We start from the raw sequence: 72,089 nt of genomic DNA, 5'->3' as shown, positions 1-72,089 counted from the left end.
GTGGTTGCCTTTGTGACGGATTGCTTGTGTGGCGGTTTATATTCGGATCATGTAGTTTAAGAGGATGCACATTTTTGTATATAACACTTTATGGTTGTTGTTGTTGATCGTGAGTTAGTTACTTTACGTGTATGTTGTTATGGTTACAATGTGATATTAATAACTGTAAGACCCCAATTTTTGCCCTAAGATCCCTCATGGCCCATAACATCTCATATCATGGCCTCAAGGATCATTGCATACCCTAGCTTCCCTCCTAGTGGGTGGGATACCTTGTGAGTGTGATTCTTGATCACCAAGCATGTATTGCATTTGTATGTCATTGCTTTTCATATGTTTACTGACCAAAAGTACAAAAATATTGTCATCTAACCTTGTTGCTTGCAGATGAAGCTAGCTAGGTCAAAACAGTCAAAATCAGCCATTGAGCATTGGATGGTGACCATTCTTGAAGAATTTGGACACCATGATCATCCATGAGAGTTCATATAACTTGTGATATCATTTGGAATCAAGATCTCAATTGAAAGAGGCTTGAAATTCATCAGAACATGGCCCAGTCATCCAAAACCCTAGAAAAGTCAACAAAAGTCAACAGTGGTCAACTGTGCATTTAATCAGGAATTTGAAGGTGTGAGATGGTTGGAAAAGTCTCATTCATGTCCATATGAGCCTCATTTGGCATTTCAAAGATCAAAGTTGAAGGATTTGAAGTCAGACAAAAAGTTTCCCAAAATGGAAATGACCTGTAATTCTCACCTGCCCAAAATGGAAAGTTTTTGCTCCCCAAAATTACTTCATCATACAAGCTTCAAATGAAATTTTGTCCAACATGAAAGTTGAAGGTCTTGTTCTCACCATTCCAAAAAGTCCAAGAACACTCAATTCCCATGTGTGGTTGACAAGTTATGTCCCAATCATTTTCAGAAAATGCCTAAATTCAAAGTGGCATAACTTTCACATGGAATGGCCAAATTGGATGGTTCTTCTTTGAGCAAACCACATTTGATATGTACTTTCATAATCCATCATTACATTTTGCCAAAAGCCTTCACATAAAAAGGTCATTTTTCAAGTGTACTAATTAAAGTGCAAGGGCAAAATGGTCCAACTTTCAAAGTACAAGGAATTTTGACATGGGACCAATTCCAATAGCTTCCAAATGAAATTTGTGACTTGTTCAAATTGAAAAATCACTGTTACATTGCTTCTAACTCTCCAAGGGCAAAAATGCCAAATTGCTTACATGTGCTCATTTTGCTAATTATCATTTTTGTGCTAATCATGATTAGAGAGTGGATTAACTTGACATATAAAAGCTTAATGCTAACTGAATTCAAGGTCCATAATCACTTTTTCAGATTCATCCAAAAAACTCTCAAATTCTCTCACTTTTTCTCCAATTTCCACATACACTTTTTCATCAATTCTTCAATAATTCACTATTGTTTCTGCGAATTCTTGGTTGAATCTTCATTTGCAGGTAATCTTAGAGTTCTGTTTGCAGCAAATTGAAGCGAAAACCGTCCAAAACTCCAACTGTGCAAAGCTTCTTCTTCAATGGCAGTTGGCAAGATCCATTGTTTCGTGCGTTCTTGAGCTGAAAGATCATCACCATACACCTTCCTAAGCAACATACTTCATCTGTTTTCATCATTTGGAGTCAAACTCACGCGGATTTCACAGTTGGTTCATCAAGAGGTAAGATTTCAATGTCTTCGATTCTTGCAATTCCTATATGGATCTTGTAGATCATGGCATGTAGGTCACGTTAAACTTCGAATCGTGCGAATCCATTAGATATTGAGCTAGATATGTTGATCTGAATATTTGTATGTGAATCTTCTTTCGATCGGTTCTTTGCGTATGTTAACCTATAGACATTCTCGTTGCCATAATCATGACCTACGTCGAGAGACGAAGAGATTGGTATAAGGCTCGTGTATTTTCGTTGCAAAATGGCCATAACCGCTTCTGGAGGGATGAACCCCATGAACACGCGCGAAGAACCACGAATTCTGGGCAAGTTCCGCTGTTTGATCCGTTTCATTCGCCTGGCATTTCAAATTCGTGTTTGGCGCCAAGAATAGCCAATAGGAAGCCGCCAGCAAATTAATGAGCTACAGTGTCGTTTTGGCCAGGCTGCAGTATTTACGGAAATGCCATCCGCTGAATTAATTCATATAAAACAATTAAATAATTATTCAATAAATATTACAAAACTTAAAAAATTCACATAAAATCCAATTTAAGTCCAAATTAAGTGGGACTTTTTTTGATAGATTCCAAATTTAATCTACTTTTTTTTAGGCATAGTAGTGTAAGTTGTGCCTGGTAGAATGTTTAATTGGCTTATTGATTTTTGACATGTGTGCAATATTCATGTGTTTCACCATTTTGATCACCAAATAATCATGCCTTATCCAAATCTAATGAAATTTCATATGATGATTCTTGACACATGCCTGGAGATTTTGACATATAATTTGTAATTTTTGGATCTCTGGTTTATTAGATATGATTTAATCTTTTTGAGTGTGACAATATGTGTCACACTATGCTATGCTGAGTTCATGAATTTTTTTTCCATGCTTACACTAGGCCTATGGCTCTGATTTTTTGCATGAGATGACCTTTATATGTTAGGTTTCACCATGATTTTTTGTGGATTTAATTGATCCATTTTCTAATTGATTTGGATTTTTGATTGCTGTTTAGCATTTTTGGATTGTTTCTTAAGTAGCAAATTTACATGTCTTGATAAATGCTCATCCCTTATCCCATGAATATGAAATTTGGTGGAGTGCTTCCTAACATGTATAGCTTTGATTTGGATTTGGTCCCACTCATTTCTAATTTGATCTCACTGTTTTACCATTGATTGAAGTTGGTGTACATTTTGGTGACCTAATTAGGTTGATTTTTGCATGCCTTGACATGTTGATTTAATTGACATAGTTCCTTTTGTCCAAATAGCATGAAAATTGACATGCAGCTCATTGAATGTCTTCTGTTTAGGATATAATTTTTGTGGAATTTATTGAGCTGTTTTGATATTTGTTTGTTTGTGATCTTGCTGTTTACTCATTTGTGATTCATATTTGCTTACTTTGAGTTAAATTGTGCATAAAATGAAATTAGTGCATAGTTTAGATGTGAGACCAATTGGGATCTCTTCTTATTTGAATTATCTTGACTTTGATCATGTTTTACTTGCTGTTTTAAGTTTTTTTCCTCCTTTGGACCCTAGGCTTGTCCTAGTGGTCTTGTTACTTATGTTTGAGCTTGACTTTGACTTTTCAGGTTAAAAAGCTAATGCCTTAAGGAGGTTGATGCATATTTGAGTTGAATTCATTTGACTAATTGTTTGTTTTGTAGGATGCTTAGCTCATTTGAGCTTTGAGCCTTGTGCTTTGCACATGTTTGATTGTGATTGACTATTGGTTTATTACCTTGTCTGTTTTGTTTATGTTGGGATGCTGATTATATTTGATTGATTTCAGGTACCCTTTAGTTGCTCAGTTCTCTTAAGAACTTGCATTGCTTTGCTTGTATAGCATTTGCATTGAGGTAGACTCTCTTGTCTCCATGTAGTCTGGAAGACCTGGCTTGTTATTTAGCCAGGCAACTGTCTGAAGTCCTCCTTAAGAGGCGATGTTTGTGATTGTTTATGTTTGTCCCAAGCAGGAAAAGTCCTCATTTGAGGCAATTGGTGGATATAAGAGATATGTAGCCTATCTCCCACTATTCTGTGAGTCTTCTCCTTGCTCCCATTACATGGTTGTAGCATTGAGATCCTAACCCAAGATCTATCGAGTCAATAAAATATGGAGAGAGTTCCTACTTTCTGAACTCCCACACTTTCTGATTATTCAATGCTCTCCCTGACCAGGGATAAGAGTGATGAGGCACACCCCTCATATCCTTTCATCTGCTTCACCTTAGCCCCTCAATGGCAAGGTTAAGAGCGCCATTCACCTATTCCAGTGGACTCTTTTAAGTCAAACCCTTTGATTGAGCCTCCTTGTTTGGTTATAGTGGTTGCTAAATGACTTTGTTTGCTTGATTGATTGTTGCATTTGTGCATGCTTACTTGCCATTGTGCATTCATCATTATTGATTGTTAATTCTTGTATGATCATTATTGTATACCTTTGTGGTTTGTTTGTTTGCCCATTGAGGACCATTGTAAGACCATGTTGATTGGCTTTTGCTCCCATGATATGGAAGGATAGAGTGTAAGACCTCATTGGTCACTCATATCTTCTTTGTTCTTGTTTGTTGTATGAGAGGATGCAATTGTAAGTCCCTGTGATGTGGCATTTGTATTCCTATGACCATACTTTGGAGGTTGGTTTAAGTCCAGATAGATTGGCATCCGACTTCCAAGTTTTGTTTTACTTTAGGAGGTTGGTGTAAACCCAGTTATTGGTATCCGACATCCGCTTTTGCTTTTGTGAGATTGGTGTAAGACCATTGATGGCATCCGGTATCATTTGTTTTGTTTTAGGAGGTTGGTGTAAACCCATTTATTGGTATCCGACATCCGCTTTTGTTGTGAGATTGGTATAAGACCATTGATGGCATCCGGTATCACCTTGCTTTTATTTGCTTATTTGCTTTGTTGCCTCACTCCTAAGGACACACTTGAATCATCTTCTATATGATTTCAAGAGGTGAACTTCTAGGAAGTTTTACACTTCATCCACACCCTTTTTATTTCAAAACCCCTTCTCACTTGTTGATTTTTTTCAAACTTGTAAATACGTGTTGTGCAAACATTCTCACCTCTTTTCAAATTAGAAACTTGGACCCTAAGTCCATGACTTTTCAAACTCTTTTCATAACACTTCTTTGAATCAATCTAATCATGCTTTGACCATCCTTTTGTGAATAATCATAATCCATTAATCCAACTCACTCAATTGTTTTGTGGCTTTGTCCATGCTTGTTAAGTTTTCATACATTAGCCATAGGTTTGATTTATCCTAGTTGGTTGATGTTAACCTCACCTATTTGTCCTTAGTTGATTGAATTGTAAGTCTTCCTTGCTTATTATAGGGTTAACCCCTCTCTAGCAAGTGGAAGCTTTTCTCACACGGTGGACTTGTTGTTTCATAAGGTCGAGTTTTCTCCCGTGGATAACGTAAAACCTTAGTGCTATTGTTTAAAATGAATTCACAAATGTTTGGAAATTTTTTAGCCGAACTACGGCGTTTTGATCCTTACCTTTGATGGAAGGTACGTAGGCAACGGGTTCATCCGTTCGAACACAAAAATAACTAACTTGTACATTCTTTTCTCATCTTCCCATTCATGTTTGCACAATATGTCAAAACAAATAAACATTTTCTTATACAACAAGTGTCAAAAGGGCTCCCTAGGAGTACCTAGGACGTGATGGGTGCCTAACACCTTCCCATTGCGTAATTTACCCCTTATCCAGATTTCTGATCTTTTTCATTAGTTTTCTACGTGTAAAACTTCTTAGATTTTTGTTCGCTTTTTAACCAGTCCTTAGGATAAATAAAAGTGCGGTGGCGACTCGAATTCATTGTATACTTTGCTTATGGTTTAATCAATAAATCATATAGCGACGAATACACCGCTACAATAACTTTTGTGAATTTTCTTTTAATTAATTTTATTAGACATGATATATATATTTATATTTGTCTTATTTTTAACTTTTGTTTAATTTAGTTTGACATGGACTGTGGTTAATGGAAACTGACCCCTTACAACAACATTTTAGATATAAATGTGGAGTTTCAAAGTGATTGATGTCTGCATGATGTGTGATCGTGGGGAAGAATGAGTTTTCAAAATAATAGGATTTCAGTAGTTTATAAGTTGATAGCATTATGTTTTAAGTTATTTATTTGTTTTCCTTCGAATGAATTGGAAATGCAACGATTTTGTGCTTATGATTTTGAATTGTCATCAAGTTTATTAATGTTCAAAACATTTATTCTTGTTTATACAAGTATTAATAATAAGTTCTGAGTCATGTCTTGGATGAAAATCCAGGGTGTTACAACATGGTATCACCCCAAGAGTAAGTTTTTTGTTCCAACATGGTATCTAATGATTAAATTAACTTTTTTACTTAATTAATTATTAGATTAGATTCAATTTAAAGACTATGATTTGGAGTAAGCTAAAAGAACTTGCTCTTTGAGTAAGTTGATCCTCACTTTTATATATATATATATATATATATATATATATATATATATATATATATATATATATATATATATATATATATATATATATATATATATATATATATATATATCCCATATATCCCATATACGCTTAAGTGCTTTAAATATTGTCAATTAATAATTGGTCAATTGATATTAGAAGATAAAAATATCACTTAAGGTTGACCTATAGCACTTTTCCTCCTATAGCCTCTGACCTTCGTGTCACCTTATATAGGTCGCACATTGCCTTGATAGGTTGACCTATAAACTTATTTCTTTGAAAAAAAATGGAATTTTACCACCACCGGGGGGTCAAACCTGGGACCTCCTTGCCATGGAGCAAGTGCCTTACCACTAGTCTAAGGCTATTATTATTGAATACTTGTGCAAATGTATTCTACTTGTATTCTAACTTTTACCATGATTAGATACATTGAATTAATATTAATTAAGTAGATTAAATGATTAGAATGAGATATAACCTAAGAACAAATTAGGTTAAGTTGATCATGGAGGATGCTTCATGAGTATGATATTAGTTGATTCTCCATTTCCACCATAAAACGGGAATCGTACCTAAGATTATTATGAGGTTGGAATCTTTGGAACAAAAATGCAATGCCTCATCAAGTGATGAGAAGGAAATCATGAGTTGCCTAGAGTTATTAAGGCATGTTGTGTTATGTGTGTGTTCATGGATGATATTGTGATATGATAATGTATATGTTATAAATTGGTTGAATGTTTGATAATGTATACCATGAAACATACTATGAAATAAATGTTATAAATTTTTTATTGTGTTGATAACATGATGATTCAGTAAAAATTATGATGATGAGTGAGGTAACCTAGGTAATGACTTAGAAAGAATAACTTAGGTCATGAAATGGTTTAGATAGGGATGCTTGGACATGATTGTACTGTGGTGTGTACAACGGACAAGTAGTCACGTGAATGAATGAACATGCTTTGTATGGAACATGTGTGATTATATGTAATGAATTGATCATGTTATGATGCCATGAGATTTGATATGATATCATGAGAATTGGTGACAAGGATCACATAGTGATTGATGAGAGCAATCACGGGTATATGAGAATTAATCGCATATTCGGATGTTTTCCTTGAATTATGCCCATACCATTTGAGAGGATTATGTAAAGCAGTAAGTGGGGATGTGGCATCAATGATTCGTGCCTCAATTGGGTTTGAGTCCCCACCATGGCGGACATGGGGGAAAGGTGGACACCTAAGTGGGTTAGAAGCCTATACGGTGAAAGATACTCAAAGTGGGTTCGAGTACCATACGAGTGATGGTTCTTAAAGTGGGTTCGAGTCCCATAAGGGAACCTGATATCCACCACGAAAGTCGAATCATACGGGCATGCGTGAACCAAGCCTTGGCCTAGACGTAGGTCCGATTGAGGATCGATGTTTCGTGAATCCGAATAGTGATTTATTGAATGGGTGCACTCAAATGACATGTTTCCATACATTAAAATCATCCCTTAGTTGCTCAAGTCCTAATTACAAGGTGTGAGTGATGCACAAGTAATGGAAGGTGAATACTTGAATTAGAAATCAGGTAGAAACCCTGTAGAGCCGAGTGGACCCATAGGATATGGGGACTCACTGAGATTATTATCTCACCCCATCATTGTTGTCGCTTTTCACGTTTTGTTGCAGGTTACATTATACAAAAGAGTTGTGCGTTGATGTTTCAAGGGATGCAGTTTATTGAGATCTTCCACTGTGTATCGTGTACAATGACAAATATTGTACTTAGATCTTAGATTTTTATTTTATTTTGGAATTTTCCATATCTTGTACCATATGTTGTATTTTTTTGTATATTGGTCAAGTATGTAAATGATGCCAATTGGCACTTATGATTGTGTCAGTACCAAATAATAACACTTGTATGATATTATTCTAGATATATATTATACAGGTTGTTATAGTTGGTATCAGAGCTGGTCGGTTCTTAATATCACTGTATGTAATGTTATGCCTGATCAACCTAATTCTATGTGCGTGGTAGGTAGGATCAAGATTGAGCGACCATGAGGACTCCAAAGTGTTGGTGGAACTTGTGCTTTGAGGGTAGGCTAAAGCCAAGAGTTAGAAAGTAAGGAGAACTAGTTAGCTCAGTTGAAGTTTCAGTAGGAGTTGTGATTTAGGTAATGTGGAATGGAAGAGTAGTGTATGGTTCAAGAAATCCTGTAGTGTTAATGGAGCAGGGAAGTTGAGGATTCATATCGGATGAATTAATAGAGTTTTAAGAAATATGTGAATCTGCTAGTAGAACAAGATCGATCCACTCGTGCGGGATAAGTATTATAAGTAACTCCATACAGTGAAGGAGAAAGGACGATTTGGTTGCATGTGTGACATAAGGCTTGGAGGTGAGGAAATGCATCAATGTTTCAGTTTCTAAGGTCACAAAAGCATCTTGGTAGAACGAAGTATTTTAGGGAATATGATACATTTGGTACCTTCCAAGTGGTTGAAGGCTCGAGAGATGTTGTCGTTCAGTTTTGTTAAGGGTTTAAGGTAGTGGTGAAGTATAAGGGGAGGCTCAGGGATATGACTGCGTATTTCAACTGGAACATGTAGGTACCATACGAAGGGTAAGAGATAAATCAAGTATATCCACTCTTAGAAGGGAGATCGGGTTCAGGATAGTTCGTTAGAGATTCAGTGTTAGTAAGGAGACGTGATGGAAATGTTGAGTGGCCCAAGGATCAGCTGAAAGAGATATATATCGGAGAGAGGATAGGCATTATGTAACATCATAAGCTCTAGTTAGATTGGTTGAAGGAGATTGTATTGAGGAAAAAGGGGCAAGTTAATTGGATTCGAGGAATTCTAGTAGAAGGGTCCTATAATGAAGTTAAGAGAATTACCGTAGAAGAGACGTGAATGCAGAGTTTGGAAGTAGTGTGAAGGTTACAATACAACTATCATAATGGAATGTATTTCAGATAAAGAGACCATGGAGTCATTAAGATTTTGTTGAGACTAAGATAGGGGCATGTCATTAATGATTGTTCACATATGAACACTTTAGGAATGTGAAGTGGAATGGAGGAAGTTAAACCTTTGTATTAAGAGAAGTATGTGATATTAACATTATGGTCACCAGTGTGCGCACGTGATTCCCTGTCTTGAGATGGATGAAGTAACACACTCTTTGTTGAGTAGTGAGCCTGGTATTCTGAGGAGTTAATTATGTGGTAAACAACAGAAGACAATCCAAGATTGAGTACGAGGACTAGGTATAAAACATTAGACAGACTGTGTCGTATGAACTTATGAGGAGACGATGATGATTTGTCTGTAGCAAGTCATCTAGATAAGTAACCCCGGTATGATGAAGTGTGTAACGGGTATTGCTTTGGAGGAGAATTCCAGTCATAAGTGCATGGTAAAGTTAAGGTCCCTCTTAAGTACATCTTGTTTGAGTTACAAGAGTAGGAGTGACTTATTGGAAGTCCGATTGTTATTTATCTTCCTAAGTAGTGTTTGGGTTGGCTGATCACGAAATATAATATTCACACCTTGTTTGAGCTAAGTGAATACTGAATTTTAGTTTTCTGTGGCATGGTATATGTACGAGGTAAGGGATGAGTTACAAGTTATTGCAAGATAGATTGATAGTTTTGAAATTGGAATGTTGAAGGTGTATTTCCTAGTTGATTATCTATAGAGATGTCAAAGAACTTAGACGATTTGATAAATAACCTAGTGAACCATACTCAGTGTGAGTAAGTCTTGGGTGTATCACTATTATGGCTAATGAGAACCATAAGGAGTGAAGTTGGAAGAGACTTACTAAGTGGTGATCTTGCAGAAATCAGTTTAGTATTTTTGCATGTGTGTTAGTAAGGTGGAAGTGGCTAATCATTGTATGGTATGGGTTATTTCTCTTGGATTCATGGCCTTAGATGTAGACCTCATGAGAGTGGTAACAAACGTGTGCAATGATACTTTACCCTATTGATAAGATTCATGAGTTATACTTTCGGGAAGGAACGTGAATCAGGTATTACTAAAGTTAAACATGTAATCCAGACCGAGTATTATTGAGAGCATGAGCTAAGATTATGGAAGATGGAACATGCCGATTGAGATGAATGAATGATTTTTGGATGGGAAATGCAATGTTATCTCCAGATGTGTGTGAAGTTGTTGTGTGTGACTTTGTGGGTTGTATTGGACACTCACAGTTAAGCTCTAGGTTACTTAAGGTTCCTTGGAAGCAATGTCTCGTTAATGACTTGAAGTTCCTTAATGGTGTTATTTTGTTATTGGTCGAGATCTCGCGTCAGTAGAAACCTTGAATGAATCAGAGTCCTGTAAGAGAAATTGATATGGAGTAAAGTAACAAGAATCAGATATTGTTAAACTAATTTAGGTAAGTTGATTTGAACACAGGTAAAATCTAAATGATGTACACTTATACGGTTGTAGTTATGTGACGCATGCATATCTATCTACTGAAGGGTGTTAGTCCTATTTTAAACTTTTATGTGTGGCAACAAAAACTTATTCTAGTAATGGATGTCAATAAGGTTCTAATGTTGTTTTGAATAGTGGACTCTCATTTTATGTATATAAAAAGTTAAAAATGATCCTAATCAATTAATCCCGTCTACTTTTAACTTTTAAACTCTTTAATCTTCCCTTAGAGTTGGTGCTTATCAAATAGGGTCTTGTCCACTATATAACTTGCCAATTTAAACACAAACATTAAACTTTAAAAAGAATAAAATTGCTTCAAATTTTAACATGCAACAATCAATTTCATGATGTCCAAATCACTACGTGGCCACCTCTTGATTAAAGGGCCACCCATTGTTGCCCTGCTTTCCACTCAAATAGCATTTTCTTTCCTTATTTGGAGGCTCCCCAACTACTTTGTCCCTTCACCTGTTTCATCATCACATATTACAATCTTGCCCCTTAGCTCCTTACCAATTTACGCCCACCACCTAGTGTTTTGTCAAACTTTTGCTTCTTGTTGCCTCCTATGAGGTAAACATATCTCCCCGGATTTCACTCCTAGGTTAGAGGTGTTTGTTATGACTATAGTTATCTAGTACTATGACAGTCTATTGTTGAATTTACATTCGACATAGGTTGTGAATTTTTTGACTTTTATTACTTTGGTGTCTAGAGTTAGATGCTATGTCTCTTCAAGGCATTTTTAAAGTTCCTATTGGTGGGGATTTTTTTCATTTTCATATAAAAAATAATAACATTGAGAAGCATATTAGAATCTAATAAAAGAAGAAATAAAATGATAGGATGACTAAATTTATAATTGATATTGCATAAAATAAATTAATACACTCATATTCTTACGAGATATGAGTTAACTTCTTATTCAATTAAACAAATCACTTCCTTTTCAAGTAAACATCTCTTCATTTAGTAATACAATAAACTAAATGTCACCTTATATATTAAATTTAAAATATAACTAATATATAATTAATTTAAAACTCTAAAATAATTAATTAAATATGCACTCGATGATTTAAAGATGATATATTAATTTAAATTCTATAAACCACCGCAATAAGACGGAAAAAAAATTAAAATCATACAAAAATGAGAATAAAACAGCAAAATGAAAAAAAAACTTTATATATACATATCACTTATTTAAATAAATAAAAAACAATGAAGATTCAAGAGAACTGACTTAATGTCATAATTGATCTTAAATTGTCCATTTTAATAAATGACGAAAAATAAACTACACTATTTTTTAAAAAGAAATTTTGTTTCTATTGTAAAAAATTTTGAGGATAGTAAAATAAAAAAATAAAAAAAAATATGAAAATGAAATGATTTTGGTCTTTCAAAACAAATATATAAAAATGAAATGAAGATGATATCATCTCTTCATGAAGATGTACCGGTACTCAAACAAAAAGAAATAAAATAATAGAAACATTCATTTTTGGGATTAATATGAGCCAGTTTGTTTTAACTTTAAAAAAATGGATTTTTTCTTTCTATTTTTGAAAATGGATCCTACAAAAATGTTTTTCAAAATATTATAAGTTTTTTTAAATTTGTTTTTTATAAATTAAAAGATTGAATTGTCTCTTCTATAACATAAATATACATTATTGAAGATCAAAATATAGTTAAAATTACAATTTTTTCAAAAATTTGTATCTTAAAAATGATTTTTATGAAAAACTATTTGAAATAGTTTCAAAATTAAGTGATTTTTTAAAAATTTGATATCCAAAAAAAGTTTCGATAAAATGATGAAATACCTAAAATAACATTTTAAGAATAACTATTCAAACCAAATTTTCATTTGAAACTTTTATGAAAAGTTTCTTTGTAAATTTTTTTTACACTAAAATATGTAACACTATAAAAATCATTTTTAAAAAAAGCCAAAATAAACTGACCCATATTTAACAATAAAGTGATTTTCAACCGTGTATATATATATATATATATATATATATATATATATATATATATATATATATATATATATATATATATATATATATATATATATATATATATATATATATATATATATATATATATATATATATATATATATATATATATATATATATATATATATATATATATATTATATATATATATATATATATATATATATATATATATATATATATATATATATATATATATATATATATATATATATATATATATATATATATATCCTTCCATTTGCTTGGCTGGAAAGTTATAACTAATGGAAAAGAGAACATGTTCGAATTCCAATTAGTATAAAGTAAAGACAATTACCTAAATTCTCTCTTTTTTCCAATGTGTTGGATCAATTAAACTTAATATGCGGATTAAACTAATCAAACTGTTAATCAAACAGTTATTAGGTATCAAAGTTGTGTCTGAATACAGTGTAAAGTTCAACAGTGTCACAGTGACCATCTCATAAAGAAAAGAAAATAACACCTTGAGTCGAGAATTTCTCATAATGCATTGCATACTCTTTTGGTAAAGTGATGATGCTTATTCTTGAAAATTTGGTTCCATGCAAGGGCACTTTGGGCAATAAAAAAAACAGCAAAACAAACAAACAAACACACGTACGCACACAACTATGCTAAGTAAGAAGTATGCGTGAAGAACTTGTCTACTGAATTCGACATATAGATAGGGATGTGAAATTGTGAACACAAAGTAAACAAAAGTTGTGAGTTTCTCCTCAGTGGAACCATAACTTTCTTTTCTACACATTATTAACTGTACCATGCTACAAATATATATAATAATATAATCAAATATTTCATGTCAATCATTGTTTTGTTATAAAATAATATATACTATGGTTTTTCAATTGGACAAACACTGATATTTATCTCTTTCTTTGACAAATTCTTTCATCTTAGTTTCATGAACTCATTCTGTTTATATTTTTACAGTGTGTCGTTTAGATTCTATTAGAAGAAGAGTCAAACATTGAACAGTCACGTGCTTCTTCTGTTGTTCTTGTTTGGTAGAGTATATAGAATAGAATATGACCCTGCAGTGAAAGCTAGAGTTTCTGTGTGGAATGATGATAAAATTCGAATCTTTTGTAGGTTTACTATTGGCCTCTCCTTTTGGTACCTGCTACTGACAAGTATCAATTTCTTGTTTAGAATTAGAAACTCGGAATCTTATCAATTTGTATTTTCTTTTTCAATTTTCACTTTAACTTGCTTAGTAGTAGAAATTGAAAGATTTTGTGTAGTTGTTTTTTCACAACATTTTTAGTAATTAACAGTGGAGTGAGGGATATTAAGATGTGGCTGAAATGGTGGGAGAAGATTTCAGGGAATGGTTACAAAATCAATCAACAGTATTATCAGTATATTGGGTCAAAGAGAGTGAAGAGAGAGTTATGGAGGAAGCTTTTATTGACATGGGTATTGGGTTGGACTGTAGTGTCTTTGTGGATCTTTTGCTTTATGAGTTTACAAGCTAGTGTCAAGAGGAAAGAAACTCTTGCAAGTATGTGTGATGAAAGGGCTAGGATTGTTCAGGATCAGTTTAATGTTAGTATGAACCACATTCAAGCTATGTCTATTTTGATCTCAACTTTTCATCATGCCAAGACTCCCTCAGCCATTGATCAGGTACCTATTTTCAATATATCTAGTATGTAATCTTCTGATAAAAGACGTGTTCAGTGTCTGATACATGGTCACTGTCAATTCATTTTCTTAGGCTATTAGTACTAGTAGTGTTGACGTGTCAGTGTCGTGTCTGGTGTATGTGTTGTGCCGGTGCTTCATACTCTTGCAATTATAACCTTAATTGCTTGTATATGAATCTAACTCGTAAATTACGCAGAGGACTTTTGCTAGCTATACAGAAAGAACAGCATTTGAGAGGCCTCTAACAAGTGGTGTCGCATATGCGGTAAGAGTGCTTCATTATGAGAGGGAACAATTTGAGAAGCAACAAGGTTGGATTATCAAGAGAATGGACACTCTGGAGCAGAATCCAGTTCATAAGGATGATTATGATACAGAAGCATTGGAGCCATCTCCTATTCAAGAAGAATACGCTCCTGTCATATTTGCACAAGATACAATCTCACATGTTATTTCTGTTGACATGCTTTCTGGAAAGGTAGGTTTCGATGATGAAGATAAAACTTTCTTTAAAGAATTACACATTTGTTATATTCACTTGTTAATAATCAACAGGAAGACCGTGATAACGTGTTGCGCGCAAGAGAATCAGGCAAAGGGGTTTTAACCGCACCCTTCAGGCTTCTCAAATCGAATCGTCTAGGTGTTATTCTAACATTTGCTGTCTACAAGAGATATCTTCCATCAAATGCAACTCCAAATGAAAGGATTCAAGCAACTAATGGGTATGCACGTATTTTGAATAACCAATGCATCTGGTCTATATATTTTCCAGATACATTACTTATTTAATGTATCTGAAAAGTAAACTTTCTTATAAATAAGACCAGAGTCATTAGTCGAGAAATTACTTTATTCCTAAACAGGTATCTTGGAGGGGTATTCGATGTCGAATCATTAGTCGAGAAATTACTTGAGCAACTTGCTAGCAAGCAAAGTGTGATTGTTAATGTGTATGACACTACAAATCATACACATCCAATTGCCATGTATGGCTCAAATGTATCAAGGGATGTGTTCAATCATGTCAGCACTCTTAACTTTGGAGACCCTTTCAGGAAACATGAGATGCATTGCAGGTAATTGTGATAATGCTGAATAGTTTGTAAGAAATGAATGAAAACAGTAGAAGATGTGCTATTAAATTCAAGGTGATATCATGTAATGTTGTTATATGATATAGGTTCAAACAGAAACCACCATGGCCTTGGGTTGCAATAACTACTTCAATTGGAATTCTTGTTATTGCTCTCCTTGTTGGACATATTTTCCATGCCACCGTGAATCGAATTGCAACGGTAGAAGAGGATTGCCGAGAGATGATGGAGCTTACAAAACGCGCAGAAGCAGCCGATGTAGCAAAATCCCAGGTTTCTATATATAAAATTGGCTTAACCTGCACTAATCATCACATGGAGTTGATCAATTATAATTTTATAACTGCAGTTTCTTGCCACTGTCTCGCATGAAATCAGAACACCGATGAATGGTGTTTTAGGTGAGTTGTCTAATGCCTATCGTTTCGTATACAGTTTATGATACTCAAGAGCGCAATAAGCCATAACTTTGTTCTATACTATTGTATTTTCAGGGATGATGCATATGCTTATGGACACAGACTTAGATGTAACTCAACAGGAATATGTCAGAACAGCACAGGAAAGTGGAAAAGCTCTGGTGTCACTTATAAATGAGGTTTTGGATCAGGCAAAGATTGAATTTGGTAAGCTTGAACTTGAGGCAGTGCTTTTTGACATACGCTCGATTTTGGACGATGTATTGTCGCTATTTTCTGATAAGTCCCAAGGAAAAGGAGTTGAGGTAATGTATCTCTTGTTTAGTGACACACTTCGATTCGATCATTATGAAAATTTGAAAACATATATTATCTAATTATAGCTCATTTCTATTTTTGATTTAATTGTTTGAAAATCGCAGTTGGCAGCTTATGTTTCAGATCATGTTCCTAAACTACTAATAGGCGACCCGGGAAGGTTTCGCCAAATCATTACTAATCTAATGGGAAACTCAATTAAGGTGAGTTTAAGTGAGAAAGAAATTTATTAGTCATGCATGTTACTTAGACTCTATTTGGATAAACAACTTATTCAAACACTTATTGCATATAACTGATTCTATAACTGTATTGCAGTTCACTGACAAAGGACATATTTTTGTGACCATTCATCTTGTCGAAGAGATTGTTCATTCAATCGAGGTTGACAATGAATCGAATCCAGAAAACACTTTGAGTGGTTTCCCCGTTGCGAATAGTTGCTTGAGTTGGAAAGGATTCAAGGCCTTCAGTCAAGAGGGGCCACTTGGTTCTTTCTCTTCCACCTCTACTGATCTCATCAATTTGATTGTATCTGTTGAAGATACAGGTGATGGTATTCCTAGAGAATCTCAACCCCTCATCTTCACTCCATTCATGCAAGCAGGCTCGTCCATCTCCCGAAAACACGGAGGAACTGGTATTGGACTGAGCATTAGCAAGTGTTTGGTTGGCCTCATGAATGGTGAAATTGGATTTGCAAGTGAACCAAAAACCGGTTCCACTTTCACTTTTACCGCTGTATTCACCAATGGACTCCTTAGTTCCAACGAGAGTAAAACACCGCAGATCAATAACCAATCTCAACCTGCATCTTCAGAATTCGAAGGTATGAATGCGTTGGTCATTGATCCAAGGCCTATCAGAGCAAAAGTGTCACGATATCACATCCAACGCCTCGGCATTCACGTTGAAACGGTTTCGGATTTGAACCAAGGTTTGTCAACCATAAACAAAGGGAATTCAGTTATCAACATGGTCTTGATTGCTCAAGAAGTTTGGTGTAGAGATTCAAGCATGTCATCTCATTTTCTCAGTAGCACAAGGAAAATCGATCTCGGTTTTCTTCCAAAGCTATTCATTCTTGTTAATTCTAGTAATAGCACCTCTTCTAAAACTAGCAGTGTAACCTCAGATGTTGATAATCCTACTATCATTACAAAGCCTCTTAGAGCAAGCATGCTCGCTGCGTCACTACAGCGAGCGATGAATGTCAGGGACAAGAGAACTCTAAATAGAGACCTTCACAATTTGTCTCTTAGCCATCTTCTTCTTGGGAGGAAAATTCTAATTGTCGATGACAACGGCGTGAACCGCGCAGTAGCAGCCGGTGCTTTGAAAAAGTATGGAGCAGAAGTGGTCTGTGTTAGCAGTGGAAAAGACGCTATCTCTTCGCTGAAGCCACCTCATCAGTTCGACGCTTGTTTCATGGACATTCAAATGCCAGAAATGGACGGGTATGAATAATTTTCCTCCCAACTCTAACTTGTTGCCACAAAAATATCACAATTTATGTACTAACTACTAACATATACTAATATTTTTCGACAGTTTTGAAGCTACAAAGAGAATCAGAGAGATGGAACATAATGAGAACATGGAAGTATCTATAAAGTGGCATGTGCCGATATTAGCAATGACTGCAGATGTGATTCAAGCAACACATGAGGAATGCTTAAGGTGTGGAATGGATGGATATGTTTCAAAACCATTTGAAGCTGAACAGCTTTATAGAGAAGTTTGTCGGTTTTTTCCGGCATCATAAAAAGAAGATACAGAAATGTTATGTTGTTTCTATCTATGAAGAATGTTATCTATCATTCATCATGACAGAAAAGGGAAGGGAATGTAGAAATGAAGAACAGAACAAGAACTTTAGATATTGTTTTAGTGACAAGGAGTGTACAAAGTAGGATTTGGAAAACCCATTGATGATTCTTCCATGGAAAGTTAGTCAGTGTCTCATCTTGTGTATGTATGTTACATGTAAAGTTGTCTAGTCTATGTATGTACATATATGATTAAAAAACTAAAGCTAATTTAACACTTTCGCCTTCATTCTGTTCTTAAAAAGTGCCTAATTTAACACTCTCACACACAAACACACAACCATCATTGCATAAGGAAGAAAAGAAGAAAGATTTCAGACGTTGTTTTTAATCCATCAATGCGTTGATACGGATGATTTTCAGAAAGTTGGTGATTATGAATCATCGAAGCAAGCATGAGAAATTTTGGAGAAAGAATACGCAGGGGATGACAAGGCGAAGATTGTGAGGTTATAAATTCACAAACATCAACTTGAATTGATTCAAATGGAGGAGAAGGAGATCATCAACAATTTCACAACGAGAATTACTTGGTTGCTGAACCAAGTAAAAGCACGTGGAGCAGTATGTGGCGCAAAAATCTGGCATTCTTTGACGGCAAGATTCAAGAAATGGAATGATCTTGCGACGATGAGGAAAGTGGAGTTACAAAGTTCTCTTGAAGCACATGAGCAGAGAATGGAGAAAAGAAATGTTGATAAGGAAAAGGCAGAGATTTCTTTGCAAGTCCGTTTCATTGAGAGAGACAAGAAGGCGGACATAAAGTGTCTCATGAGCAAAGATAAAGAGAATTTTTCAGAATTTTGGTGGAAGAGAGTAAAGTTCTAAAAATAACATTCCAAAAGGATGAAAGCATTGGTAGTAGGGATGTTTCAAACAGCACTAGAAGAGGCAATCTAAGAGGTAAAGGTGGAAGAAGAATGATTGACAAGAGCAACGTGCAGTGCATTAATTGCCAAAATCTTAGCCACTTTGCAAGAGTGCAATTCCAACAAAAAAACCCTAAAAAAGAAGCTAGAGTTGCAAGGCAAGAGTTTGATGATGAGAACACAATCTTGGTCATGATCACAGAGGGGAATACAGCAGCATCAGGCTGCGGGACAGCAACAGCAATTTGAAAACGCTGCAGAACCATGTTGTAATCGGTTGCGTAAATGATGTAACCGATTACATGCTGAAGAAAATGCAATGGTGACTTTGAAAGAATTGTACGGTGCAACTATCAATGTTATTTGGACTCCGGATGTTCAACACATATGACGGGGAGGAAAGATTGATTTGTTACAATCAATCGTGCCATGAAGAACAAAGTGAAGTTCGCGGATGATACCACTCTAACGACGGAAGGGATCAGAGATGTATCGATCGAGATAAGGGATGATAGACATTCTTTTATAAAGGATGTGTTATATATTGCTAGAATTAAGTGAACCTTCTAATTATTGACAAATTACTTGAGAAGGGTTACAAGATTCACATGGAGAACAAGGTGTAACACCCCGATTTAATTTTCGTATTTATTTATTAGGTGTTTATTTTAATTAATCATTATTTGATGTGATAATTAATTAAATATGTGTTCTGGTGATTATTTGAATTATTTGAATATATGTGTTATTTGAATAATTGAATTTTATGAGTAGAAATAGAAATTGTCTAGTAATGGGCCTAATTAATTAGAATGGGTGGATAAGTGGGTTAAGTCCATTATGAGTTAAAAAGATAGTAAGGGTTATAGAGATTAGAGTTAGTTTTGTAAAACAAGAGAAGAAGAGAGAATAGAAGAGAAGAGAAGAGAAATAAGAGAAGAGGAAACTAGAAGAAGAAAGACCTAGAGAGTTCATCTATACTAAGGTAAGGGTGGAATTTCAAGTGGTTACGGGTAAACATAATGTATGTAATGTATGTGGGTTAAATATCATGAACTTAGGATTTGAGGATTTTGATTTTGAGAAACCCTAACATGTGTTTATGTTTTAATCCATGAAATTGATGTTTATGTTATGCTATGATGTTTCTATATTGAATTCCATGAATGGGTATGTGTATAGAACATGATTTGGTGTATAGTTGCATGTTTGAGTTTCACTTGAAAATAGTTGATTTGGGATTTTGGTGAAAATTAGTAGAGCTTAGAATCTTGTTTCTATGATTCTAATAGTTGCTATATGATATATATATATATATAGGTTGCATAACTATTTATTTCATGAAAAATGATGGATTAATGTGGTTTTATGATGAAAATTTGTGGTGGACAGTAGCATTTTCGCAACAACAGTTTTTCTAGTTTTTGACAGCATTTTCGCAACAGCAAATTTTCAGGTTTTGACAGCATTTTGAAAAACTTGTAAATTCAATAACTTTTGAACCGTAACTCCATTTGAGGTGTCGTTTGGATCGTTACGAAGCTAAGAATATTATCAATAACGTGATATTCATTTTGATAACAGTAGATTAATATTTTATCAAAAGAATCCTACTGTGGATGTATGTTGTATGTGTGGTGAATGTGAATGACATGTCTTCTATTGTTTGGCATGTATTGGATGGTTTTAGATGGATTTTGTGAAGAAACATAATACTTGAAATTATGTATGTGATGATGTGAATTGGTGAATTTGATGAATAACATGAATTGACTTGTTTGCTTTATGTTATTGTGTTGTGATGAGATGATGAATGCTATTTGATGTATTGTTTGGGATTGAAGCTGTGTTAGGTGTATGTTGTGCAAATGTTGGATGTGGTATGCTTATGTATGATTAAGGGGTTGCGATCGTCTTAATTGCATGAGTCTTGTTGTTGTTGCACACTTACACTAGCATGAGTCTATGAAAGAGGCAATGTTGGGTAATCTCGCGTAAATTATTTGCTTGTCTCAAACCTAATACCGAATGGGGTTTGAAAGCTTAAGGCCGAATCGAGCTTTAGAGGTGGTTATATAGTCTATTTGAGAGACGTTCGGCAAGCCGGAAATGATAACGAATGGGATCCACATGCATATCACATTGAGTTACACATTGAGTCACACGTGTCAGTGTGAATTGTTGTTTGTGTGATTATGTGATATGATTGTGTGGATATGATTTTGGTAGATATGCATATACGTGGATTTTAGGTGATCCATTTTATATGAACTGTTGATGTGTTGTTGATGTGATATGTGTGCATATTTATGATATATGTGATGAAATGGTGACTTGTATACATTATGGAATCATGTGAAAGTTGTATACATATTTGATGATGATTTGTAAATGATGATGGATGATAATATGTACATGAAATCGATATGTTGTGAAATATGACTTTTGTACATAGTTTAGTATTTATAAATGAATACTTGTGGATTGTTGAGCCATGTTGTATGATGATAAACATGTGATTCTTTAATAAGATGATATGATGCATGTTTGTATGAAGCGTGACGAAATCTAATAATATATGTATGTTTATTATACATTTCATATTATTATGTTTTTCTATAATAATTTGAATTCTCACCCTTCTGTTGGAATGATGTTCTATCGCGACATCGCTCAGGTATCGGAGATAGTGATGCTTCACACAAGGATTAGATTTGGAGGCTAGTTCTTGTTGTGTTTTGACTGGGTAGTCTATAGTGCTCTGGTCATGTAACACTTGGGTTTATGGGATTATTTGTATTTGTTTTGATGTTGAGAGATATTGTTGTGTTCTCTTTTATCTTGTTATTTGGATATGTTGGTTTTGATGTTGAGTGGCCTTAGAGCCCAAAACGATATTTTGTGGTAGATGATTTATGGGAATCATCACTATTAACCATTTATGAAGAGAGATGTTATTCCGCTGTGTGAGTTTACATGTTGGCTATTTGGTTTTGATTTATAATCCGTGTTACTTGTATGTGACCATGGCATGTGTTATTTCTGGCAGAAGTAAATGTGATGCCCTCGTGTATGCATGCTTTAATTTACTCTGATTGTGCAATTGTATGTTGTATTTGAGTAGTAGAAGTTTGGGGGGTGTTACACAAGGTGTTACGTGTAATGGATGCAAATGAGATTTTGGTCCTGAAGGCTCTTATGGCTCCCAATAAACATTTCAAGGTTGATTTGAAGGTTTATGAGCATAAATGTCTCGCTATAGTGGCTAGTCGAGAAGAGTGGATATGACATTATAGGCTTGGGCATCTCAATTTCCAAGATCTCAATGCTTTGCAAGAGAGTATAATGGTGACGGGTTTTTATTGATCAACATACCGACTGCAATTTGTGATGAGTGTGTGCATGCGAAGCAACATAAGGGAAAATTCAGAAAGGATGCATGTTATAGAACCAAGTGTCACCTTGAGGTGGTGTATCCAAATGTGTGTGGATGGATACAAGTTGATTTTGTTGGTGGCAATAGATATTTTGTCACATTCATCGATGATCATAGTAGAAAGCTATGGACATACCTAATCAAGAGAAATGATGAGGTATTCAAATTGTTTAAGAAGCTCAAGTCCATGGTTAAAAGGTAAAGTGGTCACAAGCTCAAAGTTCTCAAAATGTATGGTGGATGAGAATATGTTTCAAATGACTTTAGGAGTTTTGTGATAAAGATGGCATAATACATGAGGTAGTACCACCCTATACACCACAGTAAAGCGGTGGTACCAAAAGAAGAATCGATCGATTATGAACATGGTGAGAAGCATGTTGAAGGGGAAGAACTTGTCGAAAAAGTTATGGGGAGAAATAGTGTCCACATCTGTATATTTGTTCAATAAGTGTCCAACGAAGAAGTTTGAGAAGATAACACCGGAAGAAGCTCGGTCCAGATTCAAACCAAACATGAGTCGTTTAAGAGTGTTTAGCTCGATGAGGTATTTACATGTGCTTGATCAACTTAGAAAGAAGCTAGATGACAAGGGAGAGAAAATGATACTTGTAGGGTATCACTCTACCGATGGTTACAAGTTGTACGTTACAACGAACAGAAGAATCAAGGTACCAAAAGAAAGAATCGACCGATTATGAACATGGTGAGAAGCATGTTGAAGGGGAAGAACTTGTCGAAAAAGCTATGGGGAGAAGCAGTGTCCACATCTGCATATTTGTTGAATAAGTGTCCAACAAAGAAGTTTGAGAAGATAACACCGGAAGAAGCTTGGTCCAGATTCAAACCGAACATGAGTCGTTTAAGAGTGTTTAGCTCGATGAGGTATTTACATGTGCTTGATCAACTTAAAAAGAAGCTAGATGACAAGGGAGAGAAAATGATACTTGTAGGGTATCACTCTACCGATGGTTACAAGTTGTACGTTACAACGAACAGAAGAATCGTGGTCATTCGAGACGTTGTTTTTGACTAAATCAAGTTGTTGCTGCACCCTGTGCCCGGTTACCAAAAAGTTATAGCTGATTACATCAATGAGAAAACAGTCCCTGCAATCCTTGTTAAGGCATAGGCAACCCCCGTTAAATCCCGAATTGAAGAGAATGTGAGAAAATCAGTAAGGCAAAAATGGTTGCCTCCTAGACTCCAAGAATGTGAGATGTTCCAGGATAACAAAATCAATGATGATTGTGATTTCGTCCATTTTCACTTATTGGAGAATTCGAACCCATTAAAACAGAGGAGGCTTTGAGTGATTCAAAATGGAGTTGTGCTATGAAGGAGGAGCTTGAGTCGTTTGGATTTCACAAGTCCAAAAAGGGACTGCTCATGCACCAAAGAAGGTATGCGTTTAAGATTTTAAAAAAGTTTGAAATGGAGCATTGCAATGCTGACATTACTCCGGATGAACCAAGACTCCAATTGTTGAAGAATGAGGCTGAGCAAGATGTTTATCTAACTCAATATAGGAGGTTGATTGGATCTTTGTGTTACTTATGCAATACGCGACCAAATTTGGCGTTCAGTGTCGATATTGTGAGTAAATTCATGGAGAGATTGAAGGTTTCTCAATTGGAAGCAGTCAAGAGGATTCTAAGATATGTCAAAGGATCTATTGACTACTAAATTCTTTTTCCCGCAATGGACATTGACATAAAATCCAATTTGCTCAGTTTTATCGATTCCAATTGGTGCGAAGTTAAAGATGATAGAAAGTCTACAACTTGATACATCTTTTTGTTCGGTGAAACACCAATATCATGGTGTTCAAAGAAGGAAGCGATATTAGCACTCTCTTCTTGTGATGTTGAGTTCATTGTCGCTTCGTTGTGTATGTGCCAAGATGTGTGGTTAATGAGTCAGTTGAAGGAGTTGGATAGCGAAGAGGGTGACGTTGTAACGCTCATGGTCGATAACGTTTCTGCTATAAACCTTTCTAAGAACTCAATTGCACATTGGAGGAGCAAGCATATTGAGATGAGGTTTCACTACTTGAGAGAAATTGTTAGCGAAAGAAGGTTACGATTGGGGTATTGTAGAATTGAAGACTAAGTGGCCGATTTGCTTACCAAAGAAGTCACAATTGAAGTGTTCAAGAGGTTGAAGAAGAACATGGACATGGGAAACTTGGAGCACTTGAATTAAGGTGATGTCTTGTGAAAATCACATAATTCAAGTGTTGTAATTGTTATTACAATTTGGTAACCGGGTTACCACTACATTGAAAATTGTCTTTTAGAACAGTTGTAACTATGTAATATGTTTTGTTAACCGGTTACCACTGTGTTGAGAATTATTTTTAGAATACATGTAACTAGGTTACAGAAAGTTGTAACTAGGTTACAGATAGTCATTATAGTTTTTTTTTGTTTTTTCAGTTAGTTGCTTGTATCTCAATCAATAATATTTTTGTGTATATACATTTGATGTATCATTGTAATGAGAATGCTGAATTCATACTCTCTCTCTCTCTCTCTCTCTCTCTCTCTCTCTCTCTCTCTCTCTCTCTCTCTCTCTCTCTCTCTCAATTACTCAATTACTCAATTTTCACCAACCCTGTGGTTCTAAGTTCTAAAAATTTGGCGGAATACATGTTGTTGTTTGACAGTATAAAATTATTTTATACTGAACATGTATATTCTTTTTTCACATGTTTTAAAAACTTCTAATTTTCAAAAAATTGATATTTTAATCTTTTAAGGGGAAAATTGTCCTTATAAAAATAAAATAAGAATTAAGTTTAATAAAAAATATAGATTTATTAAAGCACTTACTTCAACTTTATTTACTTTAAATAAAGTTGAAGGGATGACAATGATAGGATTTGGATAATATACTATAATATTCATCCCTAAATTTGTAGTTTAAAAAATTCATATATTCGAGTCCATATCCACATGAATACCAATGTTTGTATCTATACCCGTATATTATGGATATCTAAATACTCATACTCATACATGGTTACCCGTATTTCTAGTAAAAAATAGTTTATCAAATATAGCTTATCATGTCATTTTAAGATTTCAACAACATTAAAAAAATCAAAGATATTATTGGTGAGTTAATAAATTAACAAATATTTATATTAAAACATGTACAAATTTAATAGTGGTGTATTTAATAAAACTGATAAATTAACATGTATATATAAAAATAAAAAATAAAAAATAAAAATATATATTATGCAGATATGAGACATAGTGAATACTAAGATATAGAACAGTACATGCCCTCATACCCGCTTATTTTAGTGGATAATTGCTGATGTCCATGTCAGTATTCATTTTACAAGTTTTTATCTTACATATTATAAATAATTTTTATAAATACTCGATCACTAAGGATGAGTCCAATTGTCATCCCTAAATACATTGATAATCTTTGTCTGATGCAAATTCAAATTCAGTATAAAAGAAAACACATATCAAACTAAAAGGATGAGCTTAATTCTAATAGAAAAGTCACTTACCGTGGCCTTTTTAATCATCAGAGAAACTTTTCTAATCAACATATACAAATAGTGTTTTTGCGTGAAGAGTCACAAATTCATTTTATTGCTAAGTTTTTTAAAAATAAAAAACAATAATATATTATTTTATATCCATTTCATATCTATTTTAATAATATTCAAAATATAATATAATTTCATATTTTAATTATTTAACTTTAAAATTATTTTAACCAAGTTTCAAATTATTCTAAATTATTATTAAAACATGACACTTTAGCGATAATAAAAATATTACACACTTGTATTTCTTTTTAAACAATTTATATCAATTTTTTCAGAGGTCTTCTCTATTTTATATTTGAAGAAAAAATAGTAAAAAATAAAATTTACGTAGTTTTCATATTTATAGGTTCAAATGAATAAGTTTTTTATATTTTTATGAATAAATTAAAAAAAGTAAGTTTTGACTAGAAAAGTTTAGTTTTTTTTTCAGTCTCGTATCTTGTATTTAGATTTTATTTAATTCTTTAACTTTTAGAAAGAAAAAAAATACTTTAAATCCCTTGACAATACAAATTTAAGAATATTAGTTCATTATGTTAATCAAATTTAATTAATAAGATTATCTGGTCTTGACAATACGCATCCATTATCATAACGGGTCTCGTCTCGTATTACCCAAAAAAAAAACCACCATCACTATCGGTGTCTTCTATCTCTCAAATTTCCGCCATTACCAAACATATCCCAATCGTGTACAACTCCCTCGCCTTAATCCATCTAGAGACTTATTCTTTTAATTATATGGGTCTAGTGTATCAAGTTAATAAATTCATTATTATTATTTATTATATTCTAATTTTGATTTTGAATGAGTAAATGTGATTCTTAATTTGAAGAACTCTTAATGTGTGTATGAATGATTCTTTAAAATTTTAATTTTGAGTGTCACAACATAACATCGCTAAAATTGAAGGATAAATGATGGTGTGTGATTCTGAAACCGTGGTAATGATGGATATGGAAAAAATAAATATTTATATATAAATTTTATTAACCTAAAACAACATATTTTAGTAACTGATTTTTAGGTAGTTATTTATATATAAATTTTATTAACCTAAAACAACATATTTTATTACATCCATTAGATTATTTATTTCAATTGTTGTTATTTATAACCTAATAATACACAAAATGGATGTATAAAAAATGTTTTTTAAATGGTGACTTAGAAGAAGAAATCTATATGGACCAACCGAAAAGGGTTATGATTCATGGGAAAAAAAAATCGTATAAGTTAGATAAGTCTTTGTCTGGTCTAAAACAAGTATTAAAGCAATGACGTGAAAAGTTTGATAACTTAATAATATTGAGATGGTACAAAATGAATGAAACTGACAAACGTGTTTACTCCAAATATGAAAATAACATTTTCACTATCATATGTCTCTATGTTGACGACTTACTCATTTTTCTAATCAAACATTCAGGTTGTGAATGATGTAAAATCACTATTGTGCAACAACTTTGATATGAAAGACCTCGGAGAAGGAAGTGTGATTCTTGGAATCCAGATCACTAGATCCGAGAAAAGAATATATTTGGATAAATCTCACTATGTGTAGAATATCTTAAAGAAATATATTTTTTAAATGTAAACCTACTTGCACACCATACAATCTTAGTGTTGATCTATTTAAGAACATTGGTGACAATGTTAGACAAATTGAGTATGTGAGCATCATTGGAGGTCTTAGGTATGCCATAAAATTATTGTGCAGGTTTATTAGTAGACCGAGCAATTATCCCTGAAAAGATATTGAGAGAGTCATGTGATACCTTGAAAGGGCCATGAGTTTTAGTTTACATTATCGTAGACTTCTTGATGTGCTTGAAGGATACGATGATACATATTGGAACACCTTATTAGATGAATCTAGAGCAACCAAGGGCTATATATTTAGTATAGTTAGAAGAACAATATATATCCAAAATTTATTTATGTCAATAGCATTAAATTAGATAACCATCTTCAATTCATGTTCACACAACTAAAGTAAATTTTAACTAAAATATCGCTTGAGCTTGATTGAATTTCTACGCCCTTGGGATTGGTCCTCCATGCATAGTCTCTAGAGTGTAATATCAATTACCTGCGCTTGACTTAACCATGTATGGTCCTTCCTAGTTGGCGCAATTTTCCTATCTCCGATGTTCTTTCCTCCAACACCGACTCGTCTTAGTATGAGATCTCCTAGCTAGAAATCTCGAGGTTAGACTTGCTTGTTGTATTTGACTTTAGTTTCTTGCTTCATAAAGGCACTCATCAGGGAGGTCAAATCTCTTCTTTTCTTCAAAATGCCTTCCTTTTCTTTGATAGCTTGCAAATCATATATTTCTGAAAGAGTATACTTTGTTCTCCATCTCAGCTCTCTTGTTTCAACAAGCATAACAACTTTAGCTCCGTAGGTGAGGCAAAAAGGTATTTTTCTTGTTATTAAGTGTAATATGGTTATGTAAGACTAGTGAACATGTGGAAGATTTTCTTCCCAGTTCTCTTTAAGCCTTCTTTTCAACCCTCTCAAAAGAACTCAGTTTGCCACATTTACTTGCGTGTTTGTATGAGGGTATTCAACTTCCGTGAAGTGTTGCTTGACTTTTAGATCCTCTAGCACCCTATTCATATTTTTATATGTGATTTGTGTCATGTTTTCTGTCATAATGGATTAAGATATTTCATACCTTGCTAAGATATTTCTCTTAAAGAAATTTAAAATGTTGGTCGTAGTCATCTTAACCAAGGCCTTTTCTTCAACCCATTTTGTAAAGTAATTTACTACCACAATCAAGAACTTATATTAGCTAGGAAATAAAGTAAGTGAACTAAGGATTTTTTAGTTTGATCCTACAAGTGAACTAAAACTCGTGATTGTTTACTAAAAACACCATTAAACAACTATGTATAAGGCGTGACCCGTGTAAGTCGGTTGCAATAACGAGCAACTCACCCGACTTGTTGTGATAATTCATCTTAAAATGGATTGTGGAGGCAACCATGTATAATGTTGCGTGAAACAACCTTCCTAGGACGTTGATGTAGACGTTTTTGCATGGGATGACAAGGAAGCATACTTTCACGGTTCTCTTGTTTGTTCCTTCTCTGAACGAGACCAGTAGATATATGATTCCACATGGACAAATAGAGGAATTGTTGAACGCTAAAAGGTTCTCGCCTTCACATGGCTTCAAATCTTTCATGTAAAGTATTAACTTTATGAAGACTTTGAGGTTCATCAGGTCACGTGAGTTTTTGTCGTTGATGAGGATCCCTAATACTAAGTGATTGGCTATGACGACTGTTACAACTAGTGGAAGCGTCACATTAGGAGTCTCATCCACTTCTTGTGGTCTTAAGACCCTGGAATATGTTTATCTTCCTTTAATTCACTACTATAAAAAAAACACATGTGACCTTGGACGCGAAGTTGATTTAATCTCGATTAAAGAGGCAAGGTAGCGAAGGGCGTCATGAAAAGCTGCCACTTTACCCCACGGTTTAAGAATAACCAAGGGTTTAGTTAAAATGGTCATGGATTCGATCTCCATCAATAGTTTTTTTTTATATTTTAAAAGTAGCACTGTATTCCTCTCGGTTTACTATATATATATATATATATATATATATATATATATATATATATATATATATATATAATACTATATGTTGGGGATCCTCGTTTCGTTGATCTTGAGGAAGATCAAATGTATGATATATATATATATATATATATATATATATATATATATATATATATATATATATATATATATATATATATATATATATATATATATATATATATATATATATATATATATATATATATATATATATATATATATATATATAATACTATATGTTGGGGATCCTCGTTTCGTTGATCTTGAGGAAGATCAAATGTATGATATAAAATAAAATAAAAAGTTAGATAAATAAAACAAATATTCAATTATATTGATTTTGAAGAACACAAACCTTGAATCCAAGTAATTTTCTGCTCTTGTAATTCATCCTAGAGAACTTTTCCCAAATAAAATAAACGTTTTTTTTTTTTTAATTTTGAAATTTTCATGTCAAATGTTAAATTATCAATTTTTAATACTCAGAATATTATTATAACTAGGGTTTCAGTTTCTGAAGATCACTAATGGAACTGTCTTGAGTGTTGATAGTCATTAAATAGACGACACATATTTGTTTAAGGATGGTGAAAAAATGGAATAAACACGCTTAAATTTTACCTCGGCTATTAATTAAAACCGAGGTAAAATGTGTTTCTTTTTAGATAAAAAAGTAATAATAACATATGTTCTACCCCAAGCGCCATATACTTCTCGGATTCAGTCAAAAATGAGAGAAAAAAGTTTTTTTTTTATATTTACATTATTGTCACAGAATATTAAAATAAATTATTTAAACAAATCAAGATTTTGACAATGGATTCTTGGAGTACAACATATCTTTTCAAATTTCTAAAAAGTTATCTGTTCAAACTAAGAGAAATTGTTTAATTTACTTGCAATCCTTCCTAAGAGAGATTTCATTATCTTGAGCAAATATTTTTATTGCAAATGCTTTCACATGAAAAAGAAATGGATGATTGCATTTATGAATAAATTTCTCAATACTATCAACTGAGGAAAGCAATAAAATTCTCAATGCTTTCTTTGGTTGACAACATATGAAGATTATTATAAAAATACAACATCATTATATGAGATAGATTGCAAGGGCAGAACAAATATTTTGTTCAAGATTGAAGAATATTGAAGATTTTTTCTGTCTTACAATTTATTCCAAAGAATGATGCTTAAGACTTTGAAGCGGCTACATATAAGTTAGTTTTAAGGTAAAATCTGATTAACAAGTATTTTTATAGTAAAATATGATAATCTAATCCATCGGTTATTAATTATAACCGAAGGAATAAATCATTAATAAAAAAATATAAATAAAAGAAAAAGAAAGATATTGCTTTTAAAGAAATAAAAACATAAACTGATGTTGCTGATAATTGAAGTATGTCCTGAATTATTTTTCTACTCGGTTATATTTAGAAACTAAGGGAATATATAATATTTATTAATAAATAAATAAAATATAGCGCACCTTGATATTTTACCTCGGTTTTTGGTTGGCTGAGATGAAAGTTTTGTCATGAAATATATTATTTGTAGTAGTGGTTTTGGTCTGATGTTGGTGAATTAAATGCATTTCCAGAAGACCATGTACCAATTGAATCAATGATGAAGGTCAAGGAGAATCTGGATACTGGAGAAGATTTGACGTTTTTTTTGCGGTTGGTGAAGTGGTGGAATAAAGTCTTGATGCGGTGGAAGGAATCTTATGTACAGCGATGCAATGGTAGACCTGCAAGGTTAGTACTCCAATGTCCAAGTTGGTAAGAGAGTGAAAAGTTGAATGAGTTATGGGTTAGAGAGAGAATACCTCAAGTCTTGCGTGAGATGCTTCATATATGAATGACAGTTGTGGATGTTTCTTACCATATCGGCGTGGAACACAGTAAATCGTCTAATGACATTTCACAATGAACATCAACCCTTATCATGGATCCAATGTGCAACTTTAGAGCGAGGTTGTATTGTACCTTCAATGCTTTGTGAAATGAGAGAATTTATCCTACCACCCCCATAGTTTGATCTAGCACCCCCACACGGGGCTGCTATTATCTTTATGCATTTACTAAATATATCTAGCTTTTTTTGCGTTTACCGAATTTTTCGAAGAAATACCGGAAATTTCTGGTAAATGTTTGAAGAAATACCAGTTTTTTTGAAATATTTTATAGTTATTCCAAATTTTGAATATTGTCGTTAGTTCATTTCGACGGGCAGATTTTTGTTTTTAACACTATTGGATTTTTTTGAAAAATATGGTAAACTACAACACTTTTCAAAAAATTCGACAGTGTTAAATATACATTTTTTTGCTTGTTGAATATGAACTACCGATTTTTTTAAAAAAATCCGGTATGCTAAATTTATTTTAAAAAGACCCGGTAAAAATGCATACCGAACTTTTAAAATACATTGTCGAATTTTTCTATTCATATCGGATTTTTCAATTGCATTACCATATTTTTCGTTCGCTAGTTTTTGGTTAAATTTTTGGAAGTTGACGGTATAAATAATGGGAGTTTTTTAATGCACCATATATGTTATTTACATACCACGCAAAAATACTAAAATACCCTCTAAATTTCGAAGATGCATCTTCGGACGCACCCAAAACACATAATTCATTCATTTTTGAGTTACATCATAATTTTATGAATAAATTTATTCCAGAAATGCATTTCCAGAACCTGTTGAACCAAAAAAAAATGCAGAAACTTAGGTTTAAACCTCCTCAATTTTGCCGTAAAAGTCAAAAAACCAAGACTTCTATGATCATATTTCTTTACATCATGGATAAAAATAGGCATATGAGTTAGCTAGGATTCAACACTTGTATATCTTCTATTTGACATCCTGCAAAAACTTATGTCTAAGTCTCCTCAACTTCGCTACAAAAGCCGACAATACATGTACAATAATCAGTTGAGTCTCCTTTTGAGTGGTAAGTAGAATTTCAATTTAATGGATAATAAAATTCATTTTAGTTGAATGCTGAGGTGTTACGATTTACATCATGCTTCATACCATATTTGAGTTTTTAACTGGATAAAAATTAATGAGCAATAAAGAGTCTAGATTCTATTATGGCGTCTTTGTCCAATTTAGTGTCAGTGTATAACAGTAATATAGAGAAATATATATATGATGATAGACATCCATTTTCTTTATGAAACTCAAATTTTGTTGGACCTTTTTCATTTTTCCTACTTTTTTTTGTTTAGCAGGTTTTGGAAATGCATTTTCGGAAACTTTTCGAAAATGCATTTCCGAAATAAATTTATTCACAAAATTGAGGTGTGACTCAAAAACGAATGAAGTGTGTATTGGATACGTTCCGAGACGCATCTTTGAAATCTGAAAGACATTTTAATATTTTCGAGTGGTGTATATGTAACATCTAGGATTCATTAAGAAATTTCTTAAATTCTCGTGAAATATTGTCATGACTATTGAGAAAATTTTACCCCATACCGCATCATTTATTCTCCCACTCATATATTATATTATTTTGGACCAAAATACCCTCATATAAATAATTTATTAAAAATTAAAAAATATTTAAAAAATTGACTATTAGAACTCTTTTCCAAAGTCTTTCGGGACACAAAACAAAAGTTTAAAAATATTTAAAAAATGACTACCATAACTCTTTTGCAAAGTCTTTCGGTACGCTAAAAATTAATTATCGGAACTTTTTTATAAAGTCTTCTGGTACACAAAATAAAAGTTAAAAATATTTTTAAAATGACTATCGAAAATCTTTTGCAAAGTATTCTGGTACGCAAAATGAAAATTAAAAAATATAAAAATATTGACTACCGAAAATCTTTTGCAAAGTCTTCCGATACACAAAATAAAAGTTAAAAAATGTTTAAAAAATGACTGCCGAAACTCTTTCGCAAAATCTTTCGATATGCAAAATAAAAATTAAAAAATATTAAAAATTTGACTATCGAAACTCTTTTGCAAAGTCTTCCAATACACAAAATAAAAGTTAAAAAATATTTAAAAAATAACTACCATAACTCTTTTGTAAAGTTTTCTAGTATATAAAATAAAAGTTAAAAAATATTAAAAAATTGACTATCGAAACTTTTTTGAAAAGTCTTCAGCTACACAAAATAAAAGTTAAAAAATATTTAAAAATTGACTATAAGAACTCTTTTGAAAATTCTTTTGATACACAAAATAAAAGTTAAAATTAAAAACTGACTACTAAAACTTTTGCAAAGTCTTTTGGTATACAAAATAAAAAATGTTAAAAAATTGTCTATCATTTTTTTTTTTGTAAAATCTTCCAGAACACAAAATAAATATTAATTTCTTTTTTTAAAATGGTAAATTAGTTAAAACTATACAAAGACAAAAGACAAAGTTGATATTTTTTTTTAAATGCAGGGATATAAATTTTCACTATTAATTGAGCCTCTTGCTTTTGGGCGAATTACCAACCCATAACAAAAATAATAGTAGTTAATTACTCCATAATTACACATAAATTTTAATAAAAGAAGGAAAAAATATTCTATAAATAAAAAATGGAAAAAATAATAATATTGAAGAATCAAATTCCAAACACAATATAATTAGGGGAGAGAGAGAGAGGTAGCGTAGAGAGATAGAGAGAAAGAGAGAGATGGATCCAGACGCGTTGGCAAAGGCATTTGTGGAGCACTACTACACCACCTTCAACAACAACTATGATGGACTTGCCACACTTTACCAAGAAGGATCCATGCTTACCTTCGAAGGTTAGAAGATTCAAGGTTTCCCCAACATCATGCCAAGCTCACTTCTCTCCCTTTCCAGCAGTGTCATCACTCCATCACCACCATCGATTGTCAACCATCCACCGTCAATGCTGGGTTGCAAAGCTTATATGAAACGACAAATTTAAACTAAGCTTGAGCCCAAATCTGACAAATGTTTATTTGTGGGGTATCCTAAAGAAACAAGAGGGTATTACTTCTACAATCCTTCTGAGGGCAAAGTGTTTGTCGCTCGAACTGGAGTCTTCATAGAAATGGATTTTATTTCCAAAGGAATTAGTGGGAGGAAAGTAGAGCTTGAAGAAGTTCAATAATCACAAAGCATTGATACACCTATGGAGGAATTAGAGCAGGAAACACAAGTAGTTGTGGAAGAGCAACCTTTCAAGTAGAACAAAACCAACGTAGGTCAAGCATGATATGTCACCTGCCTGAGAGATATGGATATCTCATAACTGATCAAGATGATGTATTACTCATGGATCAAGATGAGCCTGTGACCTACCAAGAGTCCATAACTGATCCTGAGTCTGAGAAGTGTCTAGAAGCCATGAAATCTGAAATGGATTCCATGTACACAAACCAGGTTTGGACATTGGTAGAGCCTCATGTAGGAGTTAACCTATAGGATGCAAGTGGGTCTTCAAAAATAAGACTGACATGGATGGTAAGGTACATACCTACAAGGAAATACCGGTTGCAAAAGGATATAAACAAACTCATGAGATTAACTATGATGAAACCTTTTCACCAGTTGCAATGCTTAAATCTGTTCAGATTTTACTTGTTACCGCTGCATATCATGATTATGAAATATGGAAGATGGATGTCAAAACTGATTTCCTTAATGGGAATCTTCTTGAGAATGTGTACATGACCCAACCTGAAGGATTTGACATACCAAAAGAAACCCAAAAGATATGCAAGTTACAGAGATCAATTATGGATTGAAGCAAGCTTCCAGAAGCTGGAATCTTCATTTTGATGAAACATTAAAACAATATGGATTCATCAAGAATGAAGATGAGCCTTGTGTCTACAAGAAGGTTAGTGGGAGCATGATCGCCTTCCTGGTATTATATGTAGATGACATATTACTCATTGGAAACGATGTCCCTACCCTGCAACAAGTAAAGACTTGGTTGGGGAAATGATTTTCTATGAAGAAAATAGGTGAAGCATCCTATATATTAGGAATCAGGATCTATAGAGATAGATCACAAAAACTGTTTGGCCTAAGTCAGAGTACATATATAGACAAAGTGATTAGATGCTTTAATATGCATGGTTCCAAGAAAGGATTCATACCTATGCAACATGGTATGTGTCTATCAAAAACACAATCCCCTTCAACTAAGGAATAAAGGGATCACATGAATAAGATTCCATTTGCATCTGCAATATGATCTATCATGTATGCCATGTTATGTACTCGACCAGATGTCTCGTATGCTTTAATTGCAACGAGTATGTACCAATCTAATCTCGGTGATGCTCATTGGGTAGCTATCAAGAATATCCTTAAGTATTTGAGAAGGACTAAGGACTCATTCTTGATATATGGAGGTCGGGAAGAGCTTGTTGTAATTGTATACACCGATGCTAGCTTCTAAACAGATAAGGATGACTTTAGATTGCAATTTGGTTATGTGTTCTGCTTAAATGGTGGCACTGTGAGTTGGAAAAGTTTAAAGCAAGATACAGTTGCTGATTCTACAACCGAGGCTGAGTATATTGTTGCCTCAAGTGCAACAAAGGAAGCTGTTTGTATAAAAAAAGTTCATTAGTAAACTTGGCATAGTTACTAACATTGTGGATCCCATTGATCTCTATTGTGATAACAATGGTGCTATCGCACAAGCTAAGGAGCCTAGATCCCATCAATGATCCAAACACATACTTAGGCGTTATCATCTCATTCAAGAGATAATAGATAGAGGATATGTGAAAATATGTAGAGTACCTACACTTGGCAATATTGCTGACCCACTGACAAAGCCTCTTGCGTAGCAGAAGCATGATGGCCATACTAGATCTATGGGTATTAGGGGTATGCCCAATTGGCTATAGTGCTAGTGGGAGATTATTGGTGTAATCCCTAGAGGTCAATACTTTTGGTACTTGTATCGAATTATTTATTAATAATAAAAGGTTTTTTCTTTATTATGTTTGTTTAATAAAGTCCATAGAGTAGCTAGTCTGTTTAATGTATCAGGTGTGACTTAATCATGAGATCCCATTAAACATAAGGACATTGTTCTTAAAATATCCGTAGTCGAGCTTTGTTGTGAAGTGGGATAACATTAAAGCATTAAGACTATTATGTATATAGACTGATGATCACGTCTCATGGATCATGGATAAGGAGTTATCAAGTCTTAAATATAGGTATGGATATTAGGAGTAATATTTATACTGGATTGACCCGCTATGAGAATACTACATAGTATGTTATGCAAAGTGTCATAAGTTATTCTCATGGTGATAGTGGTGTATACCACCCTTTGAACTGAAACCACTATGGACCCTAGATGTAGAGTCGAGTGCCTTATTGTTGATCAAACGTTGTCTGTAACTAGATGACCATAAAGACAGTTGATCGGTACTCCACGAAGCATGTTGAGGGACATGAGTGACCTAGATGAAATTTGTCCATCCTGCATAATAGGATAAATGTCTAAGGGCCCAATATTGAACTGGACAATGATGACATGGTCTATGCCTTGTGTTCAATATATACATAAGGGTAAAAAGGATAATTGTACACACAAGTATTATCACAAAAAAGGATTTGTCATATCACATGACATTTTCGTGTCTTGGGTAGTAGTGATGTGTTGTGATCAGTCACCATTTATAGTAAGTTTTCATTACTGATCCAACGCAAAACAGAGACATTTGACACACTGTGCACGCATTTAAGGTACAATTCGAGTAGTTTTACTTCCGTTATGTCATTTACGCATTTTTAATCTTTATTATGTTTTATTTTGTTTATTTTGATTTTATGCGTGGGATAGCTGTGTTTCTGACAGACAGATCCAGGTAGAAGAACTGGGGGACTCAGAACACGACGGTGCGAGAGTCCGGTACGAAAAAGAGCAGAAAATTCCAGTACAGGAGGCCTGATACGGCCACCCGTGTCACCTGACACGGGCCGTGTCAGGGAAAGGGAATCAGAAGAAGAAAACAGTAGTTTGACACGGCCACCCGTGTCAGCTGACACGGGCCATGTCAGACAGAGACTCCCCCCATGTTGAGCATGCCATAGGCGTGTCAGGTGAACTAGTAGGCTGACACGGCCACCCGTGTCAGCTGACACGGGCCGTGTCAGCCCCAAGCCCAATATTTCCAGATTTCCGGGCTTTTCATTCTTCGGGCTTTGTGGAGACATCTTTGGACCTGTCCAACTGCTGCTGGGAACTTTCACTATAAAAAGAGGTCTTCTACCAAAGGAAAAATCATGTTGGAATACAGCAAACCACAGTATTGTGAAGCAATCAAGTATTACAGAGATCAAGGCATTTGGAGAGCTGAAGAGATTCATGAGCGGGAGCGATTGAAGATTAAAGTCATCCAATCACTTGTAATGTGTAATTTTTATCTTGCATTGGTTTTAAACAATATGAGTAGCTAAACCCCTCAATGCTAGGGGGTGTCCCTGATTTAGAATTGTAATGAATTTGAGTTTACATTTGCATTTATAATATTTTCTTTACGGTAACCTTTTGATGTGTTTATTGCTTTCTCTTTCGGACCAATCGAGATTGATCTATGGTTATCACCTAGACTGGACCGCCAGTGATAAGGTTTTCATCAGGTTACTCTGCAGTAGATATCACCTAGGACTAGGGATACCTTGTATGAACCAGAGCATTCTTGATATTATACAGCTTAACTTCACACTCATTAGCTATGGACATAGGAATGAGGGTAGATTGATTAAAGGTTTTCTCACCGAGGACTTGGGAGAAAATACCCTTGAGAACTGGTAGTAATTAATATTTGTTGATGCAATAGTAACTCAGAGTAATTACAAGGATAAATCATACACCTTCCCTGACATTGTTCCTTTTTCTCTATAAACCCTTATTTTTATATTTCTTTATTATTTTCTTTTTACACTCAAAAACCCAAATTAATTCCTTTTGTTTAATTGAATGATAATTTAAACTAAATATTAACGTGCAGTCCTTGAGATCGACATTCGGGGAATTTCCCCATTATTACTATAAAAAGCAAAATAGTACACTTGCTATTTTCCCGATCATGTTGCTAGATACCACTCACTATTTATTATGTTAAATACGTGTTTTAATATAATTGTCAATGTCGCGAAAACCTACAGGGTCACACACAAAAGGACAGATTGATGAGAGATAGAGTAAATAAGGAACACCGTAAGGTACGGTGCACTTAAGTGAATTGTAGAAAATCGTAAGGTACGGTGCACTTAAGTAGAATATGAAATATGGTAGGGTACCACGCACTTAAGTGATTTTCGGTATACCACAAGATATGGGCCACATACACTTAAGTGAGATGTTTAGCTTGCAGCCCACACAAGTGGTTTTATAAATAGAACCCTTGAGTTTCTCTTTCTCTCTCTCTCTCTCTCTCTCTCTCTCTCTCTCTCTCTCTCTCTCTCTTACTCAAAGCCTTCATTCATAGCAGCCATCACTGAGACTGAAGGAATCCGTTCGCGTGGACTGAGTAGAGGTGTTGTCACCATTCAACGCTCGTGATTACTCCTTAGATATGCATCAAAGGTTTCAATCGCCATAAGAGGTAAACGTTTCTATCATTGATCATGCCCATTCATAAGGATCACTAAAGGAAAATTTTAATTTTCGCTGCATTTTGGATCGCAATTTTCCTTCACTCGCGTGAGATGCTTCATATATGAATGACAGTTATGGACGTTCCTTACCATATCGGTGTGGAACACAGTAAACTGTTTAATGACATTTCACAATGAACATCAACCCCTAGCATGGACCCGGTGTGCAACTCCAGAGTGAGGTTGTACTGTACCTTCTATTATCATTATACCTTAACTAAATATATCTAGTTTTTTTTTTTGCGTTTACCGGGTTTTTCGAAGAAATACCGAAAATTTCCGATAAAAAGGCATTGATTTCTAGTAAATGATTGAAGAAATACCAGATTTTTCAAAATATTTTGTAGTTTTCCGAAATTTTGAAAACTGTCGTTAGTTCATTTCGACAGGAATTTTTTTTTACACTACCAATTTTTTTGAAATATTTGATAAACTACAACACTTTTCGAAAAATTCGGCCGTGTTATATATATATATATATATATATATATATATATATATATATATATATATATATATATATATATATATATATATATATATATATTGCTTATTGAATATGAACTACCAATTTTTATTTTAAATCCAAAAAATTACAAATGATACCAAATTTATCAAAAAAAATTGGTATGTCAAATTTATTTTCAAAAACCCGGTAAAAATGCATACCGAACTTTTAAATACACCGCCAAATTTTTCTATTCATACCGGATTTTTCAATTGCACTACAAGATTTTCCGTTCGCTAGTCTTTGATTAAATTTTAACAAAGATATTTTTGTTGTTATGAAAATATGTAGACTTGTCAAGTCAAACTTGGAGGCTGACAGGATAAATTCTGGGAATTTTTAATGCACCATATATGTTATTTACACACCATGCAAAAATACTAAAATATCCTTCAAATTCCGAAGATGCATCTCCGGACACACCACAAACACATACTTCATTCGTTTTTGAGTCACGTCACAATTTTATGAATAAATTTATTCCGGAAATGCATTTTCGGAAAGTTTATGAAAATGCATTTCCAGAACCTGCTGAACCAAAAAAAATGCAAAAACTTATGTTTAAACCTCCTCAATTTCGCCGTAAAACTCACAAAACCAAAGTCTCTATGATAAGATTTCTTGATATCCTGGATGAAAATAGACATATGAGTTAGCTAGCATTCAACACTTGTATATCTTTTATTTGACATCCTCCAAAAATTTATGCCTAAGCCTCCTTAGTTTCGCTGTAAAAGCCGATAATACATGTACAATGTTCTGTTGAGTCTCCCTTTGAGTGTTAAGTAGAATTTCAGTTTAATGGACAATAAAATTCATTTTAGTTTAATGCTGAGGTGTTACGATTTACATCATGCTTCATACCATATTTGAGTTTTTAATTGTATCAATATTAATGAGCAATAAAGAGTGTAGATTATGTTATTGCGTCTTTGTCCAATTTAGTGTCAATGTGTAACAGTAACATGGAGAAATATATGTATGATGATATGAATCCATTTTCTTTGTGAAACTCAAATTTTGTTGGACCTTTTTCATTTTTTCTACAGTGGTTTTTTGCTTAGTAGATTCTGAAAATGCATTTCTAGAGACTTTCTGGAAATGTATTTTCGAAATAAATTTATTTACAAAATTAAGATGTTACTAAAAAAATGAATGAAGTCTGTGTATTAGATGCGTCCGGAGATACATCTATGAAATCTGAAAGACATTTTAATATTTTTGCGTGGTGTGTAAATAACATATATGATGCATTAAGAAATCTCTTAAATTCTCGTGAAATATTGCCACGACTATTGAGAAAATTTTACCCCATACCCCATAATTTATTCTCCCATTTCTACATTATATTTTTTGGACCAAAATACCCTAATATAAATAATTTATTAAAAGTTAAAAAATTGACTATTAGAATTCTTTTGCAAAGTCTTCCAGTACACAAAATAAAAATTAAAAAACATCTAAAAAATGACTATCGAAACTCTTTTGCAAAATCTTCTGATACGCAAAATAAAAGTTAAAAAATGTTAAAAAATTACCGGAACTCTTTTACAAAGTCTTCCAGTACACAAAATAAAAATTAAAAAATGTTTAAAAAATATTATCGGAACTCTTTTGTAAAGTCTTCCGGTACGCAAAATAAAAGTTAAAAAATGTTAAAAAGTTGACTACCGGAACTCTTTTGCAAAGTCTTTCGATACACAAAATAAAAGTTAAAAAATATCAAAAAATTGACTATGGAAACTCTTTTGCAAAGTCTTCCGGTACACAAAATAAAAATTAATATTAAAAAATGACTACTGAAACTCTTTTGCAAAATCTTTCGTTATGCAAAATAAAAATTGAAAATATTAAAAAATTAATTACCGAAACTCTTTTGCAAAGTATTTCGAAATACAAAATAAATATTAAAAAATATTTTTTTAAAACTAATAAATTAGTTAAAAATACAAAGTTAATATTTTAAAAAAAAATGCAAAGGTATATATGAAGAAAGATAAGTGTATAAGATAAAATTTTCACTATTAATTGAGACTCTTGCTTTTGGGCCAATGACCGGCCCATAACAAAACAATATTATTAATTACTCCAGAATTACGCACATATTTAAATAAAAGAAGGAAAAAAGATTCTATAAATAAAAAAATGGAAAAAAATAATAATAATGAAGAATCAAATTCCAAACACAATATAATTAGGGGAGAGAGAAGGGTAGCGTAGAGAGATAGAGAGAAAGAGAGAGATGGATCCAGACGCGTTGGCAAAGGCATTTGTGGAGCACTACTACACCACCTTCGACAACAACCGTGCTGGACTTGCCACTCTCTACCAAGAAGGATCCATGCTTACCTTCGAAGGTCAGAAGATTCAGGGTTCCCCCAACATCGTCGCCAAGCTCACTTCTCTCCCTTTCCAGCAGTGCCATCACTCCATCACCACCGTCGATTGCCAACCATCCACCGTCAACGCTGGCATGCTTGTCTTCGTCAGCGGTAACCTTCAACTCGCCGGTGAACAACACGCCCTCAAATTCAGCCAGGTCACTTTTTCGCTTTTTTATTTTCGGATTATCGATGCTATTACAGATTACAATTTTTTATCATTAGGTTAGGTTAGGTTATCATACTACTATTACTATTTGCCACTCATTGAAATTTAGGGTTATTGCTATCGAAATTGCACAAGTAGCTGAACTTCTGGTGAATTTTCAATCCTCTATAACTTGGATGCGTTTAACTATGACTTATATGTAATTAGATTATGGAATTTTTAGACCTGTTGAAATCCTACCGTTTTTTACCCTAATTATTTCTCATAATAATTTAAAACTTGGCATATAGTTCTGGATGTCAAAGTTAATGGGGCTAAAGTTAACATGTATGAGTTAGTTAAGTAAGAAGAGGGGTGTCATTTGACAACTGTCATTGTTTTTCATGCTATGTGGTTGTGATAGTTGAATTCAGTTATGAGTTTTACATCGGACAATATATGATCTGAACATATATTTATCACTGGTGGGGCAATCTTCACCTTACGAGCCAGTTTTGTATTAATGGATGGTTATTTGCTGATATTTCTGGTACTTTTGCTCGACGTTTTTTATTTAATTTTCCGTTGATATGCGGACACAGTTACACTTACATGTGCTCTGATACTAGTAATGGTAAAAGTTGTGTTTCCTTCATTTCTTTTCTATTTTAACCTGCTCTCATTCATAGTTTCTTTTAATGACTTAACTAGTCACTTTCTGTTTTCAGATGTTCCATTTGATACCAACACAGCAAGGAAGCTATTGTGTGCTGAATGATATATTCCGTTTGAACTATGCCTGAAGATAGACCATCAAATATATGACTTGAAATGCCATTGAAGTTGTTTGCTTTAATTGTTTTAGATTGAAAATGGGTTCAATGTGTTTGTTGGATGCTTAATTGTACCTGTTGTGTTTAGAATTTTCGGTTGTGATTTATCAAAAAATAGCTTCAAGGATAAATTGTCAAAATCTTTATTTGGTATGGGAGATTTAAATCCCAAAATATATTTCTGATCTGGGATAGGCGATCCAAGCATGTGAGATATGTGTGTGCTTGCTTACTCAATGAAGGTTTGATATTTTCAACGGCAGGACTAATTTCGTAATCGAAAGTTCTTAGCTGCTCAAGGAGACTGATTTTCTTTCTCTCAGTAATGAACTTTTATTCCGTTGATATTGCTTTTTCTTCTTCGGAAATGATAATCAGTTTATGTAACTTAGTATAATTGTGGTTAAAGTGGTGGATATTACTCCTCCATGAGATTGACTCATTTGGAATAAAAGAGTGTATCAAAATGAATGATTCATTTCAATTTTCAATACATTTTTTTTAATTCTATTCTTTAATTAATATCACTTTCATCCTTTCCAATACTAGATAATGACATTTTAGTAAAAATATCATTCTCTTTCTTCCATTTTTTTTAATCGATGTGAAATGGTCAACTGAATCAATCATTGTGGGACGGAGTGAGTAAATTATTAATGCATTAACTTTGATAATAACATTTATCGCCGATTAGTCATTAAATTGAGGATCAAATTTGCAACCAGAGATTGCAAATAGAGATATAGCAGTCATTTTCGAGTCACTGCCCTAATTGAATTCTGGTTAAAAAAAATTCATGTCTTACTTTTCAAGTTCATTATATATTATGAATATATTATATTAGTTCTTAACTCTTCAAAAACATATAATGTTAGTCTTTTTTATTTAATTAGCACCGAAAAAAATCAGAAATTTGTGTTAAATTTGTTTCTAATTAGAATAAAAATATTAACATGGTATATTTTATTGAAAAGTTAAGGGATCAATATGAATTCTTTTAAGATAAAGGATCAAAAAGAATCTTAAGGTTACCTATCAGAACAAAATGTATTAAACCTATTGCTTTTTCCATCCTTATGTGTTTTTCCACACTACCGTGAAAAGTTTCAAATGTCTTCAGACAATTGGTGAGCCACCCTTAATTTAGAAAAAATCGGGTGTGTCAAGATAATTTTTTTTAACAAAATGGGATGGATCTCATAATAACGCATTCTAGTTTGATTTGGATGCGTCCAAAGATCATTTTATGATTTTCAAAGATGTGGAATGTACTTGTAAGAATGGAAAAAGCAACCCTAATTTTAAATGGGATTTATCAGCTTCTGTTGTCGTCGTTTCTCTTTGCAAATATATCAACCTCAATTCCATGTTTTAATTAGTTTGTTTTGATGAGATACAAACTCAAATGTTACAATATCATCCAAACAAGTCATATGTTAGAAGATTAGAAGATGTGTGAATTCATACAAGGCAACCTCTCTTCTACTTTTACGGGCTTCACATGTAAAACGGGCTATCCGACCTGCTTCAAATGGATTTAGATTTTTCGCAGGGTCGATTAAAAAAAAGATTTAGGCGGTTGCTCAATAGATTATAAAAATTTGAAAATGTCTCTTCGTCACATTTGAAAGTCATCTTTCGGATACACATCGAAGTTTTTCACAATAAACTTTGCAAGTTATACTTAATATTTAACATTTTTTACGAATAATTTTGCGATTTTTTCTCTGAAAGTTAATTACAAACAAACCTATTTGGTAATGGTATAGAGTGTTCGAAAAGTTAACTTACGGAAATCGGAATTGCTTACGGAAAAATCCACAAATACAACCAAGGAAGCTGTTGTGATTTTCTCAAATGTTATCCTGTTTCCTTTTCTATGAATTTTTATTTTACATAAATACTTGGAGTTTTTACATTTTTTTAGGATTTATCTGCAGTTTTTTCTAGAGGTGTATCTAGAAGATAACTTTCAGATAAGCTTGTTTAGTCATTTTCTGAATGAGATCGTATGGATAATATGGTATAGGATGCATCAGAAAGTTAACTTTCAGAAAAGAGTATTTTTGAATATTTATAGAGTTTGGAAGAAATACTTAGGATGTAATGAGTTATTAGAAGCTAATAATTCATAGTTTTAGTAGGATAACTATATTTGACAGAGTCGAAGTTAATTGTATTTGATAGAGTCGAATACAACTTGCAGTTGTTAAAGTATGCTATCAATATTCGATAAAGTCGAATATAACATGTTTTTGTTGTCGAAATGTGTTAGTTGCTTATAAATAGACATGTGATGATGTAAACCAACAACTTCTCTTTTGCATAAAAACTTTTTCTCTTTTCAATATACAATCATTTTCACATTACTCTCTTTTCTTTATTCTCAAGTAACCTATTTGTCCCAACAAGTTAGTATCAACGAGTCCAGTTGTGATTCAATGAGTTTGTAATGGTAAACGGTAACATAACATCAACACAATTTTCTGCAAATCTACTAATTTTCAAAGGCGAAATGAGACGTGAGTTGTACAAATGAAGGTCATCTTTAGATTTCAAGATGTGGGTGAAATTGTTTGTGATGGAGTACCTACATTGGAAGTGAATGCAAGTGATGTTCAGAAGGTTGTGCACAAGAAACAAAGGAAGAAAAATGGAAAAACTCTTTTCTTGATCCATCAATGTGTGAATCCTAATGTGTTCGAGAAAATTATTGAAGAAGAGATGTCAAAGGAAGTGTGGGACAAGTTAAAGAACATGTATGGCGGAGATGGGAAACTGAAGATAGTGAAGTTTCATACGTTGAGAAAGAAATTTGAGATAACACATATGAAAGAAGATGAATCAGTTGTTGATTTCGTCTCAAGATTAATGTTGCTCGCCAACTAGATGAAGGTGTATGGTGAATCAATCAATGATTTGCAAAAGATCGAGAAAGTGTTGAGATCTTTAAATACAAACTTTGACTACATTGTAGTGTCGATAAAAGAGTTCAAGAACATAACTGAGATGAAGTTAGAAGAAATCAAAGCTTCATTAGAAGCTCATGAGATGATATTGAAGCAAATAAACTTAGAGAGGGAGAAGGTGGTTGGACAGGCATTGCAAGAAAGTTCATCAAAAAATATGGAAAGGGACAAGAGAAGTAGATAAGAAATCATGTTGTAGTTGAGAATTTGATGTAATAAAAATTGGATGTTTTATGGCAAAATAAAGGTGGCTCACTTATAAAGTATTGTGGTGTAGACTTTTAGTGCGTCTGAAAGTGCATCTTCGTATTTGAAGGGTATTTTTTGATTTTTCACAAAGGTGTAAGAGCACCACTAAGGATGTAATAAACAATCCTCTAGGTTTAAACTAGTTCCAAGATGCCTCTATAAATACCTTTTCTCTAAAAGAAGAGAGGACAACTTAACCCACAAAATGCATAAACACATAGTCTTCCACCTCACGTGAATTGACCCTCCCTTACCTTGTAAGCACCACTAAACAGGGTCACTCGCCGCCACGAGCAAGCTCTAACCGTTTAGAAAATCACTAAGGTCTCTGATAATCCCTACTAACTTAGGGGTACCACACACTCCTGTACTTTTTGACAAGTACAACCTCTAAAATCTTTCGGGCTTTTAGGCCCAACCAACCCAGCTGATTCACGCTCTTTCAAACCCCATGGCAGGAGCATTGCTTTGCAATCATTAGTATTAACAAGAGCAACCCTAATACCACTTTCTCTAAAAAGCACAAAAGCGTCTTCCAACATATATATACAATCAATAATCCAATGTGAACCTACCATTCTGGATACCCATAAGCAGCCACAAGCAAATATCTAAATTTCAAAGATATATCATGAACAAATGAAAGGAAAAAAAAATCAGTTCCTTCAACTCAAAACCATGTCCTACCTGCATTCACAACCATTTTAAGCTTTACAGAGATTAACTTTCATCATCATCATCACTAACATACATACAATCTACTGTTTCAACAACAAACACGTTAGCTTGATCTAAGCATCTAGTCTAGATACAAATACAAAGACCAACAAAATGTTGATGGCGGAAACTGATAATTCAATAGGGTGGAAATTAATAACGCTACCATTGCTCCCTAGGGATATTGATAAGAATCATCCTCCATGTTTAAATAATCTTCTATAGAAGTTGTTATCAATTTTTCTTCACTCGTACTCGCAAGTTCAGCCTGCAAAAACGTTGCCAAGTTATATGTTGTAACACAATACAACGACACTCTAAAGTCAAAATGGTTTATATAGATCTGCATGGTTACTTATGACTCACAGTATAAGATGTCGTATGAAAGGCTTATAGCAGGTAAATTTTAACTGTCAAAATATAAATCAATAATTCATATATATCTTTGAAGACTAACTTTAACTTACCTTGGCTTGACGATACTTCTCAAGCATGCGATGATATTGATCACGAGCATCGGGAGATTTGACCATGGACAGCACCCTTGAGACAGCCTCTTTGATTTCAACATCTACTTTCTGTTTTCTGAACACCTTGAGAATATCTTCATCTTCATTTTCATTAATCTCCATCTCTGGTTTGAAACCTCGTAAACCAACTCCTTTTCTACGCCATCTTAGCACAACCTTGTCCAAGATTCCAACCGCCCATAATACTCTGTAATGCTTCCTAACTTGGTAACCCCTCACATGAGCCTGCCAAAATAAATTAGAAATAACTGAAGCTTGATAATAATGCAGTTGAATCTTCACCCTCAAACTCCAACCACCAAGTTTATTTGTCATAGAATCTAGAAGAAGTGTTACTTAATATATACGAATAAGAATAGTATCTCTATGGAGCTCTCGTTCTTTCATTTTTTAGGGTCAAACTGTAAACTGTAAAGCTAACATCAATTACCTGTATCTTCACTACTTTTTGGCGCAATGATAAGAAATCTCTGCGACCTTTCCAACCTCGATATTTTTTCTGAATTGATAATGCAGCCGAATCATGTTCACGTGAGTTCCGAAAGGCAAGTTTTGACATAGCATAAAGCTCTGGCATGTCTTCAATGCTATTTGCATTGATATCATGTCCACTCATAACACCAACTGCTTCTTTTACTCTCCGTTTTCTAAATGAATGTGAACGAAAAGCAGCTTGTATCCGTGCAGCTGCCTGAGTTGTATTTCTTACAGCAGCTAATGAATCTTTGAGTGAGGCCCGGTCCTCACTAAAAGCAATATTTTCCTTGGAGACATTGCTAACAGTTAAATCCGCTTGAAGCTCCGCAGAACTTTTAGATAGCTCACTCTCTTCCAGTGTAAGAGATGACAGGTGGCTTGTTACAGCTACCTCTGAAAGATACCCTGCCAATCCTTTATGCCCACTGCGGGCTGCAATTGATGCTGCAGTTTTACCAATTGGATCCTGTGCACTAGGATCTGTCACTGCTCCGGCAGATGCACCAGAAGCTATAAGCGACGCAACCATTTTTTCCCTGTATGGAATAACAAACACTTCAGTCAAAAAAACACAGAATACTTTAAAAAGGATCCGCTAAATCATGAAAGTTTCATCTAAATAAATAAGGCTTTTATTGATAATTCTTGATACAGTTATCAGTTTTGGCAGTGACTGGATGAACCGATATTTTTGTTTGTTGAAATATAAAACTGTGCATTTGATTTGATGGATTAGGAATCCTATAAATACTTAACGATGAATGAACGATGTTCAAATGATTTCTGATATGAGAAGTATTTTTTGAAGTTTTCCGTTACCTTCCAAAACGTGCAGCCCAATGAAGGGCAGTCCACCCGTTGATGTCGCGGAAATTTATATTCACGCCACAACTGAGAATAGGGTTCAAGGCCCACTCAAATCCCAACCCAGCAACCATGTGAATAATCCCTTGTTCTTTCTTGGACAACGAACAGCCTGTTTCTTCATCTACTTTCCGGGATCTGCAAGTAAGCCACAGCTGTAGCTTATCCTTCAGAAGCTCTTCAAGAAGCCAGTTGGCAGTACTAGAAGAAGTTCCACTACCAAATAGAAGAGCATCTATAATATGGCTCCATGAATCATCATCAGCTCTTTGTTTTATGAAAATTCCCGATTCATTGTTATCGTCACTTACAGGTGACGCAGAAAGGAGCACCTGCCCAAATCTAACTAGTAATAACAGCTCTTCTGGAGTTCTAGTGGCTTCTATTTCCAATGGACTACATTTGGTGCAACTCTTGGTGTTATCACGATACTCAAATTCTCTTACTTCACTGCATGACTCTCGGTTTCCAGAAGTAATACACAAAGTAACATTTCCAGGAATGTGAGATGGAACTTCACAATACATTACACCATCCTGAATTATCTCAACAGGAACTTCAACATCGCCAAGCATACAGGCCCAGGAAGAATCAGAGGGATGACAAAGAAAAGATCCAATAATGAAAACCTGTGCAGATGGGGCTTTTGGAATCAAATCAGGAAAGCATCAATAATACAAAATCATTTAAGAGAAAAAAGCTAGAGCAAAAGAGAAGTTATATGCTCTCAAATAGTTAAGCTTAAATGTCCTAGGCCACTAAGCATGAACAACATATCCTAAAGATCTTAGGAACCTAGGTAAGTTATAAGCACCAAAACTATTAATCACAACAATGAGCTCTTTCAATGTTCAGAGATACCGCTAGTTATAAATCATAGTGTAGGGCATGCAAGCAATAAGACTTGAAAGGCACAAACCTTTGTAGTCTCAGAGGCATAACCCCATTCTGGGGAGACTGCCTTAATAGTAAATTTCTGTTTCTGTGAAACTGTTAAGCTTGAACCTGCATCATGAGATGCTCCAATTTGATTTTGGTCAAACAATGGCGCATAGTAGCCGGAACGAGCATCTCGTGTTTCTACCATAGAAGAATATGGAGGAAGTGTGCCTCCACCAACACCTTGAGGTAGTGAGAAAACAGCTGGTGACATGTGAGGCGCATCAGAGGTGGAAGGAACTCCAAAATAAGCCAAAATAAAAAACTGTTAATTGACAAGGTGAAAGTAAATCATACAGTTTCCAGCATTATCAGTGTTGAAATTTGTCCAGCAACAGTTTTCCTGGTTCGTAACTGGTTCCCTTATTGAAGATGATTGTGAGCTTTCTTGCTTTAAGTATCAGATTTCAAGAATTGAAGAAACACGCGGAAAAAAAATATTATTTCAACATCTGAGCAAACATTAATTGGTAAAATGATAGAAATTTTGTGAAATATGTTCTAGCAATACTTACATTTCCAGCTGGCAAGTATACACTTTTCCAAGATAAAGCCTTTTCATTTCCATCAGGGAAATCACAGTCTAGTAATTCACTATAGCTTTCACCACTATCACCTACAAGAATATACACTACTTTTAGCATTTTAACTCTCTTCTCTAAGCAGATGATGTTTAATTTTAAGGAAGAGGAGAAAACAAGATCCAAACAGCTAAAACTCACTTGAAATTCAAATTTTGAAAGAATAGGTAATTTACAGTGGACAAGTAACTAACTAGCTTCAGGAGAAAATTCAAGTAAAGTCAAAACCACAATAATTTCATAAGCAAACCTTTGGCAACTAAAGTAGTGAAATGGTTCTTAGAGCAGGCTACATGTCGGAAGCCTATACATGCACAGTCCAATCATGCTGAATGGGCCTAAGTGAAGTTTATAGGACCTATATTATATCAAAGTAAAGCTCCTTGCAAGAATCTGTAATTTACGTGATTGGGCTGATTTTGAGCCTAAAAAACATTGTTTAAGCATGTTTTGTGGCTTTTTGGTATTTTCCTTTAATTTTCCCGCAATCTTAGTAGTTTCCTTGTTTAATCAGAGGTTCTAAGGGGAGTTACAAGGCCTATACAGTATCAGCAAAAAAGCTCCTTTCAAGCATGTCATTGTCACAGCTTAGCCTTACCTGATATAGCCTATTTTAAGCCTAAAATCAATTGTTTAAGCATGAGTTGTGTTTTCTTTTTTTGTATTTTTCTTGAACTTTTTTCATACCTTTAGTATTTTCCTCGTCTAATTTGGGTCCTAATTCGGATAAGTTGTCACCACTCACCATCCTATAACCATGTTACATTATGTTCCTTGTAGCATTTTTTTCAATAATATCATGCCTATTCTCTCAAACGTATGGCAATAATTCAAGACTTAGCCAAGTGCTTACCTTGTCTTCGTATGACTCATCAGCCACATGAAATGTTTCAAGACATGACCAATTATTTTATTTTACTTGTTAATCGTGAAATAGGAAAAATACATTTTCATATATTATGTAACATAAGGAATTTCCTATGAAACCTTTAAAGGCCGTTCCACATTTTTATAAGTTCATATCGAGATCACTTGAGTTTCAATTGGAATAATGTGAAACACAGGAAACCTATAAGAGAGCATACATACTAAAACACCATATAGATTGCGAACCCAGATATTTCACTGATTTAAAGCATGTATACATTTTCAACAGCTCAAGTTTTTTATATTACCTTGCCTTCCATTATATCCGTCATATAACAGCCCCTGACTATCTGGTCCAGAGAGAGCAGCAGATTCTTCTTGCTTGTAGATCACTCCTTGATGGTTCTGTGATTTTAAATCATGGGTAGCTTCATTCTCCTTGTAGAAGGGAGCAATTTCTTCAAAGCTTTCATCATTCAAACTTAACTGCTCCTCCAATCGGCGCAAAGCTTGAGTAATCTTAAGTTCAGTTGAGGTTCCTGATTCTGCTTCCGCTCCTTCCGAGTGACCCATTCCATTGTTCAAAATAAATATATCAGAGGTGACTTCTGCAGATCCAGGACTGGAGAAACTCTGATTAGGTCCACAGGAATCATCAACAATGGACATTGAACCTCGATTCTGAGTATTATATGACCTAGGACTCTGACTGAATGCAGAAGAGGAACCTGGTGACAATTGTGTGCCAGGTCCAGAACTGACCCTTCCCTGCAACATGTGAGTGCAAACAGTAATGTGGAAACTATAGTTGTCTGGAAGTATCCTACTGTTGCTAAGAACATGGTGAATAACATAATATGATCAAACAATTGCCATACAGGAACGAACTTAAAAGAAAAAATATAAACAGCTTATGGATTATTACAGGAGGCATTTACAAAATTTTAGTACATAAGAGTATGGAAAATGGTTGACATAAATTAGTTAAATTTCAAAGGCGAACAGTGCAAAAGGAGGAAGTCTTAAACTGTAATATATCTAATGAGGTACATAGTTGGAAAATGAACTATCTTGCAAAAGAACTCCTTTCCCTAGTTTCTTTAGAGTGACACAAAAAATTACGAAGTACACTTTCAATGCTTATCTGAAATCATGTTCTGAAGACTTACCTCGCCTGTGTCTCGGTAATGAACGAGAACAATATGGTCAAATTCCCTGCCATGAACAACAGCACAAGTGATTATGGATAACAACTACTACAATAACATATAGATGATCAAAGTGTGTGTTTTTACCAAAAATTGCATGCTCTTCATTTTAAAGGATATATAAAATGCGATAATAAACTTGATAGTATGAGGGATAAGCAGCTATGTAACAGGAAAAAGTTACTCACGGATCTAACATCCAATAGCTCCGCCTCTGGAAATTAGAGTTCTGCTCTCCATGTGCATAGTAACAATTTATGGCTTCAACATTTCCAACCTAGTCATGCAGATTTTTATGATTATTCAATGTGAAATGAAAAACAAAAAATCAATATGCGGAATACCATGGCATAACAAATGTTGGCCAAAAGTCATAAATACTGAAAACAGGCTAAAACAGTACCACAAGCATGACCATGTTATTAACATAAGAGCAACTAATAAACATAAGAGCATAAACACTTATACTGCACCTTCAGCCGTTCGTGGGCTTCTCCTACAGCTCTTCCATCTCTTTTCTTCCGCCAAGCATGACCATCTTTACGGAAGAAACGCAGTACTCTTCTATTAAACAGAAATAGGGAACCACCTGTTTAGGAGACCAATTGATAATATTAACACGCAGAAGCAATTATAGAGTTGTCCGTGTTTCAGAGCTCCTAACAAACAACTAACAATTCACTAGCTTTAACACAGTAAGAGTAAAAGGCATCAATTTTTTTCATTTCGTGGATAAAGAGAACAGAAATGTTACTTGTTGGCTGTTGCGGTGGCTCATGAGTGAACTGGTACTTTTCATTATTCTGTAAAATGTACATGACTTCAGCCGGCTTGAGCCATCTCCTTTGAGCTTCTTGATACAGATCATTGATATCATATTCGTAACCTGAGACAAACAATGATAAATAAGTCAAACTGTCTTATCATTTACAAAACAAAACCTTGATGGTCCCCTATTCAAAATATCTATCATAGTAAAAAAAAAACACAAAGTACCATGTGATGTGGTTCAATTCAACTACCGAATCTAAAAAACAAACCAAGTCAAAATAAATTCAACGCCCTTTCATTCTCACCAAATTAACCTGTAGAATTTAAAGACGAAAAAAGTAAAGATGTTTACCAGATGCCATGGTATAACTGAATCTGGATAATCGAATCAAAAGGCAGAGAGCATTTTTTTGTTCTGAAACAGTAGAAATTGCTGCGTTATAGTGAAAAACGTGATTTGGTTTAAGACGAAGCTAGAAAATCGAAAAGGTTATAGAATCAGAGTAGGCGTTGTCTGGGGATGAATTGAAAAATTGAAAAATTGAAGATTAAGGTGTTTTCTGTTTAGATAGATAAAAGTAATTACTAGTACAAAACTATTAAACAAACAACAACTCGGTGACAACGAACAATTAAGACTAAAGACCAACAAGAGTTGTAATTTTATTTAATTGTTTAGTTCTACTAGTAGTATTTTAGAATGATTTTTTTTCTTTATAGTGCTTTATGCCGTTGTTCTTGTCTTGCTTTTTATGTGCCGGTTTGGTTGTTTCCATTTTACTCGTGTAAAATGTTCAACCCAAGTCAACTAAATTCTGATATTAAATTCTTTCAATCTTCTCTTGATTATAGTCGAGGGAATTAAATTGTGATTTTTTCTATTAAATTCAACGTTAATAATAATAAATAAAAAATATTTAAAATGATTTTTTTAAAGTGTCTTTTAAAAATAATTTAACAAAATACATAATATTTTAAAAACCATTTTTTTGAAAATGGTAGTAACTTTGTTCCTTTTTTAAGTGTCATTTTTTAATTTTTTACGCATACCAAGAAAGCTACTCATTATTATCACTTTTCAAACAATAATTCTTCTTTTACCTATAATACCCTTCATTATTTATTTCATTCATTTTACTTTTTCTCTATATGTAATAATTACATAGGGGTAATTTTGACAAAAGTGTAATTAATACCACCTTGAACTTTGCAAGTGACAATTAAAAAAAACAATTTTTTTAAAGAAAGTGACACTTATAAAGGAACGGAGGGAGTAATAAATGAGATTTAAATTAAAACTTTTTTTGAAACTTTATATACAATCATATATGGGAATTTTTACCAATATACCCCACATTTTTAATTAATTTCCCAAAATAACCCAGGTTTCAAAAAAATTCCCAATATACCCCACTTTTAGAGGGAGGCGCCAATTGGATTGGCGCCCCCTCTTAAAAATTGCAAGGAGGCGCCAATTGGATTGGCTAGGGCACCTGCCCTAGCCAATCCAATTGGCGCCTATGTGTAATTTTTAAGAGGGGGCGCCAATCCAATTGGCGCCTCCCTTAAAAAAGCCTCAAATGAAAAAACTTCCAACATGAAAGTTGTAGATCTTTTCAAAACAATGAATTTGGATATAAATTTTGCAACATTTGGATTTTTTTTGAGAAAGTTATGGGTAGTTGAAGTTGGACTTCTGAGTTTTTCAACTGTTATCTGACCTATAATGTTTTGTATTATTGCATGTGTTTCTTTTAGGAATATGAATTTTTGTCCAACATAACATTTGAAGTAGACATCTTAAATTTTGCAATGCACTTGGTCCCACCTCAAAATAATTAAAAATGAGTGAGTTATGTCCCTGCGAACTTGACCCAAAATTAGGATTGACACATCATCTCAGACACGTGGCTCTCTACTATCCTGCATGCTGAATACTCACTTCTGTCTTGCATGACAAACACATCAACTCTTGACTACCTAGCATGCTTGACACATCAAGTCACACTGTATTGCATGACAGACACCTCATCTCTGAAATTACTTGCATGCTTGACACAGTATCTCAGACTAGCTTCAATGTGAGACACTGATACCATCTATTTAAGTGTCTTACTATCACATTCATCTGCACTTGCAAAATACTTTTCATCTTCACTCACATTCCTCTGCACTTGCAAAATTTCATCTCCAAAATACTTTTCATCTTCACTCACATTCCTCTGCATTTGCAAAATACTTTTCATCTCCAAAATGTCATCTTCATCATTATACAGTATCAACGTTCACTGCAACGGTGAAACTTTTGAGTCTGAGCTTCATGGTTTTTGTTTTAGAAACACTGATACCATTAGAGTTTCGATGAAGAGAAATGCAACATTTTTGCATTTCAAAAAAAGAATACAATCCTTTATAGCATCAGGTATTGTGTCAAAGATGATATATCAGAATCCTATATTTTTTGAGAATGGTCAATGCAAGTTTTCCCCCCTAAAGATACGAGACGATGAAGATGTACAAAGCATGTTTCTTAGTCATGAACATTCAGGCATGGATTGTATCGAGTTGTACATTACTCTACAACCATGTATACCGTCTCAACAGTCTCAACTAACAGATCAGGATCCAGCTGGTGGAGATGCTGTAGATGATGCACAATGGTCAGATGAACTCAACCCAGAAGCAGAAGTAGAGGTCGACGTTGTTGATGAAGAAGAAGAGGAGACTGAGATACAGGTTGATCACATCCTGAATAACGACGATGAAGATGAGGCTCAACCACCACCAATACCTCCTACTCATGCCTATATTCCTCCTCAACATATGACAAATATGGATCTTCACGACGATGAAATGTCCGACAGTGTCTTCTACAATCCGTATCCGAGACCAGTAGGCGAATTAAAGGTGGGAGACATGTTTCGTACCAAAGAGGAATGTGTCTTGGCAATCAAAAAATACCACATGAACAACTTTGTTGACTTTACGGTGAAACGCACTGATTCAAGAAGGTATGTTATCGAATGTCGTAACATGCTTTGTAAGTTTCGTTTGGCTGCATCTTACAAGAAGAAAAATGACTCTTGGGAGATCGCTTCAATAGACCCACCACACAGTTGCGTCGCAACAACCGTTGAACAAGATCACCGTAAACTGAGCACATCATTGATTTGTCGAGACATTCTGCCATTGGTAAATAAAGACCCATCAGTGAAGGTGAGTATAATTATATCACATATCCGAACAACATATAATTATACTCCATCTTACAAGAAAGCATGGATTGCGAGGACAAAGGCTGTTGAGCAAGTTTTCGGCAACTGGGAGGACTCATTCAAGGAATTACCATGGTTTTTATGGGCACTAAAAACTTATGTCCCACGAACTGTGGCAATTCTGGAGACAGTGCCAGCAATGATGCCAGACGGAACCTGTGCTACAGGTAATAGAATATTTCACCGTCTCTTTTGGGCATTTGACCCTTGCATCAAAGGTTTCGCATTCTGCAAACCTCTCCTGCAAATTGATGGCACTTGGTTATACGGAAAATACAAGGGTACGTTGCTCATGGCAGTTGCACAAGACGGTAACAACAATGTATTTCCCGTTGCCTTTGCTCTTGTTGAAGGTGAAACGGCTGCTGGATGGGGTTTCTTTCTTCGACATCTCAGAACGCATGTCGCACCACAAGCCAATCTATGTCTGATTTCTGATAGACATGCTGCCATCGAAAGTGCCTACAACAACCATGACAACGGATGGCATGATCCTCCTTCTACACATGTCTACTGTATCAGACACATTGCACAAAACTTCATGCGTGCTATAAAAGATAAGAATCTTCGCAAGAAGGTGGTGAATGCTGGGTATGCTTTAACTCAACCGTCTTTTCAATATTATCGTGATGAGATTCGTCTGTCTAATGAAGACGCGGGTAGATGGATAAATAACATCCCAGTAGAGCAGTGGACAAGAGCATTTGACGGTGGTCGTCGATGGGGCCACATGACAACAAACATTGTGGAATGCATGAACGGGGTTTTCAAAGGAATTCGAAACCTGCCGATAACCGCCTTGGTAAGATCAACCTATTATAGGTTGGCTTCTATGTTCGCAACCAGAGGTGAAAGATGGAGTGCAGTGTTAATGTCTGGACAAGTATTCAGTGAGTGTTGCATGAAGGTCATGAAAGAGGAGAGCATCAAAGCTACGACACACGCTGTAACAGTGTTTGACCGTCAAAGACAAAATTTCAGCGTCCAGGAAACAATGGGCAACAGCGACGGGAGACCAAACTTAGCCTACGCGGTTAAACTACACAGAAGTTGGTGCGATTGTGGAAAATTTCAGGCCTTCCGCATACCTTGCTCCCATGTCATTGCAGCATGCGCTTATACTCGTCAAGACGCTTACACCCATTTATCTGATGTGTACAAGGCAAACACCATCATGAATGTATATAGTCAAAGCTTTTCAGTACTACCAATGGAGGATTACTGGCCTCCATATGAAGGAGATATTGTTTGGCACAATGAAGAGATGCGTAGAAAGAAGAAAGGAAGGCCAAACAGCACACGTATCAGAACAGAGATGGATTCCACAGATAAAATGATAAGATTATGTAGTATCTGTCGTCAACCAGGACACAACAAAAACAATTGTCCCAATCAAGGAGCATCATCTAGATCTTAAGATTTTTGTAACATTTTATCTAGACCTTAAGCTTTTTGTAACATTTTATCTTGATCTTATGCTTTTTGTAACATTGTACTTCTGTAACAATCAATCAATATATATCATTAAGTTCTTGTTACAACGAGTTTCATAACCAACATCAGTACAAAACATCTGAAAACATAAATAATTCTAACTGATTACAACAATCAAATTAATGTCGTCTCGACCAAACATCATTTCCCTAGCATCCTTATCAGTCTTCATTCGCACCCAACCAAAGATACTGTCAAGTCTCTCAATACTTCTGATTTTTTCCCCTTCTGGTATTTTCCCGTCTAACCATCGAACCAGCTCCCTCTTCAGTTGATCTAACGTGGTGATGTTCCAAAACAGCATCAGCAATTGCGGTTTGTCTCTCGCATAAATCACCTTACCGTATCGGCGACGAACACCAAACATGATAGCCAACTGATTATATGAGTTGTGGAACAATAGGTCACACAACGCATCTATTTATAAGACAAAAAAGGCATTTTATGAGGGACTCGCCAATTGAGTTGGCGCCTCCATTCAAGTTTTAACAACAGTCGCCATATGAACAACTTTCATGTTCATCAAAAATCCATTTGAAACTTGGAAGCTCATCATTCATTTCAAAACATTATAGATCATTTTGACAGAAACCCTAATTTTAGGTCAACTTCGCAGGGACCTAACTCACTCATTTTTAATTATTTTGAGGTGGGACCAAGTGCATTAGAAAATTTAAGATGTCTACTTCAAATGTTATGTTGGACAAAATTTCATAACTCTAAAAGAAACACATGAAATAATGCAAGACATTATAGGTCAAATTACAGTTGAAACCCTAATTTTAGGTCAACTTCGCAGGGACCTAACTCACTCATTTTTAATTATTTTGAGGTGGGACCAAGTGCATTAGAAAATTTAAGATGTCTACTTCAAATGTTATGTTGGACAAAATTTCATAACTCTAAAAGAAACACATGAAATAATGCAAGACATTATAGGTCAGATTACAGTTGAAAAACTCAGAAGTCCAACTTCAACTGCCCATAACTTTCTCATAAAAAATCCAAATGATGCAAAATTTATATCCAAATTCATTGTCTTGAAAAGATCTACAACTTTAATGTTGGAAGTTTTTTCATTTGAGGCTTTTTTAAGGGAGTCGCCAATTGGATTGGCGCCTCCTCTTAAAAAATACACATAGGCGCCAATTGGATTGGCTAGGGCAGGTGCCCTAGCCAATCCAATTGGCGCCTCCTTGTAATTTTTAAGAGGGGTCGCCAATCCAATTGGCGCCTCCTCCTAAAAGTGGGGTAGATTGGGAATTTTCCTGAAAAGTGGGTTATTTTGGGAATTTCTTCGAAAAAGTGGGTTATCTCGGTAAATTTGCCTCATATATGCAATGGAAAAACAAAGACATAATTAGTCACCAAATTCCTTAACTTAATTTAATATTTTGCTTTAGTCTTTTAACTAAAAAAATATTATAAAGTAGTTCCTTAAAAACCATTTTGTTATCTGAAATGACATTTGTCGTTACTTTTTCTTAACAAAAATATTAAATATTAACTACATGGCATGACAACTAGGCAAATGGTAAAATGTTGACTCAACCATTGTGTTATAAACGCCTTATCGGGTTGAATCATGATCTTCCCTCTTTAGTTTTCTACATTTTCTAAAATTAGCGAAATATGTGTTCTTTCTTTTGTATTATTCAATCACCATCTTTCCTTTTTTTCGTTTGCGTTCAATCACCATCTTTCCTTTTTTCGTTTTCTTTTGCGTTCAATCACCATCTTTCCATTATTGCGTATTTTTGTCCTCTGAAATTATGTTCTTCAGGGGACAAATGTCGAACACAAAGATGCAGTGGACGGTTGACTTTTACTCGACATACTTGACGGTTGACTTCCTTTTGGTTTCATGCATGATCTCTTTGTAATTTGACTCCCATAAGAGCCCTCACCATACTCCCACTGTAAAGGATCACGATGCACATCACTCTATTCACCCTTTATGCTCTTCTTAACTCCCTTCTTTGGCTTGTACTCCATTGGTGGTGAACGCATAGAAGTTGTGGATGTATGTGTTAGTTCTCGAACATTTTTCTTTAACACCCTCTAGCCTACAATATCCAAAGTATTGAAACATGTCTTCAACTTTTCACACTCTACTTCTAAATCCAAGTTTGTATCACTTTCTTCATGACTAACATCATGATCTTCAATGTGTAATTTCTTCCAAAAAAAACATGAATTGGATATAAAGGAACATGATTTCCTTGTATTTGGAAACCAGAAAGTTGACACGCACAGGATAACTCATGTGTTGTTATAATGAAGCAACCACAAGCATCTTTGCTTGTACCAAACAATTTTACGCTTTCTAGTTCCTTCTCAATGTGTTGTATACACCGCCTTGAAACAAAACAGTGCAAGTTGGTATAGAATGGAGTGTTATATTGATGCTCAATGTTGACAATAATTTTTTGAAATGAGACATTGATTGAACCTAGTTGTAACTTCAACGTGGTGTTCACAGCATCTCAACTTCGGCATAAATCACCACCGCTTGTTATCAACATGTTTTTTAGTATTCAATGAGTAGACTCCACCCTAAAAACCCTAATTAAACCATAATGAGTCAACATGATAAACTATGCTTAGTAATTTAATAACATCAAAAAGAAGTTAGTGTACTTGTTCGTTGTTGTGTTCCCTAAATGAGTGACTTTGTTAGTCCAAGAAGCAATAAACTTTCTTTATAAGGTGTCAACCATGTTTCAGTCACAAACTTAACAAACAAAGGAATATTAGTACAAACAGTCTCAAAGTGCTTCAAGTGTGCGACAAACTCAGTTTCTCTATTAGCATAAATAATGTTGTTCCATAGATCCATGACATGTTCACATATTTCTGATTTAACATACTCTTTATATTTCATGTTAACTTTTTTTGAAATATGGAACAAACATAACAGATGAGTTGAATTTGGAAACACAACTTCAACTTCATTCATCAACGCAAGTTCTCGGTCCGTCACCACAACACTTGGTAGAAATTTCTTAGAAGAGAACGACTATTTGAGTTTCTCTAGTGCCTATTTGAATTTCTCCTCCCTTTCATGTTTCAAATAGGCAAAGCCTACTGAAAATGTCAATTTTGTTGATGTAACGCCAACAATCTCAAGCAGTGGTAGCCAATACTTGTATGATCACGATGCAAATAATCAAAAATATGATAAATCAAAGTATTTCGAAATGATATCAAAGTATGATCACGATGCATGTTACCTATTTGTCTTGTATGTACAATCAAAAACCAACACCAAGTGAAACATATTCAACAACTTCACTGAATCAGGATGTGTCCAGAAGATGTCAGCAACAACATTTAGGTCTCCCCTATTTCTTGTCCATCACATATATTTTTCTCTATGAATAAGAGTTAACAACATTATCATTTCCGTCAATGGACCTCTCTTGCTCACATTGTATGTAGCTCTCTATCTTTATACACTTGGGTAACATTGGTGAGGTTTTCTAGATCTTTGTCTTTCAAGGCAGAAACTATATACCATGGAACCATGGTGTACTTTGTCATGTCATTAACAAAGTGTCTATCATGAACTTTTAGACAACCCAATATATCATAAACTTTTAGATGGTTTATGATTGTGTAACCCACACCTAACCATCACCTTCCAATCGCTACCACTCGGTGCAGATCCCAGCCTAAAAGGGCATTTCCCTTTCATATTATAAGTTCCCCATGAGGATTTACTATTTTCAGATGTATTCTTTATTTTATAATTTTCTTCTCTCTCACAACCCATAATCAATTTATCTTTCCTACCTCGCTTGCCATTTGCAGTATCAGAATGAACAATCATAAGAATAATACCATGTTATTTGCCAATATTTTATGCTCAGGCTAATACTTCAAATCGGAACTCAAATATTTGTCATTTACATCACATGAAAAGTATATTATCAATATCATATAAGGGCGAAAAAATATTTAATTTAAACTTGTTACATAGAAAACATACTACTCAATGGTGAAGAATTGCATACAATCACTACATAAATTTGTAGATGACTCTGCTGGCCCGGACCACACAAATAAAGCATTTTAAAATTTTATACTATGTTATCAGAAATTTCAAATATATTCAAAAAAATTGGTATACCAAAAATTTGCTAATTTTCGTAATTTTTTGTGTTTTTCGAAAATTTTAACAATTTTCGGAATTTGATACCGAATTTTTTGAAATATTCGGTATTTTTTCCTGGAATTTTTCAAATTTCTAGTATAAATACGTGAATTTTGGCAGAAATGCGAAAACTTACGTATCGAAAATTTCAAAATAACTATCGGAAATTTCATTTTTACATGTTAGTAAAAGTGAAAATTTTAGAAGAAAAGTAAAATTGATTGGTAAACATTAGCAATGGTATTTTGGGAATTATGAAATTTTAGAGAGGTATCAAGTATAATATGAGGGGTGGCACGTTAAATCCTCTCACTTACTTGTGTGGGCCATAAGCTGAAAAAGTCCAACTTAAGTGGATCATATAATAATAATAATAATAATAATAATAATAATAATAATATAATATATTATTATTATTATAATAAACATATTTTTTTTTTATTATTATTATATTTAATAATTATTATTATAATAATAACTATTATTATTATTATTATATTATATGATGTTCCATATTCCACTTAAGTACATCGTATCTTACGGTATTCCATATTTATTCTATCTCTCATCAATTGTCCTTATGAATGTGACTCTGTAGGTTCTCATGACGTTGTCAATTATATTAAATCAGTTTAATATAATAAAGAGTGAGTGATATCTAGCAACGCATCACTGTTACCCAAGTCACGAAAATGTCATGTGATATAACAAAACTTTTTTGTGATAATATTATTATATATAGTTATTTATTTGCCTCATGTTTGTATTGAATACAAGACATAAACTGTGTCACCCTTGTCCAGTTCAATATTGAGCCCTAGACATTTATCCTATTACGCTGGATGGGAAAATTCCGTCTAGGTCATTCATGTCCCTTAACATGATTTGTGGAGTACTCATCAACTGTCTTTATGGTCGTCAAGTTACGGACAATGTTTGATCAACAATAATGTCGAAGAGTGGTATACACCACTATCACCATGAGAATAACTTAGGACACGTTCGCATAACATTTTATGTAGTATTCTCAAAGCGGGTCAATCTGGTATAAATATAACTCTTAATATTCATACATATGTTAAGACTTGATAACTTTTTATCCATGATCCATGAGATGTGATCATCAGTCTATCCACATAATGGTCTCAATGCTTTAATGTCATCTCACTTCACAATAAAGCTCGACTACAAATACTTTAAGAATAATGTCCTTATGTTTAATGGAATCTCATGATTAAGTCATACTTAACATTTCATTAACGGACTAACTATTCTAGGGACTTTATTATTTTAGAAAAATAAACATAATAAATAAATGTATTTTATTATTAATAAATAATTCGATACAAGTACCAAAACTATTGACCTCTAGGGCTTACACCAACAGTTAAATGCCTATTCCTAACACTACCCGCTGACTTTCTACTTAGGACTCCCCCTAAATATGAGAAACGCTCTCACTTTCTCTCAATCTCTAAAACCTAGTGATGGGTGATTCGCTCAATTATCAATGTCGAGTATTACAACTAAATAAAACATATATTCTAAGTCAAGTTACTGAAACGTAAAGGTGTACATAAAGATGTTGAATATACAACTCAATTAGACAACCTTTCTATGCCAACATACTGAAACATAGAGGTGTACATAAAGATGTTGAATATATAACCCAGGTAGACAACCCTTATATGTCAAATTACTGAAACATAGAGGTGTGTATATAAAATAACCATAACTCTTGTAAACCCTAACACTCTAAAATATTTAATGTGAATGCTTACTTTCAATGTAGGTTTGAGCTTCTTATATAGCATAATAACTGTGGAATTTTCTCCTTGGATATTAGCTTTATTTCATCCAAAATTAATGTAGAATATGTTGGATATTATTTGTTCCATAAATCTCTCAAACACGATATGATTTGTTTCAATTTAAGTTCAAATTTAAATCTTCAGTTAAAACTGAATAAATCTTCGTTCAACTATCAAACAAATAACTTAATCATATTGCTAAACCAATTAGCAATAAAATTTGATCCAATCTTTGACCAGAAATCTTCTAAAACGCAGCAGCAATGACCTGTTGTACAAGGCTCATATGTCATACCAATATGTTATGACATTGTGTCCAACATGTGTCCCTTATGCACCTCCGTAGAACTTAAGCAAGCTAGATTAATATTGAACACTTTGAACACTTCTCTATGTCGTTGTTTTGCAAAAATACAGTCAATCCAAAATGAACAACAATATTCTCCTTTGGAAAATTGTGGCAAAACAACTCTTCAAGATATAACACTTATTTAGACCATAACAAGTGATCGAACTTCAAAGCATACAATCATCAGCAAAAAATTTCATCACAGTTGAGCACAATGGCGAAAAATTAGTAGCATTCATCACAAATGCCACACAAAACAATGCTCTAAAATCAATCAGACAAACATGCAATCATTTACATCTTAGTCATGCATGGAACTCAGTAAGCTCATAGTTAGTAGCATACAATCCTACTAACAAACAATTATCAACATGCAATCACTCACAGACTTAGTCATACATAAGAAAAACAGTTAGTAGCTAATAACAAGATATGCAAAAACTACTAACATAAAAGCTCACATCAGAAATGACCAGATGTCTTTCCCAATGATGCAGCATATGAGCACAACATTAGCACTTACCCAGATGGTTAGTATTAAACAACTACATGTGTTACCTCATCAACATTGACACTACTCCCCCTTTTTGCCATAATTTAGCAAAGGGTTAGTACTTCAAATAGCACCTAGAAGTCAATCTAGTATATATTAGTATGTTAGCACATACACAAGCAAAAACATGAGTAGAATAACTAGAACAATATTCAGAGATGCACAAGCATTAGATATGTTTTATTGTACAAACGTTCAAAGAGACTATAGAGCCTTTACAAATAAATAAATAAATAACTGCCAGGTACAAGGGCCAGAATAGAAAACCTATAACACTAGAACTGTTTCTTCAATCCATCCTCCGCAGTTCTTGTAAGTAATCCATGTGCATAGTAACAATTTATGGCTTCAACATTTCCAACTTAGTCATGCAGATTTTTATGATTTTTCAAAGTGAAATGAAAAAAAAAATCAATATGCGGAATATCATTACATAACAAATGTTGGCCAAAAGTCATAAATATAGCCATATCAAGTTAATTATGTTTTGAAAACAAGCTAAAATAGTACCACAAGCATGACCATCTTATAAACGTAAGAGCAATTAATTAACATAAGAGCATAAACACTTATAATGCACCTTCAGTCGTTTGTGGGATTCTCCTACAACTCTTCCATCTCTTTTGTGCCGCCAAGCATTACCATCTTTATGGAAGAAACACAGTACTCTTTTATTAAACAAAAATCGGGAACCACCAGTTTAGGAGACCAATTGATAATGTTAAAAATTCAGAAGCAATTATAGTCATTATTAAGAAACAAACATGATCTTACGATACGAAATTGAACATGAAATGTAATAACAGAAAACTCTATTATATGAATCTATTCCTCTTAACAATTTGACTTTATTTTATCTTTTGTCATAGAAATATATTATACACAAGTATCTATATGATAAACACTTACGCTATAAGCGTCCTAGTAAGCTTTTATCCAAACATTGTTTTATTGGACACGTGTCGTATGGGTGTCGGACACCTACGCGTGTCGAATATAGAAACATGCCTAATCTTAGAGATGTTCATGTTTAATATCTCTCAACGGGCAACTAACAATTCACGAGCTTTAACACGTTAAGAGTAAAAGGCATCAACTTTTATTATTTATGTCCTTAAGTGGATGAAGAGAACATAAATGTTACTTGTTGGCTGTTACAGTGGCTCTTGAGTCATCTGGTACTTATCATCATTCTATAAAATGTACATGGCTTCTACAGGCTTCATCCATCTCCTTTGAGCTTCTTTATAAAGATCATTTATATCATATTCGTAACTTGAGACAAACAATGATAAATAATTCAAACGATCATATCATTTGCAAAACAGGACTATGATGGTCATGTATTCAAAGTATCTATCACAGTAAAAAAAAGACAAAGCATCATGTGATGTGAATCAGTTCAACTACATAATCTAAAAAGACAAGTAAAAATTGATTCAACGCCCTTTCATTCTCACCAAATTAACTTGTAGAATTTAAAGACGAAAAAAGTAAAGATGTTTACCAAATGCCAAGGTATAATTGAATCTGGATAATCAAATCAAAAGGCAGAGAGCATTTTTTTGGTTCTGGAATAGTAGAAATTTCTGCATTATAGTGAAAATCGTGATTTAGTTTAAGATGAAGCTAGAAAATCGAAAGAAAAGCGAAAAGGTTATAAAATCAGAGTAGGCATTGTCTGAAGATAAATTGAAAATTTGAAGTTTAAGGTGTTTGATGTTTAGATAAATAATACTATAGTATTAAACAAATAACAACCAATTATTACTAAAGACCAACAAGAGTTGTAATTTTATTAAATTATTTAGTATTCTATAATGGTACTTTATGTTATTGTTCTTGTCTTGCTTTTTTGTACTGGCTTGGTTCTTTCTATTTTACTCCCGTAAAGATATTTTCATTTAATAAAAGTCACAATATCTTTTTTTTTCCCGAATCTTTGATCCATTTTGTCCCTCAACTTAAAAAAAATCACCTTGATTATTTGTCTCTTCAAACAACATCATATAAGTTATTTATGTCAAATTGTCTTAAACTACGTATATTTATGTACTCGTGGGAACTGAGTTGGAATTTACTTTTCTTATTCTTCTTCTTCATTTTGGTATTTGTTTTTTCTGGAAATCTTCATCCTTGTGGAATATAAAAAACCCTAAATTGAATTAGGGTACAACCTCAATTGTTGTTCCATCCCCATTCTTTGAAATTGCGAGTTCTATCAACCATGAGTTATGGTCGTTGTTTTTCCGCTGTGAAACAGAGAGCGCATGAAGTTTTTATTCTAAGTTATGCTCAATTTCCAATTTGCGATGGAAACCTAATTGTCTTTGTGGAGACATAGTTGTTCTTCGCAGGGCAACACAAATTAGCAATTTTGGAGAAAAAATTGGGGTTGTCCATATTTTAAGATAAAATTTCTAAGTTTTGCAAAACCTTCATCATTCACAAATTATTGTATAACATTTCTCTTTGGTTACTTGATTTAAACATGGATCTACTCAAGTTGAGTGTGGCTTTTTTGATTGGTTCTATGAGGAATGAGAGATGAGAATGACTAAATTTTGACGAATCAAAGCATAGGTTGGAAAAGTTAACAAATGAAGTTGATGCAACAAAAAGGAAGGGTGAAAAGTTAAGGGTGACAAATGAGCAACAAAAGACATATTTGTTGGAACTTCAAATTCAAATGAAAAACATTATCCAATTGGAAGAATTTTTAGAAGATAATGTCTTTTCTTGTTTTCATTGTATTAATTTTAAGGATGTCTTAATTTTGTACCATGATGAAGTTATGTATCAATAGGTACTGATTGGTTGTTATCAATTGGTATCGGTTGGTATTAGTTAGTATCAGTTTTAAAGTTGTATCAGTTTATATCAGTTATTTTCATATTATGTACCAATTTGTGAATTTAAAACGTACAAGTTTGCTAACTCTGCATTTATGTACCAGTTTGTTATATTTATTTTGTTATACCATTTTGTTATAAACATAATTTATCGCTCCAATTTGTTATATCAGTTTGTTATAAACATAATTTGTTGCTCCAGTTTGATTTTGCATAAACATAATTTGTTATACCATAAAATAATTCAACATAAACAGCAGAAAGTAACTTGTTATACCAAAAAACAACTTGTCAAACCAGATATTGCATAAACATAATTCAACATTTGTCAAACCAGACATTACATTTGTCATAAACAGAAGGAACTTGTTCATAATACATAAACATAAGGAACTTGTTCAAAATACCTAAACATACATTATGCTAACTTTAACATAGGCATACAAAAGTAACTGAAAAGACAGGTTCTAACAAAACAAAAATGGATTCTTTGTTCAAAATACAAAATCAAACACTCATCAAACAAATTTTAAATATGCTAATTGGTTTTCTTGTTTGGAGTAGTCCTCTTTGTTGGAGTACTCATCCTTGTAGTTGGGCCAACCACATTCTTAGTTGAACTTAATCTATTTCTAGGTCATAGGGTTACACCTGATGTTGACATCTGTCGTACCTTGAAAAATGAGAACACGACCTCACGAAGCGTAATTGCACGCTCACGGAATATCCCCAGCAGAGTCTCCATCTGTCGCACCTCGAAAAAATGAGAACACGACCTAGCGAAGTGCAATCACACACTCGCATGTTGGACTAAACAGAATCGCCACCGAACTTTATTTATTCCTAAAAAGGAAAGGGGAAATATCGATAAAACCCAAGAAAGAATGACAATAATATTGGTCGTCGCAACCAAATCAGGGTTCGAGAGTCGATTATGCAATGGGAATTAGCATCCCTCATGTCCGCCGTACTCAACGGGAACCATTAGGTTAGTTGTGCATGTTAATGTTAGCTTAGAAATGTTAGGCTTCTTAAGTTATTAAGAGGGAAAGAAGAATATGATCAAGAGAAAAGAGAAAATGTTTTTGGATTTTTGCAACGAAGGCGACTAAACCTAAGTTTTTATTAATGGGCCTGACGAGATTTACAAACCATGCTCCTACGTATCTCTGGATTCAATAGAGAACTTAAGGCTTATGTAGTTCTAAGTAGAAAATGTTTATTTGTTGGTCAATTTTAGCGAAAGCTACTTTTTGTCAATCGATGAAAACATTATTGGACTACCCAAAACAAATGAAGAAGGGGATGTTTTGCATCACAACCGAATGGATTTATAAATCAACATTCATGGGCAACATCACAAGCTTGCTCACACGTTCAAGTGGACGAAACATTGTTTTGTATCGTCAATATAAAGTACCTTTTGCTTACAAAAATGGTTTAAGGGTCAATCACACGGAGACGAGAAAAGAGTTTGATTGGTTTGATGTGTTTTGAGTAATGGAGAAAACTTGGATGGGCGAGATATCCATCTTGAATCCTAGCCTCAGGAGTGCATGTATCCACCATGTTCCATTTCTATCTTATTTACAAAAAAGTGTTTAATATCTCTTAGATTTTTTTGAGATTTGATTGAGAAAGGGTTTGAAGAAACCGCATTGAAAGTTTTGAATGATAGCGAGATCTAAGATGGGTGAGATATCCATCTCGAATCTTAGTCTCAAGAGCTCGTGGTATCCACCCCGTTCCGTTTCCATACTTATTAAAAAGTGTTGAGTAGGCATTAAGTATTTTTGAGTTTTATTGGGAAAATGGCTTGACATTGGATCAAACTTTTGATGGTCGATTGCAAAAGGTTTGAATGAGATGGTTTGCAAGAAGATGGGGTAGAAAGAAATGGATTGATTTGGTTATTATTGTTGTTGGATCTAGTCTTTATTTTTGATATTTTTAAAGAAAAGGTTGGTTTTATTCTTGTGTTAGAACTAGCTAAATAAGCAAACAAACAAAGAAATAAAAGCGGTAAAATTATTATACGTCATGAGAATAAGGGTACATTTTTTCGAATAAGGATATAGGATAATGAGACGATTAAATCAAAACTCAATCAACAACAATAATAAATGAGTGTAGGTGCAAGAGGATGGTCTCATTGTAAGAAGGCCCAAGAGTAAGCCATGTGAAGAAAATAGCAACATGGAGGAGGGAGGAGTGAAACTTCAATCATTTCCCTCGTGGTCCTATTATTGTCCAATATATATGATGGTAAATATACATATTATATAATTCTTGATAAAAATGAAAAAAAAACATAAAATAGCAAAAATGGGGGCATGCCTAATTTGAACCCAGGACCTAGTGGTTGGGAGCTAAAGGCTCTACCACTCTACCAAATTTGCTTACTTGTCATTAATGTGCAACCAGTAATATATATAAAAAATAATAGCACGCTGAAACCTTGAAACAAACAAAATTAATAAAACAGTAGTAGAATTTTCATGAACACATATGTTCATCTTCTTCTTCCCAACCTTAAAAACGAAAAATCGCAACAAAATCCAAATCAAACTCTATTAAAATGAAACTCAACAAAAACAAATATAAGAAGTATGAATCTCATGAAGCCATACATGAACAACATATTCAAACTCAAACTAACCATCCCGGAAAATGACGACGTACGTCAGAATAACGGAAACTGAAGCGAACTCGGTGTTGGTGAATGAAGTTGTGAATATGGAGGTTGGTTATTGTTTTTTTGTGTTTAAAAAAAGATATGGAGAGTGAGTTATAGTTTATTTGAAGAAGACATTTTGGTGTATGAGGATAGTTATGGTGAATGGTATGTGAGAGTAGAGAAATGAAGCTTAAGAGGTGTTTGTTGTTTAGTGAAAAAGAAAAGGAAAAGTAGTTTATGTTGATGAAGTGAAATGAAATAGTGAGGTTTTATGATTTACTCAAAAACCCGGGTAGATTCTTCAGCATGTGGTTAAACTTAAAGGCTTCTACATTGACCACTCTCATTCCCTTCATTTCTCTTTTCCATGCCCATGGACAAGTTGATTTTGCATCCTTCCATATGATTTCTTTCAACAACTTGTCTGGAAACTTCTTCCTAAAGTTGTTATACAAGTGTCTTACACATACTATTTGCTCAACATTAGGTAATAGTTCATCCATTGTAGGTAAAAGACCCTGCGGTACAACATAATATACAACATTAACATAACAAAAATATAACATAACAAAAAAAATATAAAAAACTACAATACAACATACCTTTTGTTGATCTGAAATGAATGTGTGAGTTCCTACCAGATTGGATAGTATATGTTGTTATTGCTTGCTTAAAATCACCTTTGGTGCTAAAATATATTCTTATCTCCCATTTGAAATTTGTCGTGTCTTTCTCCAACTTGAACATTAGATACTTCTTCTTGGTTTCCCCACTGCTAGCATCACTCTCACACCCACTTTCTAACTTTTCACTCTCATTTTCACCACTTTTAGACGCTCCTTTGTCCACTTCCCACTTTTGTTTTTTTTTGTTTTTCTTGTTCCATCTTGATCATGATCATAGTCAATGAGATTCCCAACTTTCTTTTCCACAAAATCATCACTCACATCAGAGTCATCATCAAATAGTATTTCTAAGGTACTATCATAATTGAAGCTCTCATCCTCACCGTCATCAGAACTTACATCATCATTATGCACCTAACCACCCTTAACATCACCTACATTCACATCCCATGTTGATCATCACCACCCTCAACATCACTTACATTCAAATTCCCATGTTGACCCTCAACATCACATGCATTCACATTCCCATGTTAACCCTCACCACCTTTAACATCACCTGCACTCACATTTCCATGTCGACCCTCAACATCACCTACATTCACATTCCCATGTTGACCTTCCTAACCTTTAACATCACCTGCATTCACATTCACATGTCGGTCCTCACCAACAACAATATTCACCTCACCATTCTTCAACTCAAAATCCTCCCTAATTACTTGTTCATAAAATTTAGCAATCAAATCTTCTTCCTTAAGATTTATAATGCCTTCATGATTAACATCTTCTTCATCATTAATTGGACCCTCATAATATTCAAGTTGAGACAAGGGGTGTTGGATATAGATATCAACATTTAGATGCACCCTACAAAGATCAGTAATATCTAATACGCATTTGTCATCAACCAAAATATTCATTCCACTTGTAAGGTCCTTGTAATATATTGTATCTATTTCAGTTTAACCTAAGTCCTTGAGTACACCTATAAACTCAAAAAAACTTCACTTGTCAACATCTATTTTTAAATCCTGAATTTTTCCTCCTTCGTACACAGTTAAATCGTTAT

At 33.9% G+C, this 72,089-nt stretch overlaps 3 protein-coding genes across 3 annotated transcripts; 2 read left to right on the top strand and 1 right to left on the bottom strand.

Annotated features, from left to right (window-relative positions):
- The first annotated feature begins 13,441 nt into the window (after positions 1–13,441).
- Positions 13,442–18,281, top strand: LOC127101296 (histidine kinase 3). The gene is made up of 10 exons (XM_051038669.1): positions 13,442–14,368; positions 14,586–14,867; positions 14,945–15,114; positions 15,256–15,468; positions 15,573–15,759; positions 15,836–15,887; positions 15,981–16,210; positions 16,328–16,426; positions 16,542–17,680; positions 17,775–18,281. Exons 1-10 carry the CDS (start codon positions 14,036–14,038, stop codon positions 17,986–17,988), a joined length of 2,919 nt encoding a protein of 972 aa, XP_050894626.1. The 5' UTR covers positions 13,442–14,035; the 3' UTR covers positions 17,989–18,281.
- A 23,577-nt stretch (positions 18,282–41,858) lies between these two features.
- On the top strand, positions 41,859–43,183 carry LOC127101375 (nuclear transport factor 2A). The gene is made up of 2 exons (XM_051038764.1): positions 41,859–42,229; positions 42,948–43,183. Exons 1-2 carry the CDS (start codon positions 41,933–41,935, stop codon positions 43,020–43,022), a joined length of 372 nt encoding a protein of 123 aa, XP_050894721.1. The 5' UTR covers positions 41,859–41,932; the 3' UTR covers positions 43,023–43,183.
- Positions 43,184–46,934: 3,751 nt separating this feature from the next.
- On the bottom strand, positions 46,935–53,940 carry LOC127101206 (calmodulin-binding transcription activator 4). Its single transcript, XM_051038556.1, has 13 exons — positions 53,577–53,940; positions 53,208–53,339; positions 52,927–53,042; positions 52,642–52,730; positions 52,415–52,460; positions 51,554–52,013; positions 50,313–50,413; positions 50,095–50,188; positions 49,778–50,001; positions 48,814–49,487; positions 47,948–48,530; positions 47,455–47,742; positions 46,935–47,255 (listed from the first exon to the last, which is right to left on the bottom strand). Exons 1-13 carry the CDS (start codon positions 53,584–53,586, stop codon positions 47,163–47,165), a joined length of 2,910 nt encoding a protein of 969 aa, XP_050894513.1. The 5' UTR covers positions 53,587–53,940; the 3' UTR covers positions 46,935–47,162.
- Between the last annotated feature and the right edge of the window lie 18,149 nt (positions 53,941–72,089).

Source organism: Lathyrus oleraceus, chromosome 7 (genome assembly GCF_024323335.1).
Source record: "Lathyrus oleraceus cultivar Zhongwan6 chromosome 7, CAAS_Psat_ZW6_1.0, whole genome shotgun sequence".
Taxonomy (NCBI): Eukaryota; Viridiplantae; Streptophyta; class Magnoliopsida; order Fabales; family Fabaceae; genus Lathyrus; species Lathyrus oleraceus.
This window is presented reverse-complemented; position numbering and strand designations above follow the sequence as displayed.

Coding starts and splice junctions, on each gene's coding strand:
- LOC127101375 (XM_051038764.1), top strand. CDS start 41,933: ATGGATCCAGACGCGTTGGCAAAGGCATTTGTGGAGCACTACTACACC. Junction 42,230..42,947: donor ACGCCCTCAAATTCAGCCAG/GTCACTTTTTCG, acceptor TTCTGTTTTCAG/ATGTTCCATTTGATACCAAC.
- LOC127101296 (XM_051038669.1), top strand. CDS start 14,036: ATGTGGCTGAAATGGTGGGAGAAGATTTCAGGGAATGGTTACAAAATC. Junction 15,760..15,835: donor CCGATGTAGCAAAATCCCAG/GTTTCTATATAT, acceptor TTATAACTGCAG/TTTCTTGCCACTGTCTCGCA. Junction 16,427..16,541: donor TAATGGGAAACTCAATTAAG/GTGAGTTTAAGT, acceptor ACTGTATTGCAG/TTCACTGACAAAGGACATAT.
- LOC127101206 (XM_051038556.1), bottom strand. Junction 50,414..51,553: donor CGGATATAATGGAAGGCAAG/GTAATATAAAAA, acceptor ATATTCTTGTAG/GTGATAGTGGTGAAAGCTAT. Junction 47,743..47,947: donor AAAAAGTAGTGAAGATACAG/GTAATTGATGTT, acceptor TTATTTTGGCAG/GCTCATGTGAGGGGTTACCA.